The following is a 72,089-nucleotide window of genomic DNA, read 5'->3' on the forward strand; positions in this document are numbered from 1 at the left end:
TATTAAATTGATTTGGAATCTTTTTTGAATGTTGGATCCCAATCTTCTTAATTATTATTCTGCATCTAATAAAACAAAAAAGGTATTTTAAACCTAGTTGTTGAATTATTTTCAACTAAATTAGAATTGCACTGAATTATTAAATACACAAACGTTTTAAAAAAATTAAACACACACGCGGTGAATTTTCTAGAACTAATCTAATCTACCCACTGACTATAGATACTTGATACTATCGTTTTTTACCACTTACCTACTATTCGATTTGTATTACGAAAATACAAAAATAGATATAATTAATACTGACCATTATTATTATTTCAAGATAAAATTCATCTCTATCATCTTTTGTAAGTTTATAATATATTGTTGACCTTGATTCATGAATAATATTCACTAAAGCGCTTGATTTTCAATAAACTATCAAAATATGCACTAAAAGTTTAAAATATGCCCTTATAATCAAAAATATGCCCCTTAAACCAAAAAATGTCTAAATATGCAAAAATATGTACAAAAAACTTTGAATATTTCATCATAAACATTATGAAATGTATTTTGTACTTACCAAGCATACGATAAAATTAACCAGAAAAAATATGAAAGTCCTTGCTTTAATTATGACTGATGAGTGCATTATTTTTGATTGTTGTTTAAAGGATTATTTTTTACTGTGAAAACCTAAGTAATTTTAATACTATGGAGGTTAATTAGATGAGAGGTGCGCACATTTTAAGAAATAAAACAAAAGCCTCATGAATCATCAAACCTAATAATGTAAACTAGTGGCTCTTAAAAAATGTAGGTACTAAATTAGAAAAATCAAAAGATTGTCAAAAGTACTAAAATAAAATTAACTAAATAAAAGGATTTGACATATAAATGAAACACAATAGATAAACGAACAAATTATGAGGATAAGAGAGAAAAGGATGTACTGGATATGATAAGATGGATCTATCAAAATCCAATCTCAAGTACTAATAGAGATAATATTAAAAAAAGTAGATGCACTGAAAGAAGAAAGAAATATAATAGCTGGAAGGATGAACTTAAAAAAGGATTCAAGATTAAAAATATATTAATTATCTGTTGTATAGCTTATGATTATGATTTATGATACAACATCAATTGATTTATTGGAATTCAATAAAGGAAAAATAAAGTTATATGTTAAATTCTTATTCAAACTTTTATTGTTGAGTGACTAGCATTTAAAAAACTAAGGTTTTTAATATAATTAAAATAATTCAAAATTTAAATTTTAGAAAAATAATAACATGATAATAAAACAATGAGAGGTAACTTAATAAAATGAAAAGAAATTGTTTCCTTCTTTTTAGGAATGTTGAATAAATTAATTAATAACATTAATAAGTTATTATTTATTAATTATTAGATTTGTTCATCATTAACATTTCCGTTTGATTTGTTGGCACTTTAATGTAAATCACTTTTTTTGGTCTTGCATCATTTGACATTTGCACAAGATCATCTTGATCTTCCCATTTCCTTCTTTCTCGAGCTTCTTTTGCACGCTTATGATCTAACCAATTAATTATACAAGAAGCTGGCACCCATATCAAACCAGTAATTAATATAACTGTGCCTACAATGTTATCTTTTAAAAATCTTAACATTTTATTGATGTTGATTTCTTCAATAATGTCCCAGAAACGTTCTACAACATCTTGAATAGTTTTTTCACAAACACCCTATGATAAAAAAAAACATAATTTTGCATATTTTCAAAATAATTAAATTATAAATAATACTTTGTTGCAAAATCCTTGAATGCACGGGGTTCCATCAGGTAAAACATCTGGTGGATCAACTGGGTAACATGTATCGTTGAGATTTATACGACAACAACGTCTGCATGATTGCAATACTATAAAATTATGAATAGTGATTAATAATAGTATCAAGATTTAAATAAAATAAAAATAAAAATAGAAATTATCATGGCTTATTTTAAACTTACTAGTATCACACATACAACTTTGTAGTCCTTGGGTCTCACAAAAAGGTATACATTTTCCTGAACGACATTTTCCTTTCTCAAGGCATCCTGTACCATCTGGCATAGGAGGACTTTTTGGACATTCAGCTCCTGTACCAGTACAGCGTGATTCTTGCTCACAAGTAGAAAATTGTCCTTCACGACATTTTACTCCGGATGCCATAAACTGGCAATTTTGACAACATGGTGAATTTTTATCACTAGCAAAATTAAATTTCGTGAGTGATTCAAAAAAATTATTTTATTACGTTATATTACCTGCATCGAGCCCCTTGAGCTCTTCTGAGTTTACAGTTTTTGTCACAACATGAATCATTATCTTCAGTCCCTAAAAGGCCAGCATCACATTCTTCATTGCCTTCAACTCTAAGATTACCACAAAATGATTCCTCAGGTTCAGAAAAACAACGTGCTGATTTAGCTTGTAATACTTTACGTATAGACCGTAAGCTACAAGGAGAGAATCTCTAAAATAATAAAAATAAAGTTATTAAAATAATGGTTGAATTAACTTAATTTAATTAATTAACTCTTACTTTGTTGTTAATATCATATCCACTGACACTATAAGTATACATAAGAAAAGATCCACCCTGACTAGCAGTCGGACTACATTCAGTTATATCTGGATCATGTTCAGATCCCCAATTATGACCAAATTCATGAGCAGTAACTAAATCTGCTTCTCGAGTAATTACTCTCTGACCATAATGATTGCGACTTGAACTTAAGCCAGAATTAAGGTATAATGTATATCCATTTTTAAAATACTCTGTGGAATTAAATTTTTATTTAAAAAAATGTATGGTACATTTTTGATAAATAACCATCACCTGGTGTACAAATTCCACCAACTGAATTGCGTCTAGGAGAACCCACATAAGCAAGCCCAAGTATACCACCTTCAAATTTCAGGTCAGTAAATAAATGGGCCAAACAGAAATCTTTATGGCTATATTCACGGCTAAATACCTGCCACCATAAAAGCAAGCAACATATAGTAACTTATAATTTATTTTTAAAATTAATTTTGTTAAAGAAGCATATACAGTTAGCAAGTGAGTATGATGATTATTAACTAAGTAAATATTTCTATTTATTTTTAATAAAAATAAAATATTAATATCATACAAAGAAAAATCAAATATATGTTTGTTAAATAAAAAATAGAAATTGTAAAAAGTTATATAATTACAATTTTAAATTATTTTATTCTTATAATTAAATAACATTTTAAGATGAAAAATATTCAAAAGCAAAAATAGCCAATTGGCTTTAATTTAAAAAATAAAACTATGCATTAAACATAAAACAATGTATTTTAATTAAATTATCATAAATATTACATATTAGTTAATTTAATATTATAATAAAATATTACTTACACTATTTATACTCTATTCAAGTCAAGAGAACACTGATCCATATAGAACATGTTCAACTGTGGGATTGAACTATGGGCACTGCAGGGTCATATTTACCATTAGGCAGGATAGGGAAATGTCTATAATTTCTGTTATTAGGAAGTTAAACATTTTTACAAGCCTTTTTTTTTTTCATACAACTTAGCATAAAATAATTATAAGCGAAATATAATATTAAAAAAAAAATACAGTGTAAAATTATATTTTACCATTTTTTTTCTTTCTAAGGGATCTCAAAATATTTAATCAGACTCTGCAGCACTGCCAATAGTGGGGAAAGAATGTTTGGACACAACATGATTTTGTTTATTTCCTGGAGTTCTCTTAACTTTAAAAGAGTATAGTAATAACAAAAATAAAAAAAAGCAAATATTTTTAGTACGCCAGATAAAATATATTATTAGATACTGAGGTCCATTTTATTATAGCTGTGTTATAACTCATTTCTATAAACATTATTAAAGTAATTAAGGGCAAAATCTAACACAGTAAATAATTTAATTTTATGAATAATTATCATTTTATCACTTGAAAAAATTAGTGTTATTAAAACTTAAATTAATTCATAATCTAATAAATTAGGTACCTATAATATAAAAATGTGTGACATGTATTTATTAATTAATATAACAGTCAACATAAGATTATATAGACTATAAAACCAATTTTTAATAATAATATTATACTATTATAGATGTTAGTATGAAAAGCATAAAAGATACTAATTAGTGAAACCATTCCTGTGTGCTGTTAATTATTTTCACCAGTAAAAAAATGCCATAAACAAAATATTCACCAGGACTACATATGCCACCAGCTGTATAACTTCTTGGAGAGGATATATAGGCAAGACCCAATACTGAAGTTTTTGAAGATCTGAATGTTTGATGTGTAAACAGATGTGCTAGACAATACTGGGACACGTCTTTTGATTTAGAAAATTCCTAATTTTTTTTTAATAATAGATAAATTGTAAAATTACAATAGGATTCATTTTAAATAATTGTGTAATTTTATATTTTGTATTAATATTAAGTAGCAAATAAAATTAGTGGAAACTAAAATTTTAAGCTAGATTTGTAAAATTAGTGGACTAGATACAATTAGGAGTAAATATAAAAGAGGTAATTGAGAATGAAATACACTAATAAAAAGAAAAAAGATACAGAAGTTAGGATAAACAGTAGAAAAGTAGAATCATAGAGGGCAAATACAACAGTAAAATATGTAGGATGAAAAAAATTAATTTGGAAATACATAGAACATAAAATATAAAAAAGATCATCTAAAATAAAAATACCTCAAGAAGTGATCGGACATCCCATTTTTCTCTAACCATGTTATAATGATCTTCTGAACTTCGTACTTTAGTTGGATCACTATGAACTGTTATTTTTTTAATCACAAATCCCATACCGCGAAATCCATCAGATTCTTGTCGTTCTAACCATAGAGTATCATTGTAAATTTTATGAACACGATCAATAAGGCTGATCTGAAAAAAATAAAATAAAAATTATGGTTTTTTAAATTTTTTAATATATGATTTATTAATTCAATAACAGAATATCTCGCGGTGATTTGTACATTTTAAATTTGTAAAAATCTAATGTAAATTAAATGATTTTACATTGTTTTAAGTTTATGAATCTTACACATATCGGGCATATAATACAAAAAATTAGGATTTATATTTTAATAATATAAAATGAAATAAAATTTAAAAATATATTTTCTTAATAAATATTACTGCTGAATATAATAAAAAAAAATAGATACTGATTAATTACTTCAACTACCGTACTAATATATTTTAAATATAATTCAAATTAAAGACATATAAGACTAATAATAAAACAAATATTTGCTTAATTTATAAATATAATAATACAGATAAGTTAAAAAACATATGAAAAAAGTTAATAATAAAATTTAAGCATTATGTAGTTATTAAAACTATATACTTCTATTAAGGGAGTTTATAATTAAAAATTTGAAATAAAATGATTACATTAAATTTAATTTAATATTTCTCAAAGTATTAAATAATTTTGTGGAAAGTACAGTGGAATCTCGATAACTCAAATCGATCCAGGAAACCAAAAAAAATGTTCGTTTTCGAAAATGTGACTTACAGAAAGCTTTGATAACTCGAATCGGTTCGAGGAAAAAAAATTTATTGGGAATATTTTAATATACAACACAAAAACTTAATTTTATAATTTTATTTATTTACTTATACCATGTATAATGTACATATGTATATGTTAAAATTTTCAAAAAATTATTTAATTTATAAAAGTCTTGTCTGGAACTTCTAGATAATCACAAATATATTTATGTATTACTAATAAATTAATACCTGAACAAGAGTATTTAAAGGTAAAGCAATTTCACATAATGTGAATAATATTTGACTCCTTCTCAATTGAGTCATTAGGCATTTCTATATTATTGTTATTTATGAATAAATACTTTTTATACATACACTAATTATATTATTTCAATAATTTTCGTTAATGGTTAAAAAAAATTTGAATTAGGGAAATTCAATTATCAAGAAAATGTTTTACATATATCATATATTGAAATGCACCGGCTAAGGCATTCCTTCATATAATCAAAAATTTGATTTATTTTGGTTCTACTATACTTACTAAGTAGTTAATAGTCGTTTTTGTATCACCTCCACCCATTTCTCTAAAAAACCTATAATCAGCAACTAAAAGCAATGGGCAACGTGTTCTTGTTGGTGTTGTCATATAATCATATGAATCAGCATCACGTTTAGATCGTGTAAATGTATTTAAATAATCATCTTCTTCTACAGTTTCCACTTCTGAAAATGTTTTAATATTAATTTAAACAAATTCAGAAGAAAACAATTAACAACACAAACCTGCATCTTCTTTTACATAAGCACATGGTTTATGTTGATTTAAGTTAGAATTTTCCCAACTTAAACGAACATCTGATGCCTTATAAGTTACCATTGTTTTGTTATCTTTATCAGGCAAGTGTCTCCATGATGGCTATATTAAAAATTAAATTAGAACAAATATATAACTATATGGCTTTTATATTTACTTCTATATGATAAGTTTCACCAGGAACATCAATAATGGCTGTCATTACTCCTTCATCTAAATGTACACTAGCATGTGATGTTTTTTCTCCAAATACTCGACCATCATAAAAGTTTTCATGATCTTAATTACACAAAAATTACAAAAAAATTAAATATGTTTATCAAAAATGTTTAAGCTATAAAAATGTAACTAACTATTGATCAAAATCATTTTTGTTATAGTTAGGTATAAAACATACCAACGGCTATAGGAGTTTCATTTCCTTCAGCATCTATACTTGTAGCTTCAAACTGATGATGTAAAAGTCCTTTTTTAGGTGTTAAAATTAATCGAAAGTCTCTAAAAAAAATTTCAAATTTAGTTCCTAATAAATTTAAGTTATACATTAATTATTACTTTCCTAATGTAGTAAATGATACTTCATTTACTTTGTTCAATGGATGTGGACTATCAAAGACTCCACGTTTCACTATCTTATGAGAAAAATCTGAAGCATGTAACGTTTCAAAACGTACAAGGTTTTTATAAATGGAACCTAAGAATAATTTTGATTATTAAAATGAGTAATATTTAATGTGTACAAAAATTATATCATACTTTTAACTTTTCTTGCTATAAATAACAGAAGAAAAATTGTAATGAGCTTTTTCATGGTAAAAGAATTAACACTTAAGTATTGTTACTTAGATACTTTTACATTATTATAACAGTAAGTAAAGAGTAATAACAGAGTAAATATTCTGGTATAATATAATTGTTTTTTTTTTATAATTGTTACATAATAACTATGTAAAATACAATTGTATGTATTTTTAAATAAATTAAATAATCAATTTACTTAAAGCGTAATATAAAATATTTTTTAATAATGAATCGCCAAAACTAGTGGGCATTGTAGTACAACTACATATATAAATATTAAATACAATCAGGAATTGAAATCTGGTGGAAAACTAAATTTTTTCAATATGGTGGCACAACATTGTTATCGCAGAATGAAATCACAAAATCACGGTTGTAGATAGTATAAATCAGCTGTTGAGTGATAACGATTGACAACTGTTTACAAATATTGTTAGTTAAAGTTTTTTAAATACTCTCGACTTGCATGCCGATTTGTAGATAAGTATGGCGTTTTTAATAAAAAATAAAACATTTATTCATTCTACCAGGTACTTTAAATTTGATGTACCGACGAAGTGTAATAAATCATTTTTGTCTACTGTTATTCCTGAACACTATGGTAAAAATTTAATGCTCTATTGATGGAATTCATTTATTAAATAATATAATTTAAAAAATATTAATTAACTAAATAATTGTGTAGTTTTTTAAGTGTATCAACACAATTCTTAATATTTATTAAAAATCAAGTTTAATCTTGTTTGGAATATATATTAATAGTATGTATGTTGTAATGATGTATCCAATAAAAATCTTTTATTTAACATATAATATGAAATTAAATATTATTTTTTTTTATTCTGTCTTTAATATACTTAAATATTATATTTACTTTCATATTTATTGTTTCAGATCAAACTATCAATTCTAATATTAAAACATTTAAACACCAACATACTACTTTAATATCATTAAATAGACCTGATGAAAAAAATCGTTTAAATATAAAAACTGTAAGTGATTTAAGAAAAGCTATTTCAGAATTCGAGAATGATTGTTCATCTAAGGTAGCTATCATATATGGAGAAGGAGGCTCATTCTGTGGTGGAATGGAATCTGAGTTGGTTAAAGCACCAGAAATATGGAATGTATTAATAAACATTTTTTATCAAAAACTGTATTGTATTTAATAAACTTTTAATTTATTTAATTATTTAATTTATTAGAATTTTCTACAATCCTATTGTCAAAAACCTATAATAGCTGCTGTTTCTGGATTTTCCTATGATGTTGGCTTTGATTTATGTTTATGGTGTGATATACGAATTGTAGAAGAAAATGCTGTCATAGCTGTCAATAGAAAATCAGACGCTCCTAAGTCTAAAACATTTCTCAAAAGACTTATATCCACTGTTGGGTATTCAAGAGCAATGGATTTAGTATTAACCGGTAGAGATTTGTATTCTAAAGAAGCATTTGAATGTGGTCTTGCAAATCGAATAGTTGCTTGTGGATCTAGTATGAATATTTAAAATTGTGTACCTAAATTATTAATTTTAATAATGTTTAATATGAACATAACTTACAACAGGTGTTGGTCAAGCAGTGAACATGGCATTTAACATTGGTAAATTTCCTCAACTAGCTATGTCCTATGACAGAAGTATAATACATAAAACATCAATAAAATAATTGTTGTGTATAGAAATAACACTAAAGAAGTGCTTTAATATGTTAATATATTTGATCATTTGAGTTTTTAAAAATATTATTTTTTATTACTTACATTCTATATTAAGTTATATTATGTATCGTTTAATTATCAACATTATTAATCATGAAAACATCAAAAAATAATTTAGATTATTTACTTATATGATATTGATTTGGTGGATTAAAATAAATGGTTTAGTCAGTATTCGAGGGAGTGGCGATAGAGTTGATCGACTTCGTCTCCATAAATTTATGTTTGTGTAAGTATTTGCTACATATTTAAATAAAATTACAAAGAAATTTCAAAATATACAAAAATATGAACACTAAAATTTCATTTTTGAACTTGTTTGATTGTGATTCAAATTGTTATCTCAACCAGCAACTTTTTGATGCACCCAGAACAAAACATGCAAATGCGTAAATAACTCCCTGACCGTAATCATTACCAATTTCATATTTTATTTTTGTTTATATTATTTCATAGAAGAACATCGATAGTATGACTATCCCAGATGAAGATCAAAATAACGACGATTTACAACAAAGTAGCATTCAATTATTCGTAATATATTTTTTATTTTATTTTTCATTTTATATTCACAAATTTTGAACTATTGATTCAATTTTTCTGTTATTATTTAAAATAAAAATCGATGATGCAGAAATGGGTTGTAGTATATTATCTCCTTTCGACATTGTACTTGATTCGAAGTATAAATTGCTAGTGGAAAATACAAATTGGACTAACACACACTGTACACAAGTGGAGTAACTTTGAGTAAGTAAATAATGTGTATACTTGAAATCGAATATTAAACATTTTTTTCAAAGACAAGTTTTCTTACCTATATATCATAATTTATCAATTTTTTTTTAAATACTTTTTGTACCTGTATATATGATAAGTAATCAAAATAATACTCCGATTTTCAACTTCAGAATCTTATTTGATGGTAAAGTGATAGTTAGTGCTTTTGGGAAGTAAAAATTTAAAATTCCCAGTTTTCAAAAGCATTCAGGAAAAAATGAAAAAAAATTAAGATAAAACTGGAATTTGTACGCAAAATCGATTTTAGTTTTTGGTGAAACTCTAAAACAACCGATCAATGATCAGTGGCGTACCGATAAAGTGGCACGACGGGCAATGGGCCACGGGCCACTACTCTAGAGGGCCCATCAAGAATAATTATAGCAAATTCAAAAACAAATCACCATTATAGTTATATACAGGGCTCGGGAATTAAAGCATTTGCTTATTTTTATGGATCGACTTAAAATGTAGCAGAGTGATATAGAAGTGCATATCAAGTTATAAGTACAATTATGAAATTTAAAAGTGCCTTTTTTTTGCTTTTTTTAGCATTTTTAAAAAAAAATGCTTATTTCCAGTTTTTTTTATATTTTGAGTTTTCTCCAGCAAAGTCGTTTTTGATAGAATTAAAAATAATTCTTCTTATCTACGTTGTCACGTAGTTTGTCGCTGCCTGAAGTATTGTTGTAGGGTTTACAAAGATATTCCAACGCTGAAAATAGAACTGAGTGTCAAACGTCAGAATGATCAAAAACAGAAAGAACAGTTTACATTTTATTTTTCAGAAAAATCACTTAGAAAATCCATGAAATCCTTAAAGTCTTGAAAGTGAAGATTTATTTTTATTTTAATTGATTTTTTAGTTAGAATTTTATAGTTTTTTTTTTTTTTAATAAATATTTTTGCTTGATTTTAAAGTTTTTAATTTCTTATTTTAGTGCTTATAATTATGTTTTTAAGCGCTTATTTTAATGATTATAAGTGCTAAAGTCCTGAGCACTGGTTATATATATAGTTGGTCGTTATGATGCAGTTTTTGCGCTTCAAATTAGATTTGTTGTAACTCAAAAAGCTTCAACAAAATGTATACTTTGCAGCTCGAAGTTAAATGAACGAAATGAAGCTGAAAGAATTAAAAAACAAATTGAAAATTATAATTTTATTTGCACTTTAGTTTTCAATGTAAAGTTTTTAAAATTATAAAAATAATATTACACTAAACATGTTTTTAATCGTTTGTAACTTTAAAGGGCAGAATTTTGTAGGTGGTTATATTTTGTAGGCAATTCATCATAACTCCTTTTTTCAAATTTGTAAAACTAAGGGCCTGTTGGATTATTTAGCTACGGGCATTAAAAGTTCTGGTTACGCCACTGTCAATGATACATAAAATTATCACTGAATATTTATATTAGCATTTTCTATATACACTATATAATGTTTTGAACTATTTACTGACCTTTTCAGTTCTCGATTTTTTTATTTTATTTTTCTATAAACGTCTATAATATTTTATTTATTACATAAAAAAAAAAAATGCCATAGAATATTCCTGATATATTGTTAAAATAGCATTTAAATAATATAAAAGTATAGGCACGATTTTTTTTTTTTTTATAAGCATTAAAAGTTCATATTTTGACAACATTAAAATAGAAAATTTACAAATCATTTAGTGATTAAAAATGTATAAGACGTTCAACTTCTAAGTTATATTTTTATTTTTTTATTTTTGCAAGTTACAATTATCAAGGTCGATGATTTGTGGACATTAAACACTTAATTAATTTTTAAAAGAATACTAAGCACAGTCCTTTTAGTTGTACATTTCAAAATTTATATCTTATAAATGAAAGAAAAAAATGAATTTTTTTAAAATTTATTTTCAAGTGCGATTTATGCAATAAAACCAATATTTTTTCTAACGAGTCTAAAACAACTGATATTTCATTATTTATTAACACCGCTATTGTAATGGCAACTATAAACACAGGCATAGGCGCAATTTGGGGAGGGGGCTTGGGTGTAATTAGCACCCCCAAATGTATTCATTTTACATTTAAGTACTCATTATTTTGGGTCTGGAATTATAAGCACTATAAACGTACGAAATATGTATGCATTTATGCGATGGTTATCATTCAAATATGCACTCAAAATATGCGAAAATATGCATTTTTATTATTTATTAAATTTATTTAATTTTAAAATACATACAATTCATTAAATAATCAATATTCAACAAAAAATATACTTTAAAATATGATATTATATATCAACTGTATTTTATATATTTTATTGAACTGTATGGAACTGTATGTTATACTGAAATGAAATTGTATTTTGAACACTCGCTCATCTAAACAAAAAGTCACAAACGAAAATCAATTTAAACAAATCAAGTGGATTTTTATAATATTTTTAAAGTTACCTGGAGAGTTACTATCGTATTGGTACTTTTAACAAACTTTATCTTATCTTATTATAACACAAAAATCAAATTCTATAACTGCACGATTTACGGGATTTACGATGGTCATGCACTAATAAATAATAATATTAATAACTTCGCAATATTTTTTTCTATATATGTATTATACTTCGAAAAATGTTAAAATATGCAAAATAATTTGAAATGTTCCAAATATGCAAAAATATACCAAATTTAATTTCGCATACCAACACAGATTAAGATTCAAATTCCTGTCTTACTTCAGCTACTTTTTAGTTTAATATATAAAAATATGCAAATACATACAATTCCGGGCCCTACTCATTATGTATAGAAAATCAGAGTTTTTATTGTACAAATATATAAATTTATTATTTAAATATTGGTGGTGGAAGTTTGTCCTACGTCTCTTCGGTTCTGAACCGTACACGTGTACGGGTAATAACCATTAAGTAATATGAAAAAGAAAGGCTTTAGCACCTTCAGTTTTTTCATTGAAATTGCGCACAGGACAAAGATTTACTCAATAAGATACAATGGCAGCTTTTTTAAATATGCCTAGTATGTCATACATGTCATGGTTAAATGGTTAAAATATAGGAAATCACGTCTTAAATATCTTAAATTATCAGCTTCAAATTTTGGAAAAGTGTGAAAACTTAGAGCAAGCACTTCTTGGGCAAACACCTTCAAGAATGTACTCTATGATATTTTTCAAGGAAACTGCCACTCGATAAGTGTAATGGTAATCAAGTGTACTGTATAGTGTATATAAGTAATCTGAATAGTTAAATGTTATTTTATTCACATTATATAGGTATGGAATTGAAAATGAACCGATGGCCAAAGAGATTTTGAAAAAAAATAATATTAAAATTGAATCAGCAGGATTATTTATACTTACGACTCTTAATTATTTAGCTGCGAGTCCCGATGGACTAATTGGCAAAGCGCAATTATAGAAATTAAGTGCTTTCAAAGTATAAAAGAGTATACGCCGGAAGGAACTGTAAATAACATAAAATTAAAATGTATGATATATAATGATAGAAAATTAATATTAAAAAAAAAAAAAATAATTGTTATTATTTCCAAGTATAAGGAAAAATTAATTTTACAAAACGAAAATTATGTTATTGTGTAGTGTGGACACCCAAAGGTAACCGTATTTTATATCTGGTCACCCTAAACATTTTTTGACTTGGTGTGGACCCGGATTTATAAGTAGTGAGTTACAAAACTCAAACCATTCTATTTATAAAACCCAATAGCTCTGGTTTTTACGTAAGATTGAAGAATATTAAACGATAGCGGCACAATGTCATGTAATCATACTAATTGCAGATAAAATGGAAATAAAGACGTTATAGAAATTTAATCTGTGGTTTAAATGTAATAACGAGTATTGGAAAAATTTGAAGTTTAATGAATCCGTTGGATTGTTGCAATCGATACTATCTAATTCTATTTAATTTACGGTTTTTTTTTATTTGTATTGCTACTTACTGTTCATTATCTGTTATAATTTTTTATTGATGATTGATTAAGTATACATTACCGTAGTCCTTTTAATTTTACAGTTTCATAGATTTTTAGTTTGACACGTTTGCTAATTATGGATTCATATGACGTTGTTGGTGTTCTTGGACGCGGAGCTTTTGGGCAAGTGTGTTTGTACCTATATATTATATTTCTTTTCTTTTAATGTACATATTTTTATAATGCTTGTAGTGTTGTTGAATTGGTTAGAGATTTTAATTTGAAAAAATTAGTTGTGATGAAAACTATATATATTAAATCCATGTCAACAGATAACGTAAAGGTAAGCAACTAAGACATTTGTGATTTATATTTTTGTTAGTTTCATCAATATTTTTATAACACTTATAGGAAGCCGTCAAAGAAACTCAGATTCTTCAAATGTTAAATCATCCAAACATAATCAAATATTATAATAGTTTCCAAAAAGGTCAGAATTTTTACATAATTATGGAGTATGCCACTCATGGAACTCTTGAACAATTTGTCAACAAATGGGCTCAAACTTCAAGCCATATTGTTCAAACTGTATAAATAAATTTTCTTGCTCTTATTAAAAGTTAATATTTTAAAATTGTAACATTTGTTTTAGTGCGTCTTAAATATCATTAGTCAAGTTACAATGGCTGTAGATTATATCCATAAAATTAAAATTATACACCGTGATATCAATCCAATGAATATTTTACTAACAGGAAGTCAAGGTACAGTTGTAAAACTTGGGGACTTTGGTGCTTCTCGCATTTTAACCAGGTATACTAAACGTTTATAGTTGACAATTATAAATTCATGCATATTTATAATTTTAATTATAAAATTGTGCATTAGTGACAAAATAGCTTATGAAAATTATTGCACACCGAGTTATATGCCTCCAGAGCAATGTAGCGGGAAATCTTTAAGATTGAAAAGTGATATATGGCAAATTGGTTGCGTCTTATATTATTTAATAACTATGAAACATCCTTTCTGTGGACAGGTAAATACTGAAACAATATCATATAATTTATTTAGCTATTTGATATTAATTTAAACTATATATACTAAATATATTTAGAGTTTAGCAGTTACAATATCGTGTATTATGGAAGGAGTTTTGAGTCCTTCTGAAAAAATGAAATATTATGACCATGATGTAATAAGGCTTATGCATGAATTATTGAGCTGTGATCCGACAAGTCGACCTAATGCATCAGCTTTACTTTCACATCCATATATACTGCCTTATGTATTGAACAGCAATTGTCACTGGTTCAAAGCTGGTAGGAAAATGTTAAATTAAAACTAGTATATTGACACAAATATTTTTTGTTATTTAAGTTTGAATTATAATATTAATATTTCATTTAAATGTATTAAACATTTTTTTTTTTTTATGACACTAAAGTTAACAACTAAGGAGTGAAATTTTTGATTTATAAAATGTTAAATTTATGTAATTTTGAATGTAATGCTATGTGTATTTTGATGTAATTTTTTGTTTATCATATAGTTAAAATTAAATTGATATTATGTTAATTGTTAAATAAAAATAAACTTTTTTGTAATAATTTATACACTTGTTAATTTGTATTATGTACTGTTCATTAGTAATTAATATAATATTACTTTATGTTGATAGTTTTTCATTATGAGAAATTTATAAGCATTTGGTATCATTGGTATCATAATTATAAATTTAATGCAGATTAATAATTGATCCATAATTTTAATTATAAAAATATTTTAGTTGTTTCATAATAAAAAGACAAGTATTTATAATTAGGAAGGAAAATTATTCATTTTTAAATATAATTCAGGAAATACAGTCGACTCGATAATTCAAAGTAAATGCTTGGTCCCTTGAAAATCATGCTGTAATTTGAATAAAAACAATGCATTTAAATACAATCTGTAATTCAAAGTATATTCAGCAAATTTATTTAATCTGTATTTTTATAATCTTTTTGTTGATAATTTACTATATAATTGAGTGGAAATTTAGTATATTATTTTCGATAAATATAGAATTAATATTGTGAGAACTTTATTGTTTTATTTTTTAATTGTCACTACAGTACAATAGAACCATTCTCGCTCGTCCTCGGCTAATACGCCACTCTGGTTGATCCAACCATAGTATTATCGATATGAATATGGATTTTCCAATTTATAGTATGTGGTTAGATATATTTGATATATTAATTTCCGTTTACTATTTATCTATTTTTTATTTATTTATTTGATTTAATATATGTATGTAATTAAAAATAAAATTTAAGATAATTTAATAAATAAATTTGGTAACATTTTGTCTTCAAATTTTTCTTTATATTCAGATAATCTGACCTTTTTTGTGTTCCGACCACACCCCTAGTCTCGAAGGTAATGAATTAGAGGGGTTCTACATAGTAATTTATCTCTTCGATAGCTGTCAACCGAATGTAGTTTTATTTTAGTTTCGTTTGGTCAATTGTAAAGTTCTTGTGATAAGTCAAATTCAAAAAATACTATTGAAAAAATGAAACAGAAAATCATTACAGGTTTCTTCAAAAAATAATTTTTTATAATAATAATTTAATTTACATGGTAAAATTATTATATAGTTAAAATTTACATTTTGTAAACAATTAATAACTAATACCACCTAATTTGCTAAAATAATTATGTACAATAAAAAACAAAATTTTTCTCTTAACTCAGTAATTTAAATTTTTTTTTTGCTCTCTCATTTTTTTGAATTACTCAATAATTTAAACTCTCGGTAATTTAAAATTTTTCAAAAGTCCCGTCAACTTCGAATTATCAAGAGTCGACTGTATAATAAAATTAAGTATAAATTAAGCAGGCCTAACTATTTAAGAAGATATATGTTTCTGCTTTGAATCTTGCTGTATATTTTTATTTACTGATACTGTATTTCTCAACTAGTTTTAGTAGTTGATATAAATTAATTGGCTTAAAAAACTATATTAACTTAGATTTTTTAATTTTTTTTTTTTTTTTTTTTATAAGAAGATTAAAGAATATTTCTTAATAATTTAATATTAATTTTATTTGAGTACAATATACTATTTACAATATCAATTAATCTTATCAAACTGACAAGATATAGTAAATAAAATAAGAAGAAAATAATTGAAATTAATTTTGGAATTAGTTAATAAAGATATATGTTACGATGAAGTATTGCTCCGAAGTAAAATTAAATAATTTGTCCTGGTATGTTGAGTTTGAAGCATGATTTTGGTAGTGGTATCCAGGCAATTTAAGTTGAATGGTGAAATGTAGATTATTAAATGAAGAACACTGTAATCACTAAATAATATTAAGACAATAATTATGAATTTAAACTAATGTTTGTTTAAAATAAAACACTTGTGTTGTAAAAACACTTCTCAGCGTATATACTTTAAATATAAAATGTAGATTTAGGCTTGGTTGGAAACAAATAAGAGACTATCAAGCATTAGAGTTTTTAATAATGATATTATATATATAACAATGGTTAGAATAGTTGTTTAAAATCAATATTACTATATAAATTATTAAATTTATATATAAATAAATAAACAAATAATTTATACGTAGAAAAAGGTGCTCAACTCCAAATAGTTGAGAGAATGGCGAAGGAAAAGAAATAAATAAAAAAATGTTTAACTTTGAGTATAATCATATTTGTTAAATATGACTGGTTTCGAATAAAAAAATAAAAATCATGAATATATAGAGTCAAAAAATTACGAGTATTGAGTAACGATTTTTTTATTAACTTTGTACATATCTGACAGTGAATTTTTAACTCAATAATAGTTGTACTTTACAAATGTAATAATACTCCAAGCTAAACATAAATTTGTTTATTTATTTCTATACATAGACTATTTGTTTATTTATTTATATACTAATTTACGAATATTAACCATTTAATAATTTAATTTTTTTATTTAATTCAATTATCTCAAAAATAAATAAATAATTATTAAGAATATTACTAGATACAACCCATTTTGCAGATAAGCAATGATATTAAATGTGCTTTAATGATAGTTGGTTTGAGACTTATTCTGGAGTCTCTAAATATTAACAGTACATAAATATTTTAATATTTAACCTGTTTAATGTAATATACGAGGTGCGGTCAGAAAAAAACCGGACTAGTACTGGTGAAACAATAAAACGAATGCAATAAGGCTGAAAGTCGCATGGCCTGTCACGTGACACTCGCTCCGCCTACTGTTCGAGTTTCATCTGCCCCCTGCACTCAGTCTGCCCGTGGCCTCTGTTTTAAGTAGTTGACGTTTTGTCTGTGCGTCGAAAAATGTTGAGTGTACAGAAAGAACAGCGTGTTAACATCAAATTTTGTTTCAAACTAGGAAAATCTGCAAGTGAAACGTTTGTAATGTTACAACAAGTGTACGGCGATGATTGTTTATCGCGAACACAAGTGTTTGAGTGGTTTAAACGATTTAAAGATGGCCGCGAAGACACCAGTGATGACATTCGCACTGGCAGACCATTGTCAGCAAAAACTGATGCAAACATTGAAAAAATCGGTAAACTTGTTCGACAAGATCGCCGTTTAACAATCAGAGCAGTGTCTGAGTTAACAGGAGTTGACAAGGAAAGTGTTAGGCAGATTCTTCATGAAAGTTTCAACATAAACAAAGTGTGTTCAAAAATGGTTCCAAAATGGCAATGATGATAGTTTTTTTTTTTGACATTAAAGAGATTGTGCACATTGATTGGGTACCAGAGGGACAAACAGTGAATCAGCATTACTACATTAGCGTCCTGGCTACCCTACGTGAGCGAGTACGGAGAAAACGGAACGATTTGTGGAGAAAAAAGTCATGGATCCTTCACCAAAACAATGCCCCAACTCACAGTGCGTTGTCAGTGAAGACGTTTTTGGCAAAACACAATATTCCCATCTTAGATCATCCACCCTACTCAACTGATTTGGCCCCCTGTGACTTTTTTTCTTTTCCCTAAAGTCAAGTCAGCTTTGAAAGGAACTAGATTTGAGACTGTTGAAGCAGTAAAAGAAAAAGCGATGGAAGTAATGTATGGACTTACCGAAAATGATCTGCAGCATTGCTATGAACAGTGGAAAATTCATATGGAGCGGTGTAGAGACCGAGGAGGAGAGTACATTGAAGGAGATAACATGAAATTGTAAATAATTGTAAATAAATGTTTTTTTCCAGCATCAGTCCGGTTTTTTTCTAGCTGCACCTCGTATGCTCATAAACTGGTTTTCTTTGTAGTAAAACTTTTTTTTTTTTTTATTAAATTTTCCTATAATTTAATTTTAAAGTTAGACATTTTTAAATTAGATGAATTATTACCAAACTTTAGGTATATTCTAAATTAATAAAAGATCAATAGTATATGTATCTGTTCTTATCATTTAATAAACTGATTTTATTTTAAACATATTATTTTCAAATTATAATAACTGAACAATATAGCATTCAGTATAATAAATGGTTAATCAGGAAAGGACCATTACTGTTCCATGGGTATTGGTGCTTCATTCGTATTTACTTCTTCTTCATCATCATCAAATTCTTCAATATTTTCTTCTAATATAACAGTTTATTTTTATATATAAATTAATAATTTTTACATAGTGAACAGTTAACTTACCTGCATTTTGTGCACCAGACTTTTTCTTATAGACTTTGTTAGGGATTTGTCCAGCTTGTAGCAACTTAGTTAAATGTTCAACTTCTTCAAATGATGATGCTTCAGAAATTGCCTTTCTAATTCTCCATATATCTTCTTGACTATGACCTAAATTCATAATAAAAAATAAAAATCAATTTTAATATTTAACGGGACTTATAATAAATACATTTACTAATAATTCTATTACAATATCAACAAAAATATAAAGAAGACACTTAGACTTTGTTTACTTTAAATATTTTTTGTTTAGATAATGTTCTTAATTTTGAACATTATATCTATAAAATAGATAAATTTATTGCATTTATAACAGTTAGTATAAAAAAAACTACAAACTACTAATATTTTAATAACATTTCTTTAAAGACAATATATAACTTTAAATGAAGAAATTTAGTATTTCTCTACATTTTTGGTACCTATGTTAAATAAAACTCAACAAATACAAATATTTATATTTAAAATAAAATAAAATTGTTGTTAATACCATTTGCTTTTCTGCTTTCCAATCCTTCTCCGGGAACAAATAAATTAGATTTTTTTACTAATTTTTTTTTCAGTTCTTTTCCTTCTTTTCCTTTAAATAATGCTTTAGCTGCTTCATACTCCTGTAAAATAATACTTAAAGTATGATCTATTGTATTTATTTTTTGAATTGTCAAGCGACAACAAACCTTCAATTTAACTTTTCTAAAATCTAAAATTCGAACTTGAGGAATTTTATGTGCTACATATAGTCTATAATGATCTTTTGATGTAACTGGGTTATGCAAAAGACTTAACATTTTCAACTTAGGAAGTGAAGCAAGAGGATCCAAGTCTCCAAGTTCTTGTATCTGATTACCAGTTAAGATTAAAGATTCAAGATTAGGCAAACATTGATCTAAATTATCAGCTATACGACTGTAAATTAAAAATAAATTTTAACACATTTTTAAGCAAATAAAAAAAAAAAATTATCAGTAATTTGTAATTTTAAAAAAAAATAACATATTATACTATGGTCTTTTATTCATGATGCTAAAATTCTTATAAAATACACTGCATATATATATATATATATATATATATCAATAAAGTAAGAAAATAATATTTATCAATTATTTATAATTTTTAATTTATGACTGAATATTATATTTTAAATTAAATATATATATATATATATATATATATATACAATTTTGTAAATACTTACACAATGGAATTATTATTAAATACAAGATTTTTCAATCGTTTGAGATATGCAAAGCCATCGACTTTCCTGATATCATTGTCAGAAAAGTCAATAGTATCAAACTGATCTAGAGTTGCTCCCATGTTTTCAATAAGAGGTATTTTATAACCTGTAACATTTTGTATTAGTTGAATAAAATTACACATATATAAATAATGTAGATATTAATAGGTTATAAAAACTTAACAATAAATACTAATTTCCCTTTTCTAGTTTAAACAAAAACGGTCAAGTGGAAAAAATACACCGATTAATGGAAAGTCATATTTTCAAAGAATAGTCTGCGATAAGAATTAAGTAAGTTAATAAAACGAGGAAATTTAAAAATAAAACAAGTGTATAAAAACTATAGATTTTTATTCTAGTACAGTGGTTCCCAACCGGTGTGCCGCGAGCGCCCTTTAAATGTGCTGTGATAAATCTATAAATTGTTTTATAAATATGTATTTGTTATTTATTGATATTCTATAGGAAAATAAATCAAACTAATCGTAGATACATATAATATTATTTATTGTAAGTATGCCCGTCTCGATCGATGATTGTATTAATATATTTCACAATAAATAACCCTCTAATAGAGTAGGCTGTAAACAGTATACATACATATATATATATATATATATATATATAAAAAATATGGTTCACATAATTTATAGATTGGTGTGCCGAGAAAATTTTATTGGAGATGAAGTGTGCCGCATTGTTAAAAAGGTTGAAAACCACTGCTCTAGTACATAAACTATTCATTTTTACAGACAAATAACTACTTGTTGAAAATACAACAAGATACGTTTGTGTAACAAACCAAGTACTGACCACATTATTGTATTATAATGCTTACCTCTTAAATCCAGTTCTCTATCCTTCACAGGATTTATGAACTGATACGAGTTCATGATTAATTCTGTAGTAAGTTTAACCATGATTAATTATTTATTGGCATAAATCTTATATAGATAAATTTAAATTCAAACGAGATGAATGTTTTTAAAATAATAAATATTACAATTAAACCAACATGACGACATGACGCTAGTCGGGAAAAACGTAAACACAACAGTGAATTCAGTTAGATAAGGATATGAATGAAGTCCGGTAACCGGTAACTAGTCACTCGCATCTGAGAAGCTATAAAATTGTAATCAGTTTTCATACAACACAATGTTAATTATACTTGCCGCATTTGCTTGCCGTGTTTATTCTTTCTTACAAGTTATAATTTTACCTCAAATCAATTGTCGTTTTATATAAATGTCCAAAACGCGTTTAATGGAATAATAGTTTAAATTTATACTTTTATGTATTACTGGATAGCATCCGACTGTTGAAACTTTTTGTCTTGTTGGTTGGATTGCTATAACGAGTAGATATTAAACCATGGCTAACGTGTCGTATCAAATAGCTCATTTACTTGAAAAAGTATGTAAATTTACTTTAGAGTTATATTCTATCATTTTACTCTGAACAACAATGAACGATTTACATATTGTTTTAGATGACTTCAAGCGACAAAGACTTCCGGTTTATGGCGACCAACGATCTGATGTCAGAGTTGCAAAAAGACAGCATTAAACTTGATGATGATTCTGAACGTAAAGTGGTGAAAATGTTGCTTAGGTTGTTAGAAGATAAAAATGGTGAAGTTCAAAATCTTGCTGTCAAGTGGTAAGACTATCATTTTATTATTTTGTTTTATTTATGGAGTGCTCATTTTAAGTTTTATTTAATTATAGCTTGGGACCACTAGTTAATAAAGTAAAAGAAAACCAAGTGGAAACAATTGTTGATGCTCTTTGTACTAATATGATATCTGAGAATGAACAATTAAGAGATATTTGTAGTATAGGATTAAAGACTGTTATAAGCGAGCTGCCTATTACTAATACTCCATTAGCTGCAAATGTTTGCAGGAGAATTACTGGGAAATTAACTAGTGCTATTGAAAAGGTAATTTTATTAGAATTCAGTATTTAATTATGGGATAATATATATGTTACCTGAAAATTGTTACATTCGGCATTTTATAAAATACCTTGACATTCTATAAAATGCCAAAAATGAAAAGAGATAGTACAAAATGTATATAGTGACTAGGCATTCTATAGAATACTGATCCTCAAACAGTCAATGTTTACAGTTGACATACAACTATATTTTAGTGTACCTTTGTAAGTATGTTTATATTTTACATACATTTTTATGTTTGATAATCATTTATATGGTATGACAGATAAGTTGTTTATCATCTCAATTTTTTTAAAATAGGTAAAATAATGTAATATAATGACTGATTAAGTGAAAAATATGTAATTGATTCAATCAAATCCAAATTTAAATTTAGTGTTTATTGATTACTTATCATACAAAGATATAGGAATGTTTTATACCTAATTAAATAAAAAACCAAGAAAATTAAAAAATTACCTTATGTTTATCAAATTAAAAATGTGATGGTATATTATCTGAAGTTTTTCCACATTTAAATGGTCAGAAGAAAAAAGAAAATTTCCGACTATTGGATGATTTTTTTTTTTTTAATGTACATTCAAATTAAAATGTGAAACCAAAAAATATTTATTTAAAATAAATAATATATGTAATTAAAAGTGTCACACATTAACTGTATACTGTATGTATAAACAAATTAAAAATAAATTATTAAAATAATGAACATTTTTTGATTTAATTATATTCTAATATTCATACTTTACCTAACGTAGCATTGAAATTCTATTGAAATTTTAGGAATTCTATAGATATATTGAAATTTGATAAATTGCTAAACAGTACAAGGGATTCTGTAGAATACCTAGAATTTCTGTACAATGCCTATATTTAACATATTGTCGGTAGCATATATATATGAACTAATTATATTTTTAGCAAGACGTATCTGTACAATTGGAAGCTCTAGATATACTTGCTGATTTATTATCAAGATTTGGATCATTATTACTTGAATTTCATCAAGCTATTCTTAAATCATTATTACCTCAACTTACATCTTCTCGCCAAGCAGTTAGAAAAAGGTAATTCATTTATAAAATTTAAAGTGAATAAGTATTTCAAAAAATTAATCAATGCGAGTTCATTACAAGTATTAAAGTATTAACATTGACTATTTAACATACAAAATTTAATATTAAGTTTTAATTTTGTTTAAAAATATTTTCCAATATGTTAATGTTTTATTTTATCAAAAGTATAATTATTTAGACAAAATATCATTATTTACTTTTTGATTTTGTTCATCTTTGTCTAAAAATTATAAATAATTCTTATCCAATAATATTAGTTAATTAAACATATTCATTAACATTAAAGTTTACAAATGAAAATAATATATTACATTAATGATTATAATTATATTTTTATGATCTTAGTATGTTTTTCTTACTTCAATTAAGTTTTATAAATAAAATAAATGTTAAAAAGATTGTTATTATATGTGGTATAATATTTAAACTTCATAAATATACCGAACAATTAAATTAGCATGTGTTTCAATAATAGTAAAAAGTATTTTATGTGATAAATTGTATTAAATTGTTTATTAAAATTATCAAAATAGTTTTATCTTTTTACATTAATGCTTATGGAAAAAAAAACCTTCATGAGTAAAATATTATTTACAAATTCATTACATTACATTTTCTCTATAATCTTTTTTCCAAAATTTGAAATATGTTGGCTTTTTATAATTTGAGCAAATCTGATTTTATTATTTCTTTACGTGTATCAACTTACGTAGAGGATTGATATTAGCTTTCAATTTATTTAGAAATAAGTATATAATAGTAATTAATTAATAAAAGATCTATTTAGTTATATATTTTACTAGGCAATCAATATATATTTTTAATACATTTTTTTTGTTTTAACTAAATTTTATCTTGTATACTTATATTATTTATACTATTATATTTTTACATTTGTTCATTTTAGAACTATTGTTGCACTTGGTCATCTGGTGTTGTCATGTAATCAACAATTATATACTAAACTTATTGATTATCTGGTTAATGATTTATCAACTAAACCACCAGCTGCAAGATCTAAAACATCTATTCAGTGTATAGCAGCTATATGGTAAATTTTTGAATACAGTAAAACCCTGTTAAGACGTGCCTGCTTAATACGCAATCCCTCATAATCGACTTTCTTTTCTAGGCACTTACCCATTATACATAGAAAAAAAACTATTTATATGTTAATAAAAATTTACACTTTGTATACTACACAATCAATATCTTCATTGAGACAGGTACTTACAACTGATAACTTAAAAATGATGCATTTATTCTTAGGTAGTATGGAAACATTCTTATTAATTAATTATAGAATAAACTCACTGAAACACCAACCTACTACCACTTTTTTTTTTAAAAAAATAATACATACATAGTATAATATAAAACCATTACCACTTTATTCCAAAACATAATACATAGTATGTATAATATAACCCAACATATGTATATGTAATGTATAATATTTTATAACAACCTTGTAAGTTATAAATGTATATGTATCATTCTATAATTACGTATTCATTTTCATGTTCTTTTTATTTAATAAATAAAATGTAATACCATGAACTTTTTTTTAATATATTCTGTCTAGCATCCCATTAAAAACGCTTTTAAAGTGTATTAGGTGGGATCCCGTTTACATGTTTAAAGAGCATATTATGTTGGATACCGCCTATTACACCATACTGCATAATATGAGGTTTTACAACATCCCCTTCGAGAGCGTCTTAACAAGATTTTACTATAGTCACTTTAAATGTTATTAATATTTTTAATTTTGTTATTTATTTGCTAATCTTATAGCCGCCAAGCTGGTCATCGTTTTGGTGTTCATGTTGATCGTGTTGTTCCATTAATTCAAGGACCATTAGTTGAAAATTCTGCTGATGATGATGAGCTACGTGAATACTGTTTGCAAGCTTTTGATGCCTTTGTTAATCGCTGTCCTAGTGAAACAGCAACATATACCAATGACATAATTAAATTATGTTTGGAGTATTTAGCATATGATCCTAATTATAATTATGATGATAATGGTGAAAATGGTGATGACAATTTTATGGATACTACTGATGGTGAAGATATGGAAGATGAAGATATTGAGGATGATTATTCAGATGATGATGATATGAGTTGGAAAGTTAGACGAGCAGCTGCCAAATGTTTGGAAGGTATAATAATTACTAGAAAAGATTTGATTGCAGACATGTATAGAAATGTTTCAAAATCATTGATTCAGCGATTTAAAGGTAAATTTAATTTTAAGAGTTTTATCTTTAACTTATTAGTTTTCTAAGTTGCACATAAAAATTTTAGAAAGAGAAGAAAATGTAAAAAGTGATATATTACATGTTTACATGGCACTTTTAAAACAAACAAAATTGACTAGTAATAATATGAATGCTGATATAGCAGATGAAGATTCAGCAATGTACCTTCTTCAATCTCAAGTTAGTTATAGTTAATAAGTAATAGTTAATTATACTTAGGGGTATAGTTTTACAATTTTTAAATCATTTATCATATTTTAGGTTCCTGCTATTGTAAAAGCTATATATACTCAAATGAAAGAACGCAGTGTTAAAACTCGTACTGACTGTTTAGCTTTATTAAAAGAACTTGTTATTGTTCTTCCTGGTGCTCTTACTAACCATATAGGAACCTTAATTCCTGGAATTCAATATTCTTTAAGGTATTTAACAATTTTTATTTTATAAAGTATTAGAATTCATCATGATTTTATGGTAATTTACAGTGATAAGAAGTCTAGTAGCAACATGAAAATTGATACATTGTCATTCATTCATTGTGTGTTAACATCACACCCTCCTGAAATCTTTCATCCTTGGGTAGAACAATTGATTCCACCTATTATAACTGCTGTTGGTGATCCATTTTACAAAATCACTGCTGAAGCACTCCTTGTTTTACAAGAAATGGTTAAAGTTATTCGTCCATTAGGTAAATAATAAAACAATATTTTATTTTTAACCATTTACATTCTTGTTTTATTAATTTTTTTTTATCATTAGATCAAAAACTAGAGTTCAACTTTTCTGTCTATGCTGTGCCATTGTATAATTGTACATATTCTCGTTTAAAGACATCAGATATTGATCAAGAAGTAAAAGAAAGATCGATTTCTTGTATGGGACAAATAATATGTAATTTAGGTGATGTACTTCAAAATGAGTTACAAGTGTGTTTACCCATTTTCTTGGATCGTCTACGGAATGAAATTACTAGATTAACTACAGTTAAAGCACTTATTAGAGTAGCTAGCTCACCATTGAAAATCAATTTATCTTCCATTTTGGTAAATCATAAAAATTTAAAAAAAAATTTGATTTATTAATTATTATTAAATATATTTTTAGAGTGATGGTGTGTTAATTTTGGCATCATTTCTTCGAAAAAATCAAAGAGCATTGAAATTAAGTACATTAGCTTTACTTAACATGTTGCTAAATAATTTCCATACTGATTTTTCAGCTGAATTATTGAATAAAGTAAACTATTATAATATGATATTTTTACAAAATATATTGTTTCTTACTCACATTTATTATACTTAAGAATTTAATTTATATTTTTTACAGATACTTATTGAATTGCCGCAGTTAATTAATGAATCTGATTTGCATATTGCTCAGTTAACACTTTCTTTACTTACTACCATTATTAAAATTCAACCATTAGCTATGTCTTTTTCGGCTAATATTATTATGCCTGAAGTTATGACATTAGCAAAATCTCCTTTACTTCAAGGTGCAGCCTTAAATGCTATTTTATTATTCTTTCAATCACTAGTTGCTACCAATGTTGCACAGTTTGGGTACCAAGAATTAGTGACACTTTTAATCTCACCATTAATGGCTCAACCAACTGGTACTCCTACTTTAACATTGCATAAACAAGTAATTTTCACTAAATAATTTACTTTTACTTAGTAAATTATAACACAAGACTGTTTTAGGCCTACCATTCTTTAGCTAAATGTGTTGCTGCACTAACTGCTACACAACCAACTCAAGCTATGGGTATCATAAATAGTTTCATGTCTGAATTAATTAATCCATCTAATGATCAACAACACATTTTTTCATTATTAGTAATTGGTGAAGTTGGAAGACACATGTAAGTTTTTCATTGCCACACATGGTATTTTTAAATATACTGCAACAGTAGTTAATTACACTGACACTATTATTATTGTTCTTTATTGTAAAATTGATTTCAGAGACTTAAGTTCTGTACCTAACTTAAAGGAAACTATATTGCAGTCATTCTCATCAAATTCTGAAGAAATAAAATCATCAGCAAGTTATAGTTTAGGTAGTATATCTATTGGAAACTTGGAGCAATATTTACCTTTCATATTAAGAGAGATTGACATGCAACCAAAACGACAATATTTACTTTTACATTCCTTAAAAGAGGTAATATTCTTTAAATAATAAGTATTATTAATTATTAATGATAGTAATTTAATTTTAGATTATATCATTTGAGTCATCTACACTTAATGGTATCGAAAATCTAAAACCCTTTGTACCAGCTATATGGCAACAATTGTTTAAACATTGTGAATGTACTGAAGAGGGTACACGTAATGTAGTTGCTGAATGTTTAGGCAAACTAACATTAATTGACCCATATACTTTATTGCCAAACTTGCAATCATCTCTATCTTCATCATCAGCACTAATGAGAACTACTTTACTGACAGCAGTTAAATTTACCATATCTGATCAACCACAGCCAATAGACATGTTGCTTAGACAGAATATGGATCAATTTTTAAGTGCTCTTACTGATCCAGATATAAATGTTAGACGGGTAACATTAATTGCATTTAATTCAGCAGCACACAATAAGCCATCTTTAGTTAGAGATTTACTCGATACCGTACTTCCAAAACTTTATGCAGAGACTATTGTCAAGGTAAAATTTAGTTGTAAAATTGTTAATTATAACTAAATTATTAATTTTTGTTTGTACACATTTTAGAAAGAACTAATACGAGAAGTAGAAATGGGACCGTTTAAGCATACTGTTGATGATGGATTAGATATAAGAAAGGCTGCATTTGAGTGCATGTATACATTATTAGATTCATGTTTAGATCGTTTGGACATATTTGAATATCTTAACTACTTGGAAAATGGACTTCGTGACCATTATGATATAAAAATGCTCACTTATTTAATGGTTTCAAGAATGGCTCAAATTGTACCAAGTGCTGTGTTGCAAAGTAATGCTTTTACCTTTGTGTATAAGTTACCAACAATTATAATGAAAAAAATATATATATATTTTTTAGGGCTGGATAAAATTGTTGAGCCTTTAAAACAAACATGTATGTTGAAAATCAAAGCAAACTCTGTAAAACAGGAGTTTGAAAAAATGGAAGAACTTAAGAGGTCTGCTATGAGAGCTGTTGTTAATTTACAAACTATACCGGATTCAGGTAATTGAGATTGTTTTGATATTTTATTTTTGGTTGGCTGTAATTTATTTTTTGTATACCAACACTTACGCAAAAAAAGGCTATTAAAATTAATATTCTTACTCCGATTTAAATTATTTGTTTTTCGAGATTTTTATGGGAAATAACTTGTATTTATGAATGACAAAACGTAAGATAAAACCTTTTTTTGGATATTAATTTACGTTTTATTAAGTAACTAAATTTATGTTCTTTTGTCATTATTATTTTGTTTTATATGTATAATTTTTTTTTTTTTAGACAAAAATCCACATATGAGTGATTTTGTATGTCAAATTAAAAATTCTACTGAATTGAACACAATATACGAATCAGTGCAAAGAGACAGTTCAGGAATGATATCTGATAATCATTCAACTCCTATGGAAGTGGGTGAATAAGCACAACATAAATATTTTCAATAAACATTTTCCTACACATTAACCAATTGATTTCTTCTAATATGTTCTTATGAAAAAAATATTGGGAATTTTGTAAATAATAATTTGTATGTGTATAGGCAAAATTTTATTTATACATTTTCTGTTTATCCTTTGTATTCATTCATAAATTATGTTAATCCTACAAATAATAAATTGATTTTTTTTCTATCAAGAATGAATTTAGCTAAAAGTGATTGTAAGTTGTGAATAATAAAGTTAATTGGCTCACATTGATATGAAAGTTATTTGGATGTTATAATTATTATTTTCTCATCTTTCATTTTCTCCGTGTTAAACTATTATTTTTGTCCTAACTGTTGAAAAGTACTTTATTCAGATTTTTACATAATACTTAATTTATATTAATATATTTTTGACTTTTTTTATACTGCAAATCAATTGTATCAATTCATTTTATTAAAGTTTTAATTATTTATTATTTTTTTTTTTTTACTAATCAGTACATTTAATATATAGCTATTATTACAAAGTATACCAAGTGTGGTTTTTTAGTAATAAGTACATAAGTCTTAAGCAGATTTAAAAACAGTATTTAATTTTATAGTTATTGGTTATAAATTCATATTTAAAATGATTTTTATTTGGAATTATTAAAATCGTTAAAGGACAAATCAATCATGTGTTGGTATATTGAACTTAGTATAAAAATCAATGATAAGCTGGCAATTCCGTTTGGTATAAATTCCACAAAGGTAAGTGTCCACCAGGGACAGGCGTTACAAGACTGCTGTATTATCAGTGTAAGTGTACAATGGATTCCAGACATTAACCATGTTGTACCGTTAATTTTAGATTACACTAAAATATTCTTAAAAATTAGTAGGTGGTAATGATGTTTTTTATAATTTTTCCCAGCTGTTTGTGTACTAATAGGGGATATATCCTTTCTAGTAATGAGGCTTAAATTTTTAGTGTTAACTATCCAACACAAATCTTAGGAATAACCGCCTATTTATAGGAATTAGATGGTACAACTATTATAAACAAATGAATTGTAAATGATTAAATGATGACTATAATAGATAAAATTATGTAAAAAAATTTCAAAAATAATATTACAGTGATGATGTTTCTAATTACAAAAAAAAAAAAATTGAGTAATAAAATATTCTTTATATCCTTCAATAAAGATTCATTAATGTTATGAATCTCATTAATACATGTTAAGAAGGTACAACTGTTTATTCGAATTTATTAGAAATTAATGATTTTATATTTTTTTTATAAACCACATAATGTAAAAAATACAAATATTAATACTGAATATTCAATTTCAATGAAACTATATAGTTTAAACCAGAACTTCAAACCATAATGATTTTTTGTCGTTAATGGTTTTCATTTATCTACTATTCTATTCGGGTTTAAGAACTGATTAATATTGATCTTATATTTTATAGTTTTTTAAAACCGGTTTTTATTGTGATAAACCGGTTAATTTTGTTCTTTTAAAAAAATATATTTTTGTACTTCAGACAATTCATTGTCATAACTATGAAATAATTAATTAAAAAATTCAACTATTGTGAGATATTCCTAAAATAAATTTATATACAAATATATATTAATATACAATAAATAATTTGATACACATTTTTAAGTTTTTATTACAATATTGAATATACTAACACATATAATGAACATTACTGCAATATTTATTATCGAGTAAGAGAAAAAAAGAAAAACATATTAATTCAAAATGTTGAACAAATTTACAAATATTTGATACAATTTAAGATAACACCGTTGTCCATTGAAAGCTGTATTGTAACAATAAACAATGTGGTTTCTGGTTGTCATTAATCGTGTTCACGTATTATCTACAGTAGTGTGGGGTTACTTTTACCAACTGTTCAATTTTTATCTTGCGAATTATTTTGAGAGCGCATAGAAAATCCAAAAATATTGTGTCCGAACCGCATATCAAACGAAAAATATTTTAGCCGAAACATCTTTTGTTGGACATGTATTTTATCAGAACAATATTTTAGCCGACAAACATTTCAACCGGCAGTATATTACCCGACAAATAATTTGGTCGACAATATTATAACCGACAGTATTTTAGCCGACGGTTTTTTGACCGACAATATTATAGCCGACAGTATTTTAGAAAATTATTTTATCGGTCATGTATCACCTACATCCCCATGGTTATTTATAATATCCCTCGTGGGATAAACTGTTCCCCTGTCATCTAAATCCCCTTGGGCCATCAATAGATTTAGATCTTATAGATCTACATGGTAATAATTACGGTTCTCTTAGTTAAACGATTTTATTTCCCCTCTAAAGATCTAGTTGATCTCAAAATTAGTGACCAACATTCTTTTAAATACTTGATGATGAATGTGTAAATATACAAAATTTTGTATCATTTTGATAAATTATAAATTTTGTAATATATAACATATTATTTCTGGAAATTACTATTTTGACATGATTGTTAGTCGTCAAAGTTATTTTCGTTCAAAATATTTGTCGGCTAAAATACGGTTCGGCCAGTGGCGTATATAGGTTTTCATTTCGGAGGGGGCTGATTATGTATTTGATTTTTGGGTGGAAAGGAAGGAGGAAGCACACTATTACGAAAAAAATTTCTTTAGTACTATAAGACTTCTCGTCAGTTTTTACACCATTAGAAAAATAAGAAATTCAATTTTTTTAATGATTTATTATTTTTTAAAAGTATAAAAATTACATTGTAATAAACAAATTTTTTATTAGAGTCACTCTAAATTCACCACATATTTTCTTAAAAGAATTAACATATTATATAAATATAAAATTTTAAATTATCGCATAAGCAACATTCTCAGTATCGCGAAACATTTTCGGAAACCCCCAGCATTAAGACATATCTATGTTAAAAATAACAATCTTTAACAATGGTGTTTTTCATTTCGGAGGGGGCCAGGGCCCCCTCGGCCCCTCCCCATAACCACTGGGTTCGGCCATAATATTTGTGGAATAAAATATTGTCGGTTAAATTATTTTCGGATCAAATACTGTCGTTCAAGATATTATCGGCTGAAATAATTTCTGGTAAAATATTTTCGGGCAAAATATTATTCGGTCTAAATATTTGTCGGCTAAAATACTGTCAGCAAAATTATTTTCGGAATTTTTATAGCCCTCCAATTATTTTTTATTTATCTAATAATTTTTATCTGTCTTTTGTCAAACAAAACAGGTTGGTTAATTTAACAAAATGTGTAAAAACTAAAATTAAATATTAATTATTTTTCGTAATTAAAAATTACGAAAAATATAAGAAAAATATTTTTCTTTTATTTCGTTTTCGTTCTATAAAATTAGTAATTGTGGTTCCATCTTTATTTCCGTTCATACATATTTTCCAATATAACCGGTCAATAAAAAAAAAACTGTTTTAACCGGTTTGAAGCCCTGGTTTAAACTGTATTTTTAAATTTGGTATGGTTAAATTAATTTGATTCGTAATTTCCTGAATAACTAAATAAAATCATTGGATTGAATCGAGTCAAGTGAATTATAGTTAATAATGTAGTAATAGTTAATAAATAATAATAATATTTTCATATCATTATTTATTAAATAAACTGAATAGATTAAATTAAATATAAGGTATAAAGATTAAAGACGAACAACAATACGTCCGTATTTATGTATTTATTTTATAACTGTGGATTAACTATTTAAAATTCCAGAATACCAGAAGAATACCATAATATGGTTATTATTGTGATTTAACTTCATCGAGAAATTATTTAAATTGACGGAGCTTCAGTGATGATTTGACTCGAATAAAGTTTACTATTTTGATCACTTGTGCCATTGTACCTTCGAGATTTAAATTTAACTTGCAACACAATACTTTGATGGATGATGTAGTGATAAGATATTATCTTGTTTTAGCATTTCGGATTATTAATTAGTCTGAACAAAATCTTTTTTGTTTCCAATCATCGATGGCGCGCTGTCTGTTGTTATTGAAATACATTTTTTCGTATTTAATTTATATTTTTCTAAATATTCTATAACAGCTTTATACCTATGTGTCTTCACCACAAGTGGTTCTTGACAGTGGTAATATAGTTAATATTTCTTCAACAAACTGTTCACTGGTATTGTCGAAATATCGTACAAAAATACACAATTGAGTTTTATCAGTCTTATTACACGATTCATCCATAGCTAAAGCATAATAACCTGTGGCCGATAAAGATTGTATTAATTTGAATGATTTTCCTTTGCTAATAATTCTGTATTTCGAGTATCTGAAGACGTAGATAACGGAATATTACGAGTAGTCTCCATAATATTATTTTTACTATCAAATAACACATTTCCAGCTTCAACTATACATTCTTTGATTATATCAGCATTGGTAAACAGTTTCATGTGTTTAGGAAGAATCCACGAAATATGTATTGAAGCCTCTGTACATTTTTCTTGTTCACTCATTGCCTTGTTATTAATTTGAGTTGATGTTGAATAAGATAAATATAAACTCTCAATTTTGGATTTACGAAGATTACTTCCTACCTGGTATTTTTCACTAAATGATTTGTGTTTAGTTTCATAATGTCTTTTCATATTTGAACTTTTGATGATGGCTACTGTTTGTTGACAAATCAAACAAACAGGTAAAGCTCTAATACGGTTAGGTAATGTAAAGCAATACAAATCAGTGGATTCTGGGAGAAACTATCGATTTTCAGCTTCTACTATTCTTTTTCTTTCTTTCCATATTCAAAATGCGTACAAGAAAAACTAATAACAACTAGAAATATCTAACTTTTGAACGCTAACTCGGATCTCGTCCGTCGCGTCGCGGCACATTCGGCTTTTATACTGCGGACTATACACGCGTTCTACGTAGACAGACGCTCGACGTTACGATCTTATCTTATTATTTATTATCTGATTTAAATTTAATATTATTAACATAATTTCACCACATTGGCTTTCCCTTATTTAGACAGATTATTTTCAATTACTTTAAATTATTTTATTATGTAATATATATTTTATATGACACATTTATAGTTTCTATATTACACAAATTTAAAAACTATTCCGTGGATAAGGGTCCGTAAAAAAAAGTGCTTCCGGTCCGCCAGTTGGTGACCCCTGTTCTAGAACGATCGACGATTATATACATCGGCTGGTCAGACGCTCAATTAGTCAGTCAGTCCGTGAGTACAATCCGTGACACACCGTGAATTATATTCCGCGACATTCTCCGCGATATATTCGGCAATTCCTCCGTAATTGTAATGCGTATCGATATTTGTTTTTCACATTAATGTACATACATATTTATGTAATATAGTGTTTATTTTAATTAAATTAAATTGCGAGTGATTTTCATTACCTCAATCCTACAATACAAATGATTGATAAAAAATTTATTTCTTACCATGAAATTAAAAAATGTTGATGGATAGGAAGAAAATAAGCCGGTGGCTCAGACAAAAACAAAAACTCTTGGTTAATACCTAGACAGTTCTAGTAGCATAGTTAGAACATTAGAAGTTCAACTTAAGTTTTCAAGAAATTAGTTCTACTACTATATAAACAAATTATAAAAATATAAGTTGATCCACATGTTTTCACTCAGAATCTTCTTTTCGAGAGCATTGGCACAAAAATTTAAAGTTTAAAAAACTAATATATTATATATTAATATCATCTTTTACAGTGTTTGGAAAGAAGGTCGTTCGTGCTATTACTTTCATATTTTGTGACACATTCAGATTGATTTAATATTTAAAAAATATTTGTGTAAATAATAAATATTGATTACTTCTATAATATTTTTAAGTGTAGGTTTTAAACATATTACATACAGAAAAATATACCTAATACACTTTGTGAAGTTCTCATTTATACAGAATGCAGATAGGTGATTTAACTATTTCTGTATACCCTAAATTCCTCGTTGCTTAAACATCAAACATTAAAAAACATAAAATATAAAAAGTTATTTTTTTTTAAATAAACTTCATAAGAAAATGACAAATCAACTAACTAACTTAATAATAAAAAAAGCTTAAATTTGAAAAATAAAATAATAATACATTTTTGACACAGTACAGATATTTTATTTCCTTATAAGAAATTTATTTTAAAAAAATCATCAAATAAATATTTCAATTTTGAAGTATTTATCAGATGATTAGTTAATTCAGTTGTTTGAGTACTTGAATCATCTTTTTTTAGGATTTTGGACGGGCCAGTATTTAAAACTTGTACAAACTGTTTCATAATTAAAATAATTAAATGAACAAGTTCATTTTTAAGCTCTAATCGTAAACGAGTTCAATTTTCAAATTAATGTTCCGAATACTGATCTTTCATCTCTCCCTAATTTTCACTCCACTTATCCAGCCAAAAAGTTTCGCTCTTATTTCAGTGTAAGCTTGTTTATTATCTTCATGTAATAAATATGTTTTATAAAATAGGTCATCAAAATGATTTCCAAAACAACAAATATCATCGAAGTATTGCTTCAGAATTCTGCATAAATTATTAAAATTACATATTTTTTTGATTTATATTACTGTGCTTATTTGAGATATAAAAATATATTTGTTACGGTGAAAGACGATAATTGGTAAAAGATTTTATTTACCAAAATTATTAATTAGTGTATATAAATATTGTAAAAAAGAACATTTTAAATTCAAGTTTACTACTTTCTTCGACCATTGACGTAATTTACTAAAACTGTTGGTAAATTATGATAAATCTCACATTTTTATAATAATAAACCAAATAATTATTTTATTATGTTAATTCACATAAATCAATAATAATCATTTATCAATAGGAAACTTGATTGAAACCAATCCTGTCCTTGCTGTACATTTTATATCATTCAATAGATTACCCAAATTCCAAGCCCGATTTTTTTGGAATTGCACAAATTTTAATACCATTGGCAGTGGCATATTTACATGTTTCTCACGTGTATGCCAATGGAAAATTACTGTTCTAAATAATTAAAATAATGTACTGCATTATCATTTAATAACCTACTATAATATATATATATATATATATATATATATTAATTAGGTATGTATACAAATAAGTTTCATTTAGATACTTAAACACAATTTCTTAAGATTATTAAGATATTTCAATTTATAATTAATTATAAAACATATTATTCAAATTTGCCGCGTTAGTGCTTGCCATGGTTTAAAATATACTTATATAAATATATTTTAACCATGGTGACCATCTTTTTTAATTTGTAATAGGTATATGTCAATAACCAGCGAATGTTTACAGTTACAACATTTACCAATTTTTTAAGGAAATGACGTAATTTACAGGTAAATTACGTCATTCACTGTAACATATAAATCCTTTTACTAAAATATAATATTTAAGTATGCTATTCATGTTCTTATGATTATTCATTACATGTGTGATATTGTTTTATAATTTACCATATTAGATTTGAATTATTGACTTTGCATGTTAATAAGCAATTGTTTGATATATATACTTTTTTTACTTTAATACTTTTGGAATAACCTTGAGATCAAGAACATAGAATAAAAAATATATATTTAAAAAGCGTGATAAGAGATATTGGTTTAATAATTATTATAAAGAAAAATATTGATTCTTACGTAGTTGGTCAACACAACTGTTGAAATTAAAGATCGCTTTTGAATAAAATAATAAAAAGTAAATAATGATAACACATTGAGCGAATTAGGTTGTCAAAAATACGTTTAATTTCACGCTTTTTGATATCCATAATTAATGATGTAGTTGTACGATTTATTAACCTTTTATTAGAATTGTATGCTGCCATCTAAAATGTTTGTTGATATCTTTAATTTGTTATTCAGAGATATGACTGTTTTAGTAGAATACTTCAATTACATGTATAACTGAAAAAGATATTGATTGATATTTAAGCACTGAACTTTTACTTCCGCAGAGCTAATGGCTTGACTGATTTCTTTCAGTTCATTATTATTATTATTTATATTCTTATTGTTTTACTTTTAGCTGGAAAACTAATTAAATTATTATTTGGTTAGGTATTATATATTACATCAACAACCCGTATAAATTTTTATGAAAATATAAATTTAAAATATACGATTTTAAATTATTAGTTATAAACAAATAATTCTCAGGTCTAATTTGATATGCCGATGAATATCGTCTTTTGGCATTTCGAATAAATTACTCTTGCATTAAATGGCTTTTTATAGCCATCCTTCATATTTTAACTAATAGTACACCAGAATGGTATAATATCAATTAGAATGACGGTAGTTATCTTTTATATTCTATAATAAAAATAGTACCAATTGATTGCGTTTTATGGACATTTCCTGGCAAAATGTTCTTAGATTTCATACAATGTAAATTTTTTTCATTAAGTTAACGGATTTTATGTTTTACAATCATTTTTAGTAAAACAATTGATTTTTGCTCGTTGCTGTTTTTCAAGATAGATGTTAACTGGACAGCCTTCGTCAGAATAATGAGAAAGTGTTGATAAAAAAAAACCAGTATTCACTATGAAATTACATTTAATTAAATAAAGTATATTTATATTTTATTGTGTTATATTATATATTATAATATGTACAATTACATTACTGCAATAATAAATATAGGAACAAAAAGAAAAAAAAAGTTGTAAAAACAAAAAATAAAATAATAATTATAAACTATATTAATCAGTTTATAAAACATGTGAAAAGAGATTACGTTAAAAAATACACTTTGCAGTCTTTCTTGACGAGTTCGAACTCCAATACTAAAAGAATTGCAGTATAAAAAGGAACTGTTCTATACAAAATATATTATTATGTATGTATGAATATACATATTTACATATATATATATGTATATGCAATATGTATATAAATCCAATTAAGTTCACTAAACAATCGCACTTGTCGAAAGGACATTTCAAAATATACATTACAACCGTGAAGAAAGTATTCTAATTAGATTTAACGATAGCAGTATATTATATTATAACCTAAGCGAAAATTAAGGTTAGTAGTAAGACATTTCTATAGTATAGGTTGTATTACATAGTAGAGACTAAAACGTTACCATCTACAGTCGTGACGAACGCTACGTGTTTCTCGTATGCAAAGTGTCTTAAGAATATGAATATTATAATAAAAAAAGAGTTAATTATACATAGATATGTATATATAAGGTATTTATTTCCTCCTTCGTGAATAAAACTACGACGACATCGTAACAACGCAAATCCCTTCGACGGCGTTTCCACTCGAATTCCTATGTGGCATTGACTAATTTTCTTCTTCTTCATCTTCGTCTTCTCCTTAATCTTCCGCTATTCATATACATACACGCCGCCGACGGATTTGTTTCACACGTTTAAGACGCGTACGTACAGTAATAGCGATCAAACAAAATCTTCTAGTATTATGTGGGTTTTATAAAAAAAAAAAAAAAAAAAAAAAACAATAATCTGAATAATATTATAATATACTTTTATGTGTCTATTCTCGCCAAGATACCGTCTCACTCGATTCGCGTTTTCGTGTACTCGTGTTGCATAATAACATATATGATATACAGTGCGGTGCTACGGTCATACATTGTGCAGTACAACTACAACAGTGGTAAAGCAGTATAAAACGATAAAATAAAACATTAATTGGAAAACGTATTAAACGAGCATTATACCGCGTTGAAGCATAATAAAGAGTCGTATAATAAACAAGTTATGCAGTTCTATGTCATATTGATTTTATATATATATAGTTGCAATGTAATAGTAGTAGTATTTAACAAGTAACTAGTTGTAGTAGTAGTTAGAAGTATTATAGTAGTAATAACTAAAAGTAGTAGTAGTGCACTGTGCATTATGCATTTTTTTTTTAATTTTTTTTTATATATTTTTTTTTTTTTTTTGCGAGGAGACGTCTTCCGTTTTCTGTTTAGGACGCGATGTACATCAAGTGGAATGACGTGCACATCATGGTGATCACGTTGCCCATGGCCACGCAAAGATGCACTTGTCGGAATGCTCGGTGGATAGCCATGTAGTGTGGACAGTCGACCAACCGTCCTAGGTCGTAGTTGCCCACCACGGTGCCCACGCCCGCCGACTTCTCGATGGCCATTTTCATGGAGATGAGCCGTAACAGTGGCGGCACAGCGTACAGACGGATCACCAACTCCAGCAGGAAGCACAGGCTCAACACGAACAGCTGTATAAGAACACGGAGAAACAAGAACCGTTGTAGTGTGATGTGCGATATAATATAAGTTATGAACGTGGAGGTTCGAAATACAGTGGGCGAGGGTGGATGGGTGAGGAGGCTCACGACGTTACGGGGAAACGACAAAATATATTCAAATCGTGTTCGAAAAGTTACGACAATTGAACTACATGGAACAGTAGGCCAAGGTAGGTCTTAGAATATTTTAATCCAATCAGTGTGGTTTCGTTTTCTCCCCAACGCCGGGTTAAGACGTTTTGATAATTGTCTTATTCTCGTACGCGTCCGGGTGATTCGTTAAAAAGGTTTTTACACAATTTTATTCGAAAACGGGTTTAGCTAAAGTCCGATGACTCGGGATTACGATTTACATTTCTATCTGTCCGATACCTAATACCCGTATAATATGTATCCCGTGTCTGCGTACAACCTATACACTATGTACTGGTGTACAGCGAGAGACGGGTTACTCGACCGGTATACGCACGTATATTATGGAGGTCGTCTTCGATATTTACATTCGTCCGGCGTCACACGGTATCGGTAGTACGTGTGGATTTAAAAATAAATCCGTCGAGGTATTCCGTCCGATGACAAAGACGCGTTACAAGATCCATTTTCGCCTCTCTCCGGCCACGCGATCAATGGGTACGATAACGTACGGCAGACGCGCACGAATTCCAGACGGAACATGTAATGTAGGACGACGCGACGAGGGTGGAGGGCGTCATTCGACGATGAATACGCACGTACGCCGTGACCGACACAATGCGTAATTTTTAGGTGATAGTTGCACTAATGGCTTACTTATAACTGAGTTTTTCGGGATATTGTAAACTATGACAAAATTAACCTTTTTCAAAAGTCGATTTGTTAACTGCGGCGTTAAAAATTTTAACATTATACAATCTGCGATAAAACCGATAAGATAAATTATACAAGTTGCAGCAATTAATTTTATTATACCTACGGTATTAAGCAGTGCGATTCCTTTTAAAGGAACATTAAATAATTCTGTTCAGTAACATTCGATTAATGTGCAGTTTTCAGAAATCTTCGGAAGAAGATAGGGAATGCCTAAATACATACTTTTCTATGGTTTTCAAATTTTTAACCTTTTTATTGTGCTTATGCAAAACACAACTTGTATTTTTTTTAAACTCTTTTAATAAAAATTAATATATGTATTTATAAATTTTATCAATGCAATTATAAGTGTTTTTTTTTTGTTTTCGTAGATTTGCAGAGATTTTTTAAATCTGCGTATCTGATCTGTAAATCTACGGATACAAAAAAATAAGACTTAAAGTTGCATGATAAGTATAATCGAAACTTTAACTCGTTGTCATTTAGTCAATTTAGGTTTTAGAGTGACGGTAAAAAGGATCAAATTGACTTCATAAATGTTGGTCTATCTAAATTTGTTATTAAAAGTAGGTGTTGATGTTTAAAATAATACAAGTTGTATGCGTATGCGCATAATAAAATGGTTAACAATTTGAAAACCATCGAAAAATATGTATTTAGGTATTCCCTATCTTCTCCAAAAACTGCACATCAGTCGGATGTTACTGAACAGAATTATTTAGTGTTAACTTTAAAAAGAATCGCACTGTATAATACCGTGGGTACATAAAACGAATTGCTGCAACTTGTATAATGTATGTTATCGGTTTTGTCACAGATTGTATAATGTTAAATTTTTTCTTGCCGCAGTTTACATATCGACTTTTAGAAAAAGATTAATTTTGCTGCAGTTTACATACAGCCAGTTGTTCTACGCGGAGTAAGGGTGCAGACGGGTTCGGTTCGTGATGGGGTCGCGCGTATCGGGTTCAGTCCAATGACGTGGGTACATAAAAGGTGTGATAGAGGTGCGTATGTTCATACATCGCCCCACCCTCTTCCGGAACATATTTTGTGCGTTGATATGTGTAGCAACGTGTTGTTGGTTTCAAGGATCCGACTCACAAATATCTATCTGAAGAATATAACCGGAGAACAATTGAATTGAACGCACGGTAAAAGGACATAGTTTCTTTCAGACACAATGGGCATTGATCTCTTTGGGACAAATATTTCATATCGCCCCGGGTGGAAAAAAAAGGTCTTTAATTAGGTGTATGCCATTGGTTCGGCGCACGATGATTATAAAGATATGAGGGCGCACCTCAGAGAATTTTAACACCATTCTTGTGCAAAACGTGTTAATCCTGTACGCACCTGTGTGTACGTGTATACGTCCCACATGTTGGCTGCGACGTGAATCTTGCTGAATTGGATGAGTGTGATGGCGCTCAAAACGCTGTTCAATGAGAAGTATTTGGGGAACAGAATTCTCTGGACATCACCAAAAGCGTGTCTGGTCAGGTTAAAGTACAAGCTCAGTCCTGGAAAGAAAAAAAAACATTATAACGTACATAATCTACTGTGAGAATAGATAGTCATAATAATTCTTCATTATCTATGACTGCGAATGGCGCAAATCGATAACTGTTTACCAAATAGTCAAACATAGTTTCAACTTGGTTTTGAAACCCGGGGTACCTAACCAAACCTGAGAAACCGGGTACAAACCAAAATTAAAATTAATTTAAAAAATGTTTAACCAAATTCAAGTGTGAACCAATTTGAAATAAATAAATAAGTAAAAGTTATTATTATTATCGTCGTCACTTCTTGAAAAAGAATCATGTACCTACGCATATGGCGACGTTATGATGTGCTAAATTCATTTTGCGTACGCACGTATACAGCTCTATTTCCGTCAAGTCGAAATAGTGTACTCGTTGCGCACATCGCTAAAAGTCGCTCTCATTGTTCACTGCGATTAATTGCCCCCGACGCGGTGAATAAATTATAATGTACCACCACATGCGTGTGCCGCGAGTCAACCGACAGAAAATGATTACGGATAACCTGCATTGGTGACCACGAGCTAAGATGCCAGTAAAGTGGTGGTCGGCTAAAATTATAATATTTTAACTCGTCTCCTTCGTGCGTATGCCAAGAGTTTCATAAACAAGGGGAAAAAACTGTGTCTGCACACACATAGTTGATGTTTCGAAAAGCGAAACGTTTTACCTTATAGACACGCGTTCACCTATTCTTAAAAGTCGAGTTATTTTTAAATACTCGCGAACAGTGTAGAACACAGCAAGAGTTTTTCGTTGTTGTTAATTTCTTCGTTCACGCGTTATTATGTTAGTACTTAGTACTCATTGCACGGTTTATGACCGCAGAAAATCACGTCGCCCACGGCGATGTTTACTCGGCGGTTAAAACTGGGTTATTAATATTTAATATTATATACGTTTCGAGTTCGTATTGAATGGTAAATTATACAGGTAATAGGAGAACTAATGGCCACACGTTCGTAGCACAATGATACATCTGGGGGCTGATTCGCGTCGGTCTGCAGTGACGTGTACGTGCGAGGTAAGTTTCCGCCCATGGCCAATACCACCCAGAAACGTCTGAATAGTGCATAACATAGGATATTAATATTATTGTACACAATAAGAGTTTTTACAAACCCCTTGAACGAAACGAGTTATGCTCGGAGGGAGAACCCAATCCGTCCCAAAGCTTATACACAACAGTCTTGGTGCGTTGAAAACGCGACTGGATTTGGTTTAGAACGTGATAATATTATGTATACGTTTTTCAACAAAATATTTGCGCGGTGAAACGAGTAAGAAAAAACGTATTCCTCGCTTCACTTCGGAATCTAAAAATCTCAAAAAGTATAGCGATCAATTTTTTACCGAAACCCGTCTTTGATGGCACTACAATTATTAATAGCGATATATATTATACACGATCAAGTATATACAGTGCTGTCTGTACGCTGTTCACGTAACGACATTATTCTTTATGCTATTTGTTTATTGTCGTCGACTGCTGTTTTTGTTTTCAGTTAGGCTTGTTTTATTATTTATTTATTTATTTTTTTTTGATCCCTATCAAACAACTCACCGGAAATGAATGTCATCCAGAATTGTGCTCCCACGTGTGTACAGAATGCGGCCAGGTAGACGAAGTTGACAAACGACCTGGGTTTGATTTCACCGTTGGCGTTCGACGTCCTTTTGATGTTGTTGGGTAACATGGATGCAGCAACCAGAGTGACGGCCAACATCATTATGACGTGGGCGGGTTGAACGAAGAACATTACCCTGCGACAGAAATAAAGTGTTACCTTTCAGTATTTACATCAATTATTAATCCAATTCCGCGGTCAGTAGCATATGTAGGGGAGTTTGGGTTCAACTCCCTCCATTGCCAAAATTCCAGCTAGTAAATAAATAAATAATAATACAAATGATTATTACTTAAATACATCAAACCGTCCCCATAAATAATTTTTACCTACGCCCTTGGCCGCGGTACATAAAATACGATGATGCACAATGTTATTATGTGCGATATTAGAACGGATAATAAATTACTGTGCGTTAATCGCATTCGGGATAGCCATTGGAGAACACATTTCAATGAGCCGAAAAAACTTGTTGGCCACTAAGTATTTGTCATTGACAAACCTTCAATTCACTTTTATCAAGATTAAAATTTATTTACACTTTTAATTTTTGTAACAATGTTATAATCTTGTTTGTAATTGTAAAGTTAAATCAAAAATGTTCTTTATCCTATGTATGCAAGTAATACGTATATTATATTTTATACAAATTATAATTTTAGAATTTAGTTTCAAATTTACATGTATTACGAGTATATAATATACGGACGGAAAATTATTTGAAATTTGAGGAGTACCTGTCATTGTAAATTATTCATTGTTATCTGTTGTAAACCTAACATGATCATTTATCGGAATCGATGATGATACACTCACAGATATTATATTTATTCATTACTTATTTCTTTGTTCCTAAGGGTTTTCATCACAGTATAAGTTGTATTTTCTATATTATTTCTACTTTGGATGATTTAGGGGTACGTTTAAAAAAAAATTAATCAGTTTGGCTTACATTGAAGAACGTAAGCAAAGGATGTTAAAAATGTTCGTTTTAATTGGCATTTAACTAAAGGTATTATTTTTACATAATAGTTTCACTTTGTAGTTTGGTTAATTTTGCGTTGCAATCTTTTAGTTATTTTTAATGTAATGCTTTGAAATGTACCGTACACACACTTTAAAAATAAATTCCCAACAAATTAAAATATAACTATATTATATGACAAGATAATTAATTAATACTGACCATTATATTATTATTAATATAAACACTGTTTAGAAAGCGGACCCTTGAAATATTATACCTTTGATATTGACATGTATTTAAAAATATAAATGCTATGGCTCGATTAAGTGTCCATTAGCATGAAAATCTCATAATAAGTGGATACAAATACTAATCGTGAATTCTATCAATATTAATATTTACTAATGAAGTAATTATTGTTTTAATTTATAAATAAGTAATATTTTATTATCATATAACTAATATAATTTATGTATATAAGCGTATAAATAATTCACTTAACATTTTTTAATATTATTTTATGACTATTTCATTATGATCATATTGCAATACAATAAAAATCATTAATTCTGTTAATATTCATTAAAAATTGTTTTTGGTATTAAGTTATTACAATATATGTTTCAATCAATATGAACGAAAACGTTTTTGATTGATTTTACATATTTAATTCGAAAATAATGTATTCATGAACTGAATTTAAAAATATTTTTAAAAATATTCTTGAAAAAAATTATCAGTAACTTGTTTTACATAAATATTAATGAGCAAAACCAACAGAAATAAACATTCGGTTTTAATTTGCTTTCCTATTATTAGACTGATTTCAGATTTTCAGTGATAAATTTCACATATTGTTGGGTACCCTTGATTTTTAACAATCGATTATTATTGTTCCCGAGACTTGCCTGTCGCTAACTAGTCTGGTATGCCCTTGGGGTTAAATTTCTTATAAACAAAATTCTATTGTTTTCTTTTGTTTTTTGCCATCTAAATAAATACACTGAGTTATTATTAACACCAATTATATAGTTATATAATTAATAAAATATGTAATATAAAATTAAATCACTTATTTCTGATTTTGAATAATAAACAATAAAGATTGAATTGTTTAGTATTATTTTTAAGGTGAAGCAATTAAAAAGTTCAAAAGGTACCTAAACTATGGCGGTTAATACCAAATATAAAGAGTATAAATAAGGTATAAAGAGATGCAATTGTACTAGAACGAATGATTCAAAAAAAAAAAAAAAAAAAAAAAAAATAATAAAAATGACGCTTTATAAACTCAAATTAATAGTCTGAAGTTCACAGATTAACCATTGGACTAAATTTTAGAAACTTTAAACCACTATTCACTATTAATTATTATGAGATATTGTATTAATGTTATGAACACGAGCATGTCGAGTTTTCAAATTTTTTTATTTGAATAAAACAAAATTTAACTAAAATAAATTACGAGTATGGTATATTAGCATGGTATCGTATTACGATGAACATTCTTCTTATCGCATTTTATGCAACTATATTATGAAACATAATATTATTATGTAGATTTTTGAAAACTACAAGGAAACGAAATATAACCAAAATTTTGATTGTTTATTCTATTTTTAATTGTTCAGTAATTCAAGATGAATACTTGTAATTGCAATTGTTTTCGTTTAAAAATATTTTGTCATTTTATTATGATGCCGAAATCTGTAAGTACAGATTGGTCGTACGCGTTGTGTATAGAATAATGAGTTTTACATCAAACTTTTTGTTTGCTCAAAAATGATTTAATACTTTATGTAAATATATTATAAATACGTGTAATCCAATATAATCGAACATATGATACCGATTATGACGTTCAGTCAGAACGTATATGTATCGTGATATACGTATGCAAACTTACACAAATATATGCATTTTTAATTTCTCTTCGAATTACCTATTCAACTACCAATTCGTGATTTGGCATAATGACTGTACATGTTTTACTTGGGCATATATAGACATATCGTATTCCACCTGCGATTGAAACTTTACTCCGAAATACCATCGATCGCCATAGGCCGTGAAAACGCAGCTGATCGGCAGATATAAGTAGTACAGTAGTCATTCGATAATTCGAAATTCAGAGGACTAAGCAAAAAATTTTATTTATAGAGGTTTACCGAGTGTTCGAATAATCCAGGAAAAAAAATTAATTCGAATTAAAGAGGGGTGAAAAATTATATGTTTATATTACATTTATTAACTGACATTTATTTATTATACATATTATGTATTATATTTTACATTTATTTATTATATTGTTATATTTTACATTTTAAAGAAATCCGTTCTTTTTTTTTGTGTTAAATTGTTGGCCACAATCTGGTCCATAGCGTTATCTAACTTACTGATAGCATTAGAAATTGTATCGCATCCTTTTTCGTATATTTCAGAATGCTCGAAAAATGTTCGCAATCCTGACATAAAAATGGTAAAATGATACGATTAAAGTCTAGATTAGGTAGGTAAGGTACGATAAAATTTATAAGCTACGATAATATTTAATCACCGTCTTTATTAATTTCACTGCGAATACGTCAAATAGATATACATCTGAATAAACTTCATACATATGAACATAAGTATTATCGCGTTAAAGCAAATTCGAATTATTGAGGTTTTGGAAAAAAAAAATTTGAACTGTAGAGTGAGTCCTACCAACAAACATTTCTAATTATCGAGGGGACTGGAATACATGTATTTTCTTCTAATTATAGAGGTTTTCTCAGGGGACTAAGCGTTTAGTTCGATTTATGGAGTTTTTCGAATTATCGAGGTTCAAATTATCGAGTGACTACTGTATTATACATGTGATTAATAACTATTAATCTAACCGTGGTAGGAGTTGAACGTCTGGAACAAAGCGGTTTTTGTACAAGCTAAACAAGTTTGTGAAGTTCGAGACGACGATAGTTAATGAGAAACGAATGGTAGACGATGTACCAAGAACTCGGACATGTTTTTATGATCAATCAAACATAACAGAAAATCGAAATACCTGCGTACATAACCAATTAATGTAATGTTATATGGTTATGCATTTTAAACTCAGTTCTCGAGCAAAATGATTGCAATAGCAGAACACTGCAGGTACGTCTAGAAGACTAGTATAACTTATGAAACATATTATGCAATACCTGTGTATTTGATCATTTGAGTCGGAATTAGTAATTTAGGTTTCATTGACTAAATTCTTAATTTTTCAAATTGAATGTATAATATAAATATAAATCTAACAGAGTTAGGTAGAGTGAAAACAATGATTACCTACTTGAAATGAATACATGATATAATTGATATGTATATGATACAATTGTTAAATTGATTATTCTTAAAACAATAAGGTTCGAAGATAATAGAAGTCGTGAAAACCGTAATTTTTTTCGGTTCCTGTTAGAAAATCGTATTATTCGCTTGGAAACATTGTTCACCCCTATAAGCACGTTGCGCCTACGCACTGATCCGCGTAGAAGTCTGATAATACAAGCGATACGTGTATGTATGTAATTACACTTACTTGTAAGCCTGCGATTTCTGCACATCTTCTAAGAATGAGGTGCACTTGTGCACGGTGCTCTTGGTCACGGTCATCATAGCGGTCATCAGGGTGTCGTTGGGTTTCTTCAGCTCAACTTTTTCGACGGCCGGCGGGTGCTCCGTTGACGGTGCCGTCGTCGTCTCGTTGTTGGCCAAATACTTGTAGGCCGCCGAGTCGGCCATCGACATCCAAAGGTGGTGGTGACCATGTCCTGGTTTGAAATTGTTGTGATTCGCCGTTCCACACATCGTAATCGACGTGTGATGATCAGATGTTATCGTATTTATATATATATATATATATATATGTGTGTGTGTGTATATATATATATTTATATATATATATTAAAATATATATATATAAAAATATATATATTTGTTCGTATTAGATGTACGGTGACGAGACTGTGATGATCGGTTTACGGCGACGAAATCAAATACGATTCAAAACTGTGCGTGAATCAGCAGATACTACTACTCGGTGATGATCGAACGATTAGCATTTTACACCGCCGCAAAATGAAGACTGAAACATGGAAATGTGTGATGCACTGCAAGAGCCGTGAAACGATACGAGCGCGCTTAATGTTTTCACTGAAAAGGACTAATGGTCGGGCAACGAGACTATATATATACGGCCGCCCGCGGGGCGGCGGCTGCATGGCCTACGTGACTGAAACGTCGAGGCGGCGTTTACACGGTCGGCATGTTCCAATCGCTTCAGGTCGTGCCGCAGTGTAGATGGGAGGGATAGCAAGAGGAGTGAGTGGAGAGTGACTCTTGGATTTTTTTTTTTTCAATTTAAATGTTTCAACGTACTAATTTTTTCGACGACACGCGTACGCACGCATTAACCATCTCGAACGACACGCGTCCATGGCAAAATTTTTCCGGGTCACTAAATCGCGATCGATTTTTTTTTCCCGCACCCCCATCGTCAGCCAGAACGGGGGGGTTTTTTTTTTATTATTATTTATCGGAATCAGCTGACCCCTAATACCGGTCAATGTCATCGGGCCGTCCAAATCAGATGTACGGTGCTCGGACACGTGTCTCGGATATTGTTAGGTGTAAATAATCAAATCATTAAACGCGACGGTCGACACGTCTGACGGACGGCCGTCGACGATCACCATAACAGTAATATTTATTAATAGTTAATAAAAATGTTGTCGTATCACACGTCATGTGTGCTGCTGCGGGTCTCGTGTTTTCAACTAATCTTACAGCGGAAACGTACATCATCTTTCTGCGACGGTCCTTGGTTATTGACGACGACGTGTGGCAAAACGAAAAGATTGATATTAAGATGTAATTGAATAATTCGCTGTTCGACGATTTTATCTACATATGCCATAATGAGAGGTCGGTGGTTAAGACATTGTTTCAGTATGACGCGGGTATACGAGTATATTATAATAATGAATTGTATCGATACCGTGCAGTGCATAAATGTGGTGTACGTTCGTTTGATGTGATCGTCCTGTGGCATATTTTTGTAAACTCCTTTCCAATTCGCGCAACGACGTTTTTCGTGTCCGCGATCACAATTTCGGTGGTAGTGATTAATGGCTTAAGTTTCTGTAGATAAATACAGGCAATATTGGAACACAATTAGGGTACGTTCCCTCGATCAAAACTCAAATGAACATGACTACGTGCTACAATAATTATCACATCTCATAGCATTGTGTTCTTTTTCTTTTGTCGATTGTAAAATGTACATTTTTAATAACTGAATATTCAATATTAATCGACAATCGCGATTGTTGTCTAAACAAAAGAATCCAAGTTCAGTAAATCCTAAAAATGTAATATAATACGAATTCTTTGTTTTGTGTTATCAACGTCGATATATGTTACATCGGAATTAAAATGAATTAAATTGTTTGGAGTTCTTTGATGAATATGTACGTGACAATAATAATGTGTTATAGGCAGAATTGGAAAAACTTCGCCGACCAAGATATCTATCTTTGAATGTTCTAAAAATATATCATTGGCCTATATTTTTATTTCAACACAACTTTTCGGAAGTCTGTTTTAAATTTGTTCGAGCATGCACGGTTTTCTCGCCTAGATTTTATCGAGAGCTCATCCGGCTCGGCTTGAACTGTCAGTCCAAAATCAGTAGGTGCGTGTGTTATGACATTGAGTATTATAGAGATGCCATAAAATATGCAGTCATACATAACCACGCATGAAGCAACTAAAACCTCGTGAGTAGTATGATCAAATGAGTAAAAATATATTTCAGAAAAATACTTACACTGCACGAAATCGTATTTTTAAATAAATATATATAAAATTATTTAGAATATATATATATATATATATATATATATATATATATATTTGAATATCTAGCTTATTTGTATCTGAGGATACATTGATATTATTAAAAGAGCATCATCTATTAGTAAGTACAAATTCACCGTTATAAAAACCGATCACAACGATGGCCGATGGGTGTTTGATTTAATTAATTGATATGGTAAGTTTTTTTTGGAAGACATACTTTAGTGAACATTTATACAAAAATGTGTATCAAAATGTCAAAAATATATCATTTCAAATATATAATATTATTATAGACGTAATATAATTTTTAGTGCGATAAATCAAATCTAGGAGTGGTGGTAATAATAACTTTCATTAGTTTTCGTCGAACATTATTGTAAATTTAGAAATTTCAAGGTTTGAGTAAATCCATTTAACAATCACTAGAGCACCATACATGGTTATTGAAATTAATTATACTTAGGATTTATATTTTTATTGTTGACTAAATTTGTTAACTATTTTCAATAATATTTTATCAAATTTTTTTTAGACATTTGTTAGTATTCAGTGTGCTTACATTAGCCACTATTTATAAACGAGGACACATTTATACAAGGTATAAATACTTATATTTGTTAGTACCAAACCAATACGATTTTCCCTATCTGCAGATTTAAGAAAACTAAAAAATATTAAATGTTGAACATTAAAGCGGCGCATCGTTTAAATATTATCTTTATTTAATTTTAAATATTATCTCTTTGATGTACTTTTTTATTTGTGAGCTAATTATACAACGTACCTAAGACTTGTTACAGGCTATCATGTTTTAAAACGCATGAACAACTAGATAGTTCACCTTTGATATGAACGATAGGCAGCCATATATAATTTATATGTAATAACTTATTTTATATACATTATTATTAATAACCTTTGTTAGTGTGCTTTAAAAATATATTACTCAACACTTATGTAGAACAGCGTTTTTTTTATTTTGCTAATATTAAAAAGATTCATAAATATACTCTTATTTGTTTACATACATGATTAAAATTAAACAACTTAATTATTGTATAAAAATGGATGAATTGTATTGTATTAAATTAATATGTCTTCCGAGTTTACTACATTTATATTATGGTACCTACTTATAAAGTGAGTTATAATGTTATATAATTAGTATTTACATAAATTAAATAATTCTTTGTTAATAGTAATTTGGAATAAATAATAATTGTGAATTATTGAATAAAATAATAAAATAATGTCTTACCCAATGAGCTCATAAAATTATTAAGCTGAAATTATTCAGAAAATCCATCGTTTTATATTATTGTTAAATTATTCAAATTTATAACCATTAACTATCAAAATTATATTACTTAATATATAGATATACAGTATACGTAATGATTGTAGATGGAGTATAAGTTAAAATGATAGGAAATTAATAATACAATTAATAACTATGGACGGATCTATTAACTATGTTAATAGGTCTATATTAATAAGCAATGTATTTATATTTTTAAGATATCAATGTCTAATAAGAATTCATTTTAAACAATCTCTTCTATTAAAATAATTTATCTCTATGTTAAACGACCAATTTTTTTCTCAATACATTTCTTCCTTTATTTTTCATATTTAGATTGATGATGATGATCCTAATGATATATTTTTAATTCAAAATCATCAGTCGTACATTACAAACATAATAATATTTCTGGCTAAGTATTTATTTATTTTTATTTATTTCTATGTATAAACTATTAATTTGTATATTTATATGAAATTATTATTATCTTAATGAATTTATAGCTAATGCAGCCTTTTACTACGTATTTTGTAATATTTGGGTGTCTAATGAAAATACGTATGTTGATTCATGAATTTAAATTTAGTCATTTATACATGTACTATATAGGTTATTCATTAAATAGGAAATCATTTTCATATTTACTTATAGTCTATAGTAAATAAACAAATTCTGAATAACTTTTTTGTAAGAAATATTTTAAGTATCTTGTATTTAAAATGAATAACAGTTAAACAGTCCGTTTGCCAGTTGGCTCTAATTTTTTGTTAAAACAAAAATATATTGTTTTTACTATCGATAGAGCCATATTTATAAATACATTATAATATTATATATCATTATGTGCTTGTTTACTAATAATGTGTATCAAGTACCTGTGCCAAGAAAAAGAAAACATTCATTGAATTTTGAAAATATTGTGATCTTGATAGAAGCTTAAATTTTCGAAAGTGGTTGTGACATTTCAGCATATGGCTTGAATTAACTATTACGCATAGTACGTAGTATTTTATTAATCACTAGTACAATTTCGAGGACAGTATTTGTTTATTTTATATCCATACGTTATTATTAAACAAACGTAAGATAATTACACGAGAAAGAAAAATGTACAACAACTATTAAGATTTCTGATTTATATTCTTCGATGATAATAGTAATAACAATAATAATAATAATAATAATAAAAATACGAATAAAGGTATTAGGTATGTATTATACATTATTTGGAAATAAAAATATAATATTACATTATAAAGAACGAATATTTATCTGCAGAACTCATTATTATTTGTATGATTCTATTGAAAATAATCTTTTTATCATTGTGTATAATTAAGACATCGATAGATTCAAGACAAATAATGTTTATTGAATATTAACTGGACTAGAAAATTCTCGAAAGTTAATCGTACATTTAATTTTCTCAATTAATAGCACAATATTTTATTATTTAAATATTATATTTATTATAAAATTATTTACAACGTGATGTTTTTCGGTAGTTCTCGCGTATCTAATCGTCGTGGTTACTGATAAATACGATAACCGGTGACTGGTAACTTCGATCGTTCATGTTTAGACTACTGGGAGTATAATGCCCGTACAAGTAATGTATATTTTGTCATGATTCTTGTGAAAAATCGTTTTCCTTTTTCTTAGTCTAAGATGAAATGAGTATTGTTTAATTAATTATTTCATTAATTTTATCGTAAACGAAGGTCAAGAAGATCAAAAGTGTATAGAAAATTAAGTGTATATATCTACATAATTGTCTCACGTATTTTAATTTACAATTATTTTATGTAATGTTAGATTACTCTAGTTTTTTTATGCACCATCCGGCTTTAATCCGAAAACGCCTGGACTTAATTAAATTATTTATTTATTAAATTAATAAAGTTAAGGTATTTCAACATAATGTTGCTATGATTATATTTCAACGTAATAATATATATTCTACAATATATACATAATATTATATCTGAAAAAACAATTCAAATTTTCATTATAACTTATTGTGTTATTGAAAGTCTGTGTTGAAATATGTTTCAGAGCGCTGTCAAATAAGACATTTACAAATAGTAAAAATAAATGTTCAATTGACATGGTATACTTGTTTGTTGTTTACTGGTCTAATTGTTGAATAATATTGTTTTTTTAAACTGAAAATAAAATATGCAAAAGAGAACATTTAACATTTGTAATTTTATAACAAAACTTTATATGTCTTTTTGGTAAACCAAATTTAACATTGAAACTTTTTTAAATAAACAAGAAACCCAAGTAAGTTGAGAGTATGATACTAAGTACCTACTCGTTATACAAAATGCCGACGGGACAGTACTTTATATTAAATTATAAAACAAATATATTTACTCGAAACACAAACGCTTTAATGTAGTCTGTATGAATTGGAGATTACATATGAAAAAAGTTAGTAGTTATCACATAACATTTTTACAAGAGAAAATTTAATATTTTAGAGCTCCTACTCATCAAACATTTGAAGAAATAAAACACTTATTAATGGTTCGTATTATTATAATTTTAATGATCTGTGTTATAAAAAAATTATTTGAAAAAAAACTGGACAAAATGGAATTCCCCTGTACCCATCAACTATTAACAAAGTGACAACATTTTGGGGACTCGCTTCAGATTATGGTATAATCGTCTTACGAAAAAAATAATTTTGATTTAACTATTTATTTTATCAATTCATTCTGTGGGATATAAAAATATATTCATTATTTTTGTTAATCATAACTTATTATTCATACTACGCATAACATAATAGTTATTTTTCGGCCATATATTAGAAGACTTTTATATTTTTATTAAATTACGTACGTGAAATAACATATTGTGTATTTGTTTAATGCAATGCAACTTTACATTACCATAAAAATTGTCCACGTCCGTAAAAATTTGAGGATTAAAACGCATAAAAATATATATGTATATTTTAATTCATTTATTGTAACACAATAATGTCTAAAAATATTCTATTTTCATTAGTTTTTAAAATTTATGTAGTTAACGTATAATACAACTAATGTATTCATGTATAATTTGTAATTACATTGATACCTTTAATTACTCTATAAGTTGAATCACGTTTCGCTGTACTGGAAATTCATGTTTTATTTGATTATAAAGTTTCAGGCAATTAGATGCATAAATATCGAAGATGTTTTAGTATTATCATATTTAGCTTTCATATTATATCGCCACTTAGTTCGTATTTCATTTTAGAATACAGATAAAAACTTTAATTTATGAAGGGAATCGAGTTATATTTGAAGAGAGGAAGAAATTTAGTTTATGACTAGTTTGAGCCTCATCTATACACGTTCGTATAAAATGCTATTTTTGTAAAACAAATATTTTTAATAAAATTAAATTTATTTGTTTGAAGTATGGACTGCTTACAACATTCATATGTTGGTTAAATATTCCATGACAAATAAATTCGTTTATTATTCATTTATTGCCGTTTTTTTTTCAGCGTAATAAATATCTAGTACCTACATTAGCTGCATAAGTTTTACTTTTTGGTGCGATTACCGATTATGCAAATAATTTTATGCAACTGCTGTAATAATCTTATCAACATACTTTTGCAATTGACAAATAGAAAAATATTTAAGCGATGAAGTATAATGGTTAGTAATAGATTAGCGGATTTGGTCGGCTGACCGTGGTATAGACGGCACGTGTGTGTTGTATTATGTAGTATCTACCTATGCCTATTTCTATAGCAATAAAAATAATCGAGGTTAGTTGATGATTCGTTTGTGAAATACTTTTGAAAAAAAAATGTTATAGGTAAGTAAACATTAAAAATGTATTCTCCTGGTTAGATACGAAACCTTAGTATGTAAAATATTTTTTTTATACAGTATATTATATTACACGTATATATTACACATACAACAATGTGATACTACACATAATAAAATATATTATAAAATTGTATTATAAATAATGGGTCAGAATACATTATTTTTTAACCTTATTGACTTTTGTAGGGTATTTAATACAAGATAGTCGATTAACCGTTCCTGTTTTTAAAAGTCAATAATTCTAATTCTAATTATAATAAAGTTCTAGTCTATAATACATTTTTAATAAATCAATAAAATATTTTTCCTGCACCTTTATATATTTATTGGCTATTATCTCATTATTTCTATATATATTACTTATAAAAATATTAATTGTTTAATATATTTTAGGAGCAAAATTGTATTTTTATAAATAAATCACTTATTATCATAGAGAGTGATTATTTAAGAAAATTAAAACTATAATTAAATTTGTTTTCTTTAAAGATGTTGTGACATCTCTTACATTCCTTTTAACAGTTTAAAATGTTTCATTGCTACTTAATTTTCGTCAGTGCAGGATCTAAGGGGGAGGGCGTACGGTAGTTATTGCCTCTGGTCGCCTCAATTTCTAAGGCTTTTGATTATATATAAATTAAAATTTTAAAAGTTTATTTTGCACATCTATGGTCAAAATCATTGCTATGAAATTCCTTTAAAGTAATAATTTTAATAAATCTCATAAATTTATAGCTCATAATTAAAAATCGGATTTAATAGATATTGCAATTTTTTATTCATATCAGGTAAATCAAATCTGATCAATTATGTATATGAATTGGATTAATTACAGTTATCCTATTTAATTAAATTTTTTGCAATTTTTGACGTTGCAATACTTCACATGTTAAAATATACAAATTATTATTTCTTAAGTAATTTTACAATAAAATATAACTATAACGTAAATTTTCATATGTAGTGAAATTTAGTTAAGCATTTTTAAAATTATAATTATCTGAGTTATCTACAAAACTCACAAGTTTAGAACAATCAAATAATTAATTACCTAATAGTTTAAACATATTTAGTGAAATTGAAAATATTTTGATAATTATTTCCATTCCAAATGGGAAAATAGTTAAAGATAAATATGTCTTTAATAATAATAAAATAGTTAAAGATAAATATGTCTTAGAAAAAATGATAGATATAAAACTATTAAAACTTACTTTGGGTTATGGTAGGAAATCAAAATATTAATTTAGGTATAAAACCAAATTTTTTAAATTATTTTTATTATGCTCCAATAACAAATGTAGACGTTGAACGTATTTTTTCATTACATAAATATATTTAAAGTAACAGACGAAACTATTTTCAAGAACACAATTTAGAAATTTTTATAATTATAAATTTTATTAATTCAGTAAAATTATATTAATGTCCTTCATATTATTTAAGTAAGTAATTAACGATAATATATTTGATATGATTTTATTTTGTAATTTTAATATACTTATGATTGTAATTTTAACACATTTATATTGCAATTTTGATAAATGTTGATTGTAAATATAAATAAATATTGGCATCTTTTTAGTGCAATTTTAAAATATTTTTAACACAATTATATCCAGTCTTTACTCATAAAACTCGAATATCAAATTTTAACAATTGCTAGTTATTATCGATTTCAAAAAAATATTTATGTATATTATATACTCAGAAAATCTAGTCCTCTGTTGAGATAGAAAGAATATCATATGTTAATATGTTAATTACTGATACATTAGTTTCAGACTTCGGTATTTATTTACAAAATAGCATATCAACATCAACAATTGATATATTTTTTTGGTTTTGCAACTATTAAAGCTTGATATAATTATTTAGTTGGACAATTGTAGTCAAAAGCGTAGTGTTGAACTGTTGTGTGCACATATATGTGTACGACATTTTAGTTTTTATATTTTATTATTATACCAAATTCCGAAGTTTATTGTTTTGTGTGAGTATTGTAAGAATTATGGAGAAGAAAATATATAGTGGTACTGAAAAAGTAAGAGAAACAAGATGAAAAAACAAAAGTAAATTCAAAATCTACCAAAATATTAAATAATTTTTCAGATGAAAAGGCATGATGAAGAAGGTAAAGATTTTTATTTATTTATGATAGTTGATAGTAAGTTACGCCCACAGTGAACATATATTCAGAAATGTAAAATAAATTGCAACTGGTGTATGTAAATAATTTCATAAAGTAATTTTATACAATGTAGGTAACCTATTTATTTTTTAAATTTTTATTTCTATAACTATTATTTTATGAATTTTTTTTTTAAAATAATATGAAAATTAGTTGAATATTTTTAAGCAAATTTTGATTATTTTGGCTGCATATTCCGATTATTTTTAGTTCAAGAATTTCTTAATCCTATTAATGATGTATTACGATATAATTCTTAAAGATTTAAAATATTCCTATTAAAATTATTAAATTAAAAACAAATTGTGACTATTATCGTTTTTTCAAATCTTAGTCCTAGTCCATCAATATCAAATTTCACCCGTGCACATGATGATCATGATAAAAAAAATTAATAAAGTGTATTTGAATCAACTGAAATCTTTGATCTTCAAATTAAGACTAATGAATTTTCGAGAAATAAAAACAGAAATAATGAATTCGCAAACGTAATTAAGTTAAATTTTGTTGACTCCGGTACACAACCGTCTAATTTTACTTATTCACAATATTCGTATGTTGTGAAAATGAGATTAAACTAAACTGAAATTATGATTTCAATAACTGGACAAGTGATGGTAAGAAATTAAATCCCGATTGGTTTTTTTAAAAACTTGTAAATGTTGAAAAAATTTAAAGAATTTGGCTTAGCTATTTTTTATATTGTCTGAATAAAATAGAAGAATTACTTAATATATCTAGATTAACAAATACAGGTTTTATTTATAGGAAAGAAGACACCGAAAAATTGCCTATGCATGAAAATTCAAAGATTCATAGGAAAATGTATGTTTCGTAAAATCATTAGAAATGTCTTTGAATAATGGTGCTGTGTACAAAGAATAGCAATATGTTGTTCAAAAAGTAAAGATCAAAAAAAAAAAAAAAAAAATCAAAACGAAATAGTAAAATCGGTTTTGTAAACAACTGTTGACATTATAATGCACTTGGCAATGGAGGGAATTTTTTTTGTTGAGAACGGATGAATTTATTTCAAGCAGCTCAGTAAAATCTAATCAAAGTGAAAAATTGTTGAAATTTTTATATTTAGTATTCCGTTACAATGAACTATTATAAATACGTCTTGAAAAACACAAAAAAGGAGGTTTATCTTATTTTTTTTTACAGAATTCAAAATGAATTTTTAGATATTATAGTAAATAGAATAAAGGATGAAATTATTTTGAAAATTAAAGGAACAAAATATTATTCTCTTATACTTGATTGCACATCAGATATTGCACATGAAGAACAAATGACCCAAGCTGTACGATATTTTGTACAAAATAATGATAATGAATGTGAAATTGAGGAGAGTTTTTTAAAATTAATGTGTGTTATAAGAAATCCGGTGCAGCCCTAACAGAAGATATTTTGGATAGTGTTTGAAAATATATCAAGATATTGGGGACAGTCATATGATATTGGTTTAAATATGAGTGGGGAATCAAAGTGTAAATAATGGAAATTAATGGGTTTGTGAAATGCATTCAATGCTCAGCACATAGATTACATATATGTTAATAATGCAAAAGATTTATCAGAGGTGGAAAAGTGTTTTGGTAGACTACAAAAGCTATTTGATATTTTTTCTGGTTCGACTCAAAGTTAGAATATTTTAATATATCATTGAAAGTATATAGTTCAACCAGGTGGTCAGTCAAATATTGTACTATAAGGTAATTAGATACTTAATTCGAAAAAAATTTTAAAAGTTTTAATAATCTTAAACAAGAAACTTTGTCAGAAGAATGTACATTTGAAGCTGAGAACTCGATAAGACACTAAAAAATATTTCATTTATTTGTAAGCTAAATGTTTGGGATAAAATTCTTAAAGCCATATACCAAATTAATGTAATTTTATAAAAACCTAAATTCACAATCGACGTAGCTATTTATCTCCAAGGTTTCATTAATAGAATAGAAAAGTTTCGAGAGGAAAGAATTGATGGGGCATTAACCGAAGCGAAAAATAAAGCAGAAATATTAAATTTAGAAAAAGAATTCTGCTATCTGGAAAGATTGCAGAAGATGAAACTTTTAAATCTGAATGCAGAAAAAAGATTTATTATACCTAATGATTAATATTAATATGAAGAATATTGCTGATAATTAGGGTTCGGAATTTATAGGACTCAAAAAAGACAAAATATTCATTCAAACATGCACGAAAAAATTATAAAATATGTATAAAAAAGTAATAAATATGCAAAAAAAAATATTTATTTATTTATTATAAGTTAATTAGTAAATTTTAAAAACCTATACTTAAAAAAATTATATTATTAAAAACTAAAATATGGCCCGGTTGACATTTGAGATTTTATTAAACTGAAAAAATAGTTAAACAAATATATTTTCATTATTTGTGAAATACGAAATAAATATGTTGTATAATACCTGTTAAGTTGTTGCATTGAACTATCAATATTTTTGTTAAATTCATAGTGGACAATCAAAAATAACAACGAATAACTACGAAAAATAATATTGAGTTTTATATGATGCACGTTTTCCACGTTATTAGCGTTGTGTTATGTAACATTATTTAAAATAAATTTATAATTGGTTATGAATGAAAAACATTAATTTTTTTTAGAAAATATTAAACATGCGAAAATCAATGATAATCGACAAAATATACACTTTTTCTCTAAAATTAACGAAATATGCAAAACATGCATTTTTAATTTTAAATTTTTAAATTAAACATTGTATAGCTCGGATTTATAGCTTGGTCTACTATAAATCGAGAGCATACAGAACAATATGCAATTTCTATAACTTCCGAACCCTACTGATAGCATTCTAACTGGATCACGTCAACAATTTGAATCAATGGAAATTATTGCTCAAGATTTTTCATTTATAAATGCAACAAATATTCTTGGCCCATTGAAGATTTAATACGTCATGGAATTAATTTATGCATGAAATAAGAAAATGGTCTTATAAAAATTGATGCTATTTTAAATAAATTTTATATTTATGTATTAGATTTTTTTTATTTTATTTATTGTTTCAGTACACTTAGTGATATAACATGTATTTAGTAATTGTGTAATTTTAAATATAATAAATTATCCATATAGTTAAATTAATTGTATGTAGTAGATATAAATTACTATCGCAAGTCAGTAACATTTTATTGAAGTTGGTTGACAAAAGTTATATGGTTTTTTAAATTATATTGCAGTACATACATTAATTATATAATTATAAAATTATATTTTTTTCCATAATTATAAATGTTAGGGGTTAACACTGGTGCTAAAATTATATTATCTCCGGGTGGCAAATACTCTAGTTAGATCCGACAAAGCTTTTCGTGTCAATCAATATCAACATTTAATACTCCAGTAGATAAATTGTTATTTTATATTTTTAAAGTGACTAGATACTTTAATATAAAAAGTAGGTATACACACAGAGGTATTGTATTATATATATTTTAATGAATGTACGTTGTATCTTACATGCACACAGGTATTACTTTTATCTAATCTTCAAATAATTTAAATAAACTAACTATTAATATAATATTAGAATAAAATAATAGTCTAAAATTAGAATTTAGATTGGTGAATGACACTATATTTACAGTGTGTAAATACTCAAGTTACTATAAGTATTTAAGCTGAGAGATCTTGTATGGAGATTTAAAAATATAAAATACGTTAAAAAATTTAAAATAAAAATATCATTATAATATTTTGCATGTTTACTTTATAATATAATGCTTAATAGTAGTATAAAATGTTTTTTTTCTTTTAATTTTATTTGTATATAAAAGCAATAAGAAACAAGAAGTACGATTGTCAGTCTCTTAAAGTTAAAAATTACAAAAAAAGTGTTTATGATGGATTATTGTATTGGAAAGAGGCTTAGCATTAAAAGAAAGATTATTAATGTGTAATCATTATTTATATTTTTATCTTATGATATTTTAAAAAATTAGTAAAATTAGGACCTAATTACTATTTAAGTACGTAAATTAACGAATAGCTTTAGCAATCTGATAAATAAAATCATTTTTGATTGAATTTGATAATATTTTTTAACAGCTAAGGTCAGGGTTAGACGTTAAAATGCTTAAAAAAATCTACATATTTGAATCAGGTAAAAAAATAAGTGTTTTTGTTTCAAACATATAATTGTAATGCACTCGCATAAGCTGAAAAAGCTTAAATTTGTACAAATCCTAAGATGATTAACGTGTATTTCAATACCATACACTCATACTAAATCGCCAATAAAATTAATTTAATTGAAGGTCTATCGCCGACTGGATTGACCGAAATGTTCAACGTTACCTTGGATTGTATGTACACTATATATATCCGAATCTAACACTACAGAAAAAATGATTTATTAACACTCATTAAATTTATTATTTGAATAATAAATAAAATAAGTGAAATTCTATATAATTTGGCCACATCAATTTGGTGTATGACACTATGAACTCGCTAAAAACACGACAGAAAAACGACAAATTAAAATAAATCATTATTCATAAAAATCTTTATTGAAAATATTCCTTCAGAAACGGCATTTTTTCAACATAGAAACATTTAACATGTTTAAGTTATCAAAAATGAGTATTCATTTATTCCATAACTGATAAAATTGAAAAAATAAATCGTTTTAATTTATATGATACATAAAATAAATTAAAATACATATTATTTTTTTACAATTTTTTTTTTACTTTTATGTCTCGAAAATTGTATATAAATTCATTCAAATATTCTTTTCTCCCAAACGTTAGAAAAATTATTCCTATTGATATTGAACTTAATCAATCAAGTGTGTTTGTTTGTATTGTTGTGTTTAAATATGTTTAGAATAAATAATTTGGTATATTTTGGCATGATAATTTAATGCAAAGTTCACGTATGTATCTAATATATATTTTCAAAAATTTAAATATATTTAGCTTGAGTATTTTTACCAATAAAGACGATTATTTGTATTTTTAAACAAAAATATAGATTATATATAAATTATATAAATTTCAAATATCATTCATTAACTCCCTTACTGTTCAGAGCACAGCCAAAACTATCTTACAGATTTATTTTTTCAATGTTAAGCGAATTTTACTTATTTCTATTTACAGGTGCATTTAGAGAAGATTTTTAAAAATTAGCCTTTTAGAGGTCAATACAATATTGGGCTCTGAGTTGGATGTATAAATGTTTTAATTTTTTGGTACTTAAGGAATATTATTATTTTGATTATTATGTCGGTTTTAATATTTACCAATTAAGGTATACGTAAATTAATAAAGTATAAAATAATAAATATCATTAAAATATACGATGACCAAACGTTTTTTCAACCTATATTTAATTTTTATACCAAAATTGTAATTTCTTTTATTATCATCTGGAGACCGGATCATTCAACTAGTTTGTAATAATTCTAAGATATAAATCTCATAAATTACAAATTGCGTTTATTTAAACTTTTGGGAATTTTCTTTATAGGTTTGTGTTTTGAAATTTTTTTTTTATGTCAAACGAATACATGATTTTAGGCCGTAGGATTAGATACGCGACTAAGAATATAAAATTCCTTTCTTACGTAAAACACTTAAGCTACGAATATTTTACGATAAAATATTCAATATTTACATTACTCCGACTATCATTCTAAAAATCGCTTTTTTTAATGCATTGCCTTCCAATTTAAACAAATAACAGAATCATAGCACATTCTTCATAGAAGTCATATAGTCGTTTATCTTTTGAAACCCACGTGAAGTTCAAATTGTATTTCACTTTTGACACTTCCGTAACCATAGTATACTGTTCAAGGAGAGATACGTGGAAGGACAAATACTAGGTCTTTTTTAAGACGCACTCAACTTCTATTTTTTCATCAGTCTAATTTTTTTTTAAATTAATTACTCTAAAAAAAACCTAATTAAATACATAGTTTCAATAGAAACTTATAAATTATTGTTTTTCATAAGCGTTTATATTGTGTCAGTAAATTGAATAAAACGTTCCAATCACATACTTAATAACCACTATATTATGGTTGAATTTTAATCGTACGTAGTGTCAATTATCATTAAGACTCATAAACTCGAATCAATTATAATAATTTATGTAACTATATATACCATCGTTAATTTATGTATTTATCTAGCTAGGATAATTATGAATCTTAATACACACTTAAAACAAAATCGCACTAGTATGTATTAGTATATTTCATCAATATTAACTAATTCGATAACACTTGATAGTAGTTATGGAAACCCAAAAAAAAATCTTTTAAAGCACATTAAAATAAAAAAAATGTATAAATACACAATACCTACTACTTGGTACTAGTTTTTTTTCTTTTTTTAATACGATTATAACAGAATAAAATTTCTCTATTAACATACAATTTGTTTACAGTATAGATCATTTATTTTCTACTCGTTATTTCAATGTAAAGATAAAATGAAGTAATTAGAAATGTAAAGTTTGTTTTTTAAATAGAAATTTTAATGAAAATAGGTATGTGAAAGTGGTAAGACATTAATTTTGGATTCCTTTTTAGAGATTCAGAAGAGGAAAGAATAATATGTTTCATTTAGATAAAAAAAAAAAAACACAATTTATTATTGTTATTATTATTATTATTAATTGATTAACATCAAATATTTTTATTATAATTTGCATTACACTGAATTATTTACATTTTAACAGTATTATTACTGTATTATAAAAAATAGTAACAATTTTTTACAAAAAATATTTGAAAACAAAAAATAATAGCTGTATATTAATTAAACTTAACAATACTAAATAACTGTATTAAAAAAAATAGTATTAATTTCTTTGTAAACATATTTAACTACATAAAATAACAGCTGTATTATTTTAACAGTATTATTAATTATTACTGTATTATAAAACATATTTACAACAAATAATAACAGCTGAATATTTAAACTTAATCAATAATATTATAAATTATATAAATATTAACTATATTATAAAAAATAGTAATAACTTCTTAATAAAAAACCATTTAATTTTAGCAATATAATATAAGTATTAAACTGTATTATCTACCAGATATGGATCAATATTTGCTTGATCTGTACACCTTAGATTTTTATAAAATGAGTGATATACTGGTGGGATAAGAAGTAGAAGATCTAATAAATCTTTTTTCTTTTCACTAGTTATAGGAAGTAGTTTATTGTATGCTCGAACAAAGTAAGTTTTTCCATTCTAAATTGCTTTCTTTGACGACGTAGTGATAAATAGTCGAAATCCTTTTCTTCAATTACTGATTTTTTATATGTAATACGTCCAAAATTTTAGTCATATTTTAACCAGTGAAAATCATTCCATGTAATTTTTTTCATTTTTCGTCCTTTTTTCTTAACACAAGATTATAATAATATGATTCAAGTCAAAATAAAACTTAATATAGTAATTAAATACAAAAATTACAAAATTATAATAATATAACAGATCTGAAAGCACTATCAGCTATTATCAAACGTGCTTATTCACATGTATGGTTTATAATCTATTATTATGGCCATGGAATACAAAACATTTCAGTCTATAAAAATATAGTCAAAGGTATGATAAAGATTCTATAATAAGATTATAGTTTAACATGATGCAAAATTAATATTATCTTTTTTGATTAAGGAGCTTATAATATCTATTTTAAATGACTTAAACCCAATTGATTTTAAAATATAATTGATTATGTTTAAATTGAAATGATTTAAGTTAACTTAATCCAATAATATCTTAAAATTGTATTTTATTTATAAATCAGAACGATATAAATTAACATAACTCTTTAAGATCTTAATAGAAATTAAAATTTGAAATACTCGTATATCTTTAATATACATCACATTCACAGCAACCACATTAATTGGTGACATAACTTGTTTGTACCAAAAATCGAGATTTTTTTCGAATATAAAGAATTTAAAACATGATTTTTAATAAAACATGACAACTCATTTTGACCGTGCATCAAAGAAATATGAGTTAAATTACGTTTGTCAAATTGGTACCATTAAAGTTGAGTATTTTATGTTTTGATTTACAGTCCTTAGTAGGAATAGAAATGAAATCCTAAAATTTAAATTTCCCGAGTATCCAGGTATTCAATCCTTAACGGAATCTCTTAAAGTATATGGATTAACCGGATGTATGGATTTGATTTTTATGTGACTTATAATAATTTTTAATTTCTAGTAAAATAAATTATTTTATTTAATTATAATTAAAATTTAACAAAAAATTAATCATATGTTTTATGAATAAACAGTAGTCATATACAATAACATATACTCATCATTACTTCAACAGTTTTAAAATTTTTTATTAATTACTAAAACAGGTACCTAATTAAATTGTTGAGTTTATTTTAAACCTCTACAACTTACAATGATATCATAACTGAATTCCCAATTAAATTATCTTAACTGCATACCTTAATTATATTTATGTGTATATAAAAATGAGTCATTGAACAGCAAAATTTAATTGAAAAATCTGTACAATCCATGAAATCTGGATTTCCTAAATCAAGCTTTGACAAATCCGAATATGTTACCACGAGCTTGCAACGTTTTGAACAATTGGGACTGAGAGATCTTAACGAAGAAAGCCATTGCATAGTTTGGAGCATTGGTTAATTGGCAAAAACTAGGATTACCCAAATCAAGGTACGACAAATCCGAATATGTCACCACGATTTCTGGATATAATTTATTATAAATAGTTGAAAATAATGACTGGTTCGATATTATATTCTTATTTGATTCCAGTTGACTCTAGCATCTGTGATCTTGGTTTTACTTTTACTCCCTCTCTTTGTCCTAGAGCTCACATAGATAGAGTTACATGCAAAGCCCTTAAGGTATTGGGATTCGTCAAAAGAATATCTAGTGACTTTAATCTCTCCGCATCCCTCAAAGCAATATATTATGCACTTGTACGTCCAATCGTAGAATACGGCTCAGTTGTATGGGATCCCCAATCAACTGATGCTTATCTTCAACTCGAACGGGTTTAGCGAAAATTTTTATGTTTCATGAAACATTCTCTTAACGTAAACTGCACCCCTCATGATTACACTCCTCTTCTTGTTTGTTTAACTTATCCTCCCTAGCTGACCGTCGTCAATCCAAAAATCTCTCTTTCCTTAATAAACTCCTAACAGGCTCGGTCGATTCCCCATCCCTTTTTTCTCTCATTAACTTTAGAGTTCCTGTTAGATCCACCCGCAATAATCATTCTTTCTTATTACCCTTCTGCACTATAAACTATCTAAAAAATGAACCTATTACGAGAATAATGAAATTAGCCCATGAGAATCTGTTGTTCCTCTTTTAGTTTTATTTTTTTTTTTTTTATATTCATTGTTTAGTTTAATTTTATATTTTATATCTTATTATTTTATTCATTATGTTATTGTATAATTGTATTGTACACCTAATTATTTTAACCTGAGCTCACTCCCGTTTATCCAATAAATAAATAACATATTATTATAACTTATAATATAATTACTTTTAAATATTCATTAATAAAAATTAAGAATTATGGCAACGCAGTTGATTATAGTATTAGGGGGTGTGGGGGGCAAAGCCCCCCACGGACCTGTGTATTTTAAATTATTCCAGCACCCCCTGAATTCACACACAATGTGCACCTATGGCCGACATTGTTTTTAACTACTGAATACTATCATATGTTATCAAAGATCATAACAAGTAATTTATATTTATCTAAGTATAACAAATTATAAATTTATTTTAATTTACTACCTTTACCTACCACCATTATATCCACATCTTGTACTAGGAGAAAATAAGTGTCACTACATACTAAAAATACTTTGGTTGTCTGTAACCAACCATGTAAAAACAGTAACTATTCATGTAAAAAGAGGGTGTGTTTATCGTAAAACGTATCTTTACACTAATACAATACGTTACATTCCATAATCCACCGTATCACGTAGACTTTCAAATTGATCCTGAATAAAATAAAATTCATTATTTGTCATTGATATTGATTTCTATTTGAGATTTTTTTTATTTATTGAATTTAGTATTATTTAGATTAAAGTGCAATACAATTATAAATTATCAGTTGATAAATTGTTTTGATAGTTCGAAAAAAAAAAATAATAATAATTAAAACAAAAAATATTTACGTGGTATAAATATTTAATTAATATTAATGAAGTTTCACTGATGAATCAAACAAACGCATCGTGATTCATCAACAAACCGTATTCTTTATTGATATTATGATAGTATGGTTGTTGCGAAGTGTTTTGGAAAATTAATAACTATTAACTATTGTTAGAAAAGTTGCAATATTATTACAATGTATTGTTTAATTTCCAGTATACGTTTTTTATTAATATTTATTTGTTTTGATGTTTATAGTCATGAAAATTTTAAAATACCCTTCATTCGTTTTTTTTACTCTCCTACCACTTAACCAATTATTTTTTATCATGATTTAATTCTCGTCACAATATAAACGATCATGTATAAATGATAACAAATTACTTAAGTTGTCTGAATAATTATTATTAACTTTAATAACTTTTACTAGTGATGCCTAATAATTATATAATACATACTTTTAAATTGTAATAGTTAATATTTAAATGTATTCAAATGGGATGGAAATAATTAAAATTCGGGAACAAAATAACACAAAACATGAAATATGGAAATTGTATTTATTGTTCTGACACGTATTATATCGAATTCATATTGTACTCAGTGGTTCAGAATAGTCTAGAACAGAATATTATGTAAGTCCATGTCTTAGATAAATTCACTGACAAAATAAAGAAAATGACGGCAGGGATTGGTGATATTTCGGATAAAAAAGAACTAGATCGCATAGTGAAGTGTCTGTTTTCTAAATAATATTTAAATAATATATAGAAATATGGGAAAAGGACATATTCGAGTTTGAAAAGGAAAATTTTATGCCACATGCTATCATAGACTTCCAAAATCATTATAAAAATATCACTCATAATATTCTACAATGTGGATTGTGTTACAATTTTATTGTAATCTACATTATTTTATGCAAATAATAAAATGCTGGCCTGTAAGGTAAAATATACATTTTTTATTTATTCAATTATAAATTTAAGAATTAAGAATTGGGTTTTTTAAAAATATTCTTCAATGTTTATGATTCTCTTACTTTAGTACCTATTATTTAAAACCTTGAAAATATTTGCTAACAAAGAGACTGCAATATGTAAATCATATTATATCTACAGTTAAAACTATAAGGTAATTGTTAACACATTCTAGACATTTTTTGGTAGACATGTATTGTATGTAATTATATAATTAGTTCTTTTGTTTCATGTGAATGCCTATAATTTTGTTTTGTGTTTTCAGAGTATCCTTTAAGTATTAATAAAATCGATCGACGACGACTATACAATCAATATACGAAACATAGGTGATAAACTTTCACATGCAGTAAATTAAAAACATACTATTTAATATAAATGGTTTTTTTAATCGAGAATATTCACATAGATACTCAAGTTATCCAATGTTTATCGTATATTGTCGCAATGACAATCACAAAAAAACATTTTTACTATATTACAAAAAGTATTCAATTAGGCCTAGTTACCAGTGCAATATAGTGATATTGTATACCATTTATTAAGCTGATCTCTTGGCAGGAATAATAAATAGTAATGTTTGCTCCAGTTGATCTAGTAGAGATCATATTGTTACTAGTACCATGTGTATTACCAAATGCCAATTCCGTAATTAGTAATTGCATACGTCGTTTATTGATTGTGTTCATTTTATTTAATCGTAATAATTTGCGTATATGTTAAATTTGTGAAACGATTTAGAGTAATTATAAAGTTGTACGTGACTAATTCAATATACGCACTTATTGTAACACGCAAAAGAACAATGACTATTGGACCTTCGTCTTATTTTTTTTACCCCGATTCCGAAAAGTTGCAGGTTTCATAGCTTTAATTTAATTAGTTTTGAATTTTCTCACACACTATTATAATTTTAACGTCGCGCAAGAAATCGTAATACAGTGATCGTTGTATGTACGTCACTTAATTTCCTTATAATTTCACGTAGGTCCTTGATTCACCTTGAAGACTGAATACATTGATATATACTGTAGACAATAAAAATCACAAGAACGTTTACGGAATAATCAACATTTAGTCCTACTGGGAAAACAGTATAAATGTATGTATTATATTTGTGCTTGTTCTGTATTACAATACTGATGTTATGTTAAAGCATTGCTATTAAATGTTTTTCTTAAATCGTTGGAATTAATGATTATTTATAACAGAACAGAATTAAAAGTATATCGATATGTGTTATCATTTTGCTAGTATGATATGTCATTAAACAAGGCATTATTTATACACTAATTTATATTTCACAATATTTATATGAATGTATTACAACACCAGGCAATGTTAAAAATTAGTTGCAATTAATAATTATATAATATTTTTTAACTTATTATAATATACTAGTTGGCTAGTTTTAATACCCATATTTAAACGAATAATAATGGTTTAATTAAAAACTTATTAAACCAAACAGTTTTAGATTATTTGTTTCAAAATGCAAATTATTTTACATTTATAAACATACATGATAATTTAAATAATATTTAACATTTTGAAACATTGTTTTGTGTATGCGTGGGTATAAAAAAAACAACGGTTTATGTGGACATCCCCAGTCTCCGAATTTGTTTTTAAAACTATTGATTTATTGACGTTCATTATTCGTACATGCCAAAACTTTATCTAAAAGGATCTGTACATTTTTTTAAGCAAATTTATTTTGCACTTCACGGTTTGTACTGATTTGTAGAATTATTATTGTTAGTTTTTTTTCACGTACCACCAGAGAACTACATTGATTTGATCTTCATTTGCACTCATTTATTTCAAGGTTTTTGAAATGAAATAAAAATTGATTGTTTGATTCGTGTGCTGAACTCGAGGGAAATTTAATTTATTAGCAGCTTAATAAACAGATATATGTACAGATGCACAATGTACAACGCATGCTGACAGTCAGTATGTGTAATAGCGTTAATTTGAAGCAATTCGTCAGATATTAAATAATAATTGATGATTATTTTCGGAGTAAATGTTTTCCAAGTGATCGCGGCAAAGGATCTCGTGTGAGTGTTGTTGAACAACCAGTCAGTATCGAAAGAAACTTCGTGACTGCATTGGCGTGTACGTGATGACACCAACAAGGTCAGCCCGTTGCGCGTGTATAGATTGATTGATGCCCGTCCGACCCTATGTTTACATCTGTTGACCCATTTCAAGTGCTTCGGTGCAATAATAATAATAATAATAATAATAATAATAATATTTTTTTTTCGCATACAACCTGCAGGGATTTAGCGGACTGCGTACGGCGGGGCCAATCATCGTACGCGTACGCGGGTGCAGGGATATTTGTCATTTCAAGCTTCCTGATTCAATTACAGTGTTACGTACAACATCCTGATTAAGCGTGCACGAATACTGCGGCGATGTTACGGCCGTGTCGGCGATGCGGTCGTCACGCCGCGCCGCCTCGGACATCCAAAAGGGGAGTTCGACCGCACGGATCGCGTTTTCGGCACCAACGGGCACCGGTGCGCGCGACGCACTTCCGCGGACGTGTAATCTTGTGGATATTCACGTTTCCGTTCAACCATGTGTAACTGTGTAACGAAATAATTGCGTTACATTTACTTACCGTTCTCGTGTTAACAGTGTTGCGTCGACAAAACATATTATAAGTTTCTTACCGAACCGCCCGACGTGGCGTGCCGACTTCGTAATAGAGGATGGGCAGAAAAAAACATACCGAGTCGTCACGGGGATGCTTCTGACAGACGTGGAACGTCGATTTCGCGTAGAAAATACGCACGAAATGATGATCTACTAAAGGAATAATAAATA

At 27.1% G+C, this 72,089-nt stretch overlaps 7 protein-coding genes and 1 pseudogene across 12 annotated transcripts; 4 read left to right on the forward strand and 4 right to left on the reverse strand.

The window, feature by feature from the left end:
- Window positions 1-1,365: 1,365 nt before the first annotated feature.
- On the reverse strand, window positions 1,366-7,296 carry LOC112687394 (ADAM 17-like protease). Of its 2 annotated transcripts, none has more exons than XM_025560067.1 (13): window positions 7,134-7,296; window positions 6,933-7,071; window positions 6,775-6,875; window positions 6,535-6,656; window positions 6,347-6,479; window positions 6,105-6,286; window positions 4,748-4,942; window positions 2,857-2,995; window positions 2,560-2,795; window positions 2,282-2,490; window positions 1,985-2,223; window positions 1,776-1,891; window positions 1,366-1,715 (listed from the first exon to the last, which is right to left on the reverse strand). In XM_025560067.1, exons 1-13 carry the CDS (start codon window positions 7,186-7,188, stop codon window positions 1,389-1,391), a joined length of 2,193 nt encoding a protein of 730 aa, XP_025415852.1. In that variant the 5' UTR covers window positions 7,189-7,296; the 3' UTR covers window positions 1,366-1,388. The 2 variants fall into 2 exon arrangements, with proteins under 2 accessions (XP_025415852.1, XP_025415851.1); XM_025560066.1 differs by lacking the exon at window positions 2,857-2,995 and adding an exon at window positions 4,244-4,391 and having other exon boundaries at window positions 7,134-7,295.
- A 300-nt stretch (window positions 7,297-7,596) lies between these two features.
- On the forward strand, window positions 7,597-8,926 carry LOC112687395 (probable enoyl-CoA hydratase, mitochondrial). The gene is made up of 4 exons (XM_025560068.1): window positions 7,597-7,779; window positions 8,073-8,308; window positions 8,387-8,678; window positions 8,752-8,926. Exons 1-4 carry the CDS (start codon window positions 7,665-7,667, stop codon window positions 8,850-8,852), a joined length of 744 nt encoding a protein of 247 aa, XP_025415853.1. The 5' UTR covers window positions 7,597-7,664; the 3' UTR covers window positions 8,853-8,926.
- Window positions 8,927-8,994: 68 nt separating this feature from the next.
- On the forward strand, window positions 8,995-15,117 carry LOC112687396 (serine/threonine-protein kinase Nek8-like). Of its 5 annotated transcripts, XM_025560072.1 has the most exons (8): window positions 8,995-9,133; window positions 9,361-9,654; window positions 13,720-13,801; window positions 13,871-13,961; window positions 14,030-14,206; window positions 14,271-14,431; window positions 14,507-14,657; window positions 14,736-14,960. In XM_025560072.1, exons 3-8 carry the CDS (start codon window positions 13,755-13,757, stop codon window positions 14,958-14,960), a joined length of 852 nt encoding a protein of 283 aa, XP_025415857.1. In that variant the 5' UTR covers window positions 8,995-9,133; window positions 9,361-9,654; window positions 13,720-13,754. The 5 variants fall into 5 exon arrangements, with proteins under 5 accessions (XP_025415857.1, XP_025415858.1, XP_025415854.1 ...); XM_025560073.1 differs by having other exon boundaries at window positions 8,995-9,654; window positions 13,720-13,805; window positions 14,736-15,117; XM_025560069.1 differs by having other exon boundaries at window positions 8,995-9,654; window positions 14,736-15,117.
- Window positions 15,118-17,978: 2,861 nt separating this feature from the next.
- On the forward strand, window positions 17,979-18,872 carry LOC112687467 (annotated as a pseudogene).
- Window positions 18,873-19,048: 176 nt separating this feature from the next.
- LOC112687524 (U2 small nuclear ribonucleoprotein A') lies at window positions 19,049-21,638 on the reverse strand. The gene is made up of 6 exons (XM_025560271.1): window positions 21,430-21,638; window positions 20,547-20,694; window positions 20,026-20,254; window positions 19,839-19,959; window positions 19,310-19,456; window positions 19,049-19,245 (listed from the first exon to the last, which is right to left on the reverse strand). Exons 1-6 carry the CDS (start codon window positions 21,509-21,511, stop codon window positions 19,169-19,171), a joined length of 804 nt encoding a protein of 267 aa, XP_025416056.1. The 5' UTR covers window positions 21,512-21,638; the 3' UTR covers window positions 19,049-19,168.
- Window positions 21,639-21,965: 327 nt separating this feature from the next.
- LOC112687523 (cullin-associated NEDD8-dissociated protein 1) lies at window positions 21,966-29,651 on the forward strand. Its single transcript, XM_025560270.1, has 18 exons — window positions 21,966-22,007; window positions 22,084-22,253; window positions 22,322-22,535; window positions 23,472-23,617; window positions 24,534-24,677; window positions 25,424-25,869; window positions 25,937-26,070; window positions 26,152-26,312; window positions 26,376-26,581; window positions 26,653-26,936; window positions 26,998-27,129; window positions 27,220-27,537; window positions 27,597-27,757; window positions 27,861-28,059; window positions 28,118-28,564; window positions 28,631-28,874; window positions 28,944-29,090; window positions 29,370-29,651. Exons 1-18 carry the CDS (start codon window positions 21,966-21,968, stop codon window positions 29,507-29,509), a joined length of 3,735 nt encoding a protein of 1,244 aa, XP_025416055.1. The 3' UTR covers window positions 29,510-29,651.
- A 4,133-nt stretch (window positions 29,652-33,784) lies between these two features.
- On the reverse strand, window positions 33,785-34,150 carry LOC112687468. The gene has a single exon (XM_025560187.1). It carries the CDS (start codon window positions 34,148-34,150, stop codon window positions 33,785-33,787), a length of 366 nt encoding a protein of 121 aa, XP_025415972.1.
- A 4,397-nt stretch (window positions 34,151-38,547) lies between these two features.
- Window positions 38,548-48,647, reverse strand: LOC112687412 (transmembrane protein 205). The gene is made up of 4 exons (XM_025560104.1): window positions 48,379-48,647; window positions 43,783-43,982; window positions 42,028-42,194; window positions 38,548-39,792 (listed from the first exon to the last, which is right to left on the reverse strand). The coding sequence occupies exons 1-4, from the start codon at window positions 48,645-48,647 to the stop codon at window positions 39,520-39,522; spliced, it is 909 nt and encodes a 302-aa protein (XP_025415889.1). The 3' UTR covers window positions 38,548-39,519.
- Between the last annotated feature and the right edge of the window lie 23,442 nt (window positions 48,648-72,089).

The sequence above is a fragment of the Sipha flava genome, unplaced genomic scaffold, assembly GCF_003268045.1.
Source record: "Sipha flava isolate LNK unplaced genomic scaffold, YSA_version1 34_pilon_pilon, whole genome shotgun sequence".
Classification (NCBI taxonomy): Eukaryota; Metazoa; Arthropoda; class Insecta; order Hemiptera; family Aphididae; genus Sipha; species Sipha flava.

Bases quoted from the DNA above. Each gene is read 5' to 3' on its own strand.
- LOC112687394 (XM_025560066.1), bottom strand. From the start codon at position 7,188: ATGAAAAAGCTCATTACAATTTTTCTTCTGTTATTTATAGCAAGAAAA. The intron at 7,072-7,133 runs GTATGATATAAT...AATTATTCTTAG, and splicing joins TATAGCAAGAAAAGTTAAAA to GTTCCATTTATAAAAACCTT. The intron at 6,876-6,932 runs GTAATAATTAAT...AATTTTTTTTAG, and splicing joins TCATTTACTACATTAGGAAA to AGACTTTCGATTAATTTTAA.
- LOC112687395 (XM_025560068.1), top strand. From the start codon at position 7,665: ATGGCGTTTTTAATAAAAAATAAAACATTTATTCATTCTACCAGGTAC. The intron at 7,780-8,072 runs GTAAAAATTTAA...TTATTGTTTCAG, and splicing joins TGTTATTCCTGAACACTATG to ATCAAACTATCAATTCTAAT. The intron at 8,679-8,751 runs GTATGAATATTT...AACTTACAACAG, and splicing joins AATAGTTGCTTGTGGATCTA to GTGTTGGTCAAGCAGTGAAC.
- LOC112687396 (XM_025560069.1), top strand. From the start codon at position 13,755: ATGGATTCATATGACGTTGTTGGTGTTCTTGGACGCGGAGCTTTTGG. The intron at 14,432-14,506 runs GTATACTAAACG...ATTGTGCATTAG, and splicing joins GCTTCTCGCATTTTAACCAG to TGACAAAATAGCTTATGAAA. The intron at 14,658-14,735 runs GTAAATACTGAA...AAATATATTTAG, and splicing joins AACATCCTTTCTGTGGACAG to AGTTTAGCAGTTACAATATC.
- LOC112687524 (XM_025560271.1), bottom strand. From the start codon at position 21,511: ATGGTTAAACTTACTACAGAATTAATCATGAACTCGTATCAGTTCATA. The intron at 20,695-21,429 runs GTAAGCATTATA...AAAATGTTACAG, and splicing joins TAGAGAACTGGATTTAAGAG to GTTATAAAATACCTCTTATT. The intron at 19,960-20,025 runs GTTTGTTGTCGC...ATTATTTTACAG, and splicing joins TTAGAAAAGTTAAATTGAAG to GAGTATGAAGCAGCTAAAGC.
- LOC112687523 (XM_025560270.1), top strand. From the start codon at position 21,966: ATGGCTAACGTGTCGTATCAAATAGCTCATTTACTTGAAAAA. The intron at 24,678-25,423 runs GTAAATTTTTGA...CTAATCTTATAG, and splicing joins CAGTGTATAGCAGCTATATG to CCGCCAAGCTGGTCATCGTT. The intron at 28,875-28,943 runs GTAATGCTTTTA...TATATTTTTTAG, and splicing joins ACCAAGTGCTGTGTTGCAAA to GGCTGGATAAAATTGTTGAG.
- LOC112687468 (XM_025560187.1), bottom strand. From the start codon at position 34,150: ATGAAAAGACATTATGAAACTAAACACAAATCATTTAGTGAAAAATAC.
- LOC112687412 (XM_025560104.1), bottom strand. From the start codon at position 48,647: ATGTGTGGAACGGCGAATCACAACAATTTCAAACCAGGACATGGTCAC. The intron at 43,983-48,378 runs GTAAGTGTAATT...TTTCTGTCGCAG, and splicing joins CAGAAATCGCAGGCTTACAA to GGTAATGTTCTTCGTTCAAC. The intron at 42,195-43,782 runs GTGAGTTGTTTG...TTTTCTTTCCAG, and splicing joins CTGGATGACATTCATTTCCG to GACTGAGCTTGTACTTTAAC.